General features: G+C 54.0%; 1 protein-coding gene across 4 annotated transcripts; it reads left to right on the plus strand.

Annotated features, from left to right (window-relative positions):
- Window positions 1-22568: 22568 nt before the first annotated feature.
- Window positions 22569-60469, plus strand: Bcar1 (BCAR1 scaffold protein, Cas family member). 4 transcript variants are annotated; one of them, XM_013071485.3, is made up of 7 exons: window positions 22569-22718; window positions 45735-46373; window positions 52381-52542; window positions 52646-52762; window positions 53392-54492; window positions 55253-55342; window positions 56782-60469. In XM_013071485.3, exons 1-7 carry the CDS (start codon window positions 22707-22709, stop codon window positions 57292-57294), a joined length of 2634 nt encoding a protein of 877 aa, XP_012926939.1. In that variant the 5' UTR covers window positions 22569-22706; the 3' UTR covers window positions 57295-60469. The 4 variants fall into 4 exon arrangements, with proteins under 4 accessions (XP_012926939.1, XP_087060544.1, XP_004842896.1 ...); XM_004842838.3 differs by lacking the exon at window positions 22569-22718 and adding an exon at window positions 35570-35728; XM_087204418.1 differs by lacking the exon at window positions 52381-52542.
- Window positions 60470-60948: the final 479 nt, after the last annotated feature.

The following is a 60948-nucleotide window of genomic DNA, read 5'->3' on the forward strand; positions in this document are numbered from 1 at the left end:
ATAATTTTTTTTTTGGTACCGGGGATCAAACTCGGGTCCTTGAGCTTGCAAAGCAGGCGGCAAAACCACTGAGCTAAATCCCTGGCCCTATAATAATAAATTTTTATATGTGCTGTCTTAGTTACTTTTCTCTCATTGCTAAGACAAAATACCCAACACCCAAAGTTAAAGGGGGAAAGGTTTGTTTAGCTCAATTTGTAGAGGTTTCAGTCCATAATCAGCTGGCTTCAAAGCAGGGTGTAGCAGAGGGACAACAGTTCATGGTCGTGAAAGACAGCAAAAGCAACAAGGGAACCTTAACAGTGTCTTTCTGCCCCTTTTATCTTTTTGGGGGGGGGGGGGTACCGGCAATCGAACTCGGGTCCTTGCACTTGCAAGGCTGCGGAACCACTGAGCTAAATCCCCAGCCCTGCCCCTTTTACCTTATCCAGACTGCCAAACCAATCAGTGTACTGGTCTAGTAATCACACACCCTTAATCCCAGCACCACACTCATTCAGCCACCCCTGAAAAAGCCACCTATGACCGCATGAGGCACTGGGGGGACGTCTAGACCCAAACTATAACATGTACACATACATGAACTGAATTGACAGAATTACTGTTGGAGTTTTTTGGGGAAAGGGGCCTTCAAATTTGGCTGCATCCCAGCCCCTTTTTTTTTGGTACCGGGGATCGAACTCAGGTCCTTGCGCTTGTGCAGCAGGCGGGGAAACCACTGAGCCAAATCCCTGGTCCCCAGCCCTTTTTTATTTTAAGACAGAGTTTTACCAAGTTGTCCAGCTGAGTTCAAACTTGCAATCCTCCTGCCTCAGCCTCCCAGAGGACTGGGATTATGGGCATGCGTCACCACACACAGTTGAGCAAAAAAGTATTGGAAAAATGTGACAAAGCAAAAGGGCTTAGGCTAGGCTAGGAATGGTAGGGGAAGTGAGGAGGAGGAAGAAAAGGGTGAGTTAGTCTAATGTTTGCTTATGCAGATTTCTTTCTCCCTTCCTTGGTGATAAAAGTCTCTTTCCTTCTGGGATAGGGAGGACACATTTCACATGGAAATTTCATCTACTATTAAGAGAAAGAAGGATGGTCAGAGTGTCCTGGCATCTACTGTCTTTCAAGTGACTTTAATTTGAAATGGTCATAGTCCAGAGCAGCATATTTTAGGGTGGGCCATTCTGAGCTCCTTAATGACCCAGTGTCCCCCAGGGAAATGGATCAGTAGACACTCAATGGCACGTGACTGAGCAGCAGAAAGAATGAGCCTCAATACAGGTGAGCCTCGTACACAGCACTGATGCAAAAAGCAAGTGATCCCATTGCCAGGCACAGTGGCCCACACCTGTACTCTCTGCTACTCAGGTGGCTGAGGCAGGAGAAACACGTTCCAGACCAACCTGGACAATTTAGTGAGACTTTGACTCAAAATAAAAAATTTTAAAAAGGACTAGGGATGTAGCTCAAGGTAGAGCACTTATCCAGCATTCACAAAGCCTTAGCTTCAGTCCCCAGCACCACAAAAAAAAAAAAAAGGCTTAGTGTTACATCCTGTGACTCACTTGCATTTAAAATTTTTTAAATCATAAAACCTACTATAAGGGGCAAAGATTTAGCTCAGTGGCACCGTGCCTGCCTCACAAACAAGGTCCTGAGTTCCCCAGTACCAAAAACAAAACAGAACAACCCTACTGTATATTGATTGGTTTAGAGTGTACTGATACAGTGATGAACATTGAGCTCAGTTGGTGGACACCACTTGTGGGATAGGAAAGACCTTAGGATGAGAGGAAGGTAAAAAAAAAAAAGCTTCATGTACAGGTGTGGCATATGGAGTAACTCAGCACAGAGTGACACAGATATTTCTTGAATTATTCATCATGTCTTTGTTTATCTGATGTGTTTCAGTATCTCACCTCAGCCTCCCTTCCAGAAGTCCAAGGGAGGTTCCAGGATGGGAGTGTTGCCATGGTGATGCACTTGCTGGCTGTCAGGAGCTTTCTCTGCATCTCATTCCAGGCTAGCAAACATCCTAGAATGAGCCCCCAAGTGGGTCTTGGATCATTTCCCAGGAACAGAGTGACTCACACAGGTGCCCCCCACTCCCCTTTCAAAGGCCAGCTCGGAGTGGCAGGGGGGGAGGTGAGGGGACCGGGCCAGGCCTGGGGGTCCCTCCCAGCACAGCTGCCCAGTGTGACTACTACTGCCAGCCAGTGGTGTGAAGAGTCAACCTCCATCACCAACACCCCCAACGTGGCCCTGACAGTTGCAGAGACAGGCCACAGCAGGCCTGTACTCATGAGACACAAAGTAAATGGTTCCTGACCCAGAAAAATGAGCTTGAAATTTGAACACGCCACAGTGAATTACAATCCATGTCCAGGTTTTCTGGTGGAAGTTATAGGAAGGCAAGCTTCAAACTCAGTCCAATATCCTGAGCTGCCCCCAGGCTCTTGGGCCACAGCTGGGACTTGGGGCTGCAGTGGGTGCCTTCTCAATGTCACCAGAACTGAGGGCAGGGTGGGGCTTGGCTGGGCCTTCTGCCCAAATCCTCTGACCAGCCCTTCCCGTCTCCTATGTTGCCACTAAATACTTGCATTATAAACCAGATTTGGAACCACCCTGACTGACCAAGGGAAGGATTTTTAAGTTTCTGGGGTGTCCAAGGATGTCATCTAAGGCAGATCCCCTCCTCTCTGCTTGGGCCGGGGATTTAGCTCAGTGGTTCTGCCACCTGCCTCGCAAGCGCAAGGTCCCGAGTTTGGTCCCCAGTACCAAAAAAACAAAAACAAAACTCCTCCTCTCTGCTTGTCTCTAGCAGCCCATGGTTCTGTTACAACTCTGCCACTAGCTGTACTGTCAGAGCTTTGTGATAGATTTCCCTCAGCTTAAAATGGCCACTACATATAATGGCTGCCTTCTCCTTCCCATCATGCCCTTCTTCCCGCCAAAGCCCAGTTCCAAGATGGCTCCCTTCCCACCCAAATTGGCCTTCTTCTGCCCATGATGCAGTGTTTCCCTGCCTAAACCTAGCCCTAAAATGGCTTCTCCTGCCAAAAGACAGCCTTCTTCCCCGCATGCCCCTCTTCCCACCAAAAGATACTTGCTCTCTTCCTGGCAACCAGTGATGTCACAGGCTCCTCCAATCCCTTGGTGATGCGCCTTACAAACCCTCCAGTCCCTCACCATCACATCTCTCAATCTCCACCCAGACTCTATAAAGGTTCTCTAGCCCCTGCCATGTTGCTGCACTCTGTTCAGAGGCAGCCCAGTAGATTGTCCCTTCAATAAAGCCTTGTTGTAGTACTGATCTAGTCTTGGTTTTTGGCTTTTTTACCTGACATATCTGGTGCTGAAACCCAGGAGGTAAGCAGTCGATTAAGCAATGATCCCCCGTGGGTTGGGGTCGATTGGCCTTTTGGCCATCTCCGGACCACATCTGCCAAGCCAGGACCTTCTTGGGGCTCTCTGCCTTTGCCATTACCCATGCCATACATCCACACTGGTCACCGATCTCTAGATGAATAGACAGTTCAGCCTCCCTCTCATGGGTCCTCTGTCTCATTCTCATTCTCTCCTTCTGGGGACTTCTCAGAAATCCAAGCACTCAGTCAGAGAGACCACTCTGCCACTAGGCCCAGGACCATGCCCCTGGGGGATGTCCCATCAGCCCAGCTCATCTCATTCTCTCCCTCCGGAGACCCACTTGGAGATTGTCAAAGGGGATGAGGACGCTCCTCCCTTTTGCCCTTCTCCTAGGGAGCTGCCTCCTCACCTGCCCTAACAAGGGAGCCCAACAATCCACCCCTCCCCCAATGCCTCTAGGCTGCCTCCTGGCACAACTCTGGCCCCTCGGATTGTTGGGACCAGACTTCAAACCAAAAAGACTCGTCTTCTATTGTAATCAGATATGGCCACAATACAAATTAGACAGTGGGTCTCAATGGCCCAAAAATGGCGCTTCAATTTTAGTATACTCCGCGATTTGCGCAATTTCTGTCAATGCAATGGCAAATGGTCAGAAATCCCCTATGTACAAGCCTTCTTCAACCTACACTCTCATCCCTTTCTCTGACAAACCTTTTCACCCTCTCAGATACTTCTAGCCCAAACCCCTCTGTCCACGCCTCCTGACTCTAACATGTTCGATCCTGCTGATCACTCTTAGCCCCTCCTCCCCCACCTTACAAGACCACCTCATCTTCTGCCTCCTCATGATCTCCCTCCCCTCTGCCATCTTCTCATCCTCACCCTCCAGCATCTTCTTCACCCGCACAATCCCCATCTCACACCCATTCTCACTACCCCACCCTTCCAATATCAGCCCCAGCTACACATATGCCTCTCTGAGAGGTTGCTGGGACTGAGGGCATTGTTAGAGTACATGTCCCCTTCTTGTTCTCTGATCTTTCTCAGGTTGAAAAACACTTAGGCTCCTTTTTCTCTGATCCTGATATCTATATTAAAGAATTATGCTACCTTACTCAGTCCTATGATATGACCTGGAGAGATATCTACACGATTCTCCACCACTCTCTCCCCAGAGGAGCACCAGAGGGTATGGAGGGCAGCCTAGGCAGCAGCAGATGATTTCCATGCCACAGACCCAACCAAGCTAGTGGGCATGAAGGCAGTACCAGACACCCAAGCTTATTGGACTTATCAGGATGATGACCCAGGCAGGGATCTTCAAGATTATATGACTGTCTGTGTCATAGAAGGCTTAAAGAGGATTTCCCAAAAGATAGTCAATTTTGACAAGATCAGAGAGGTAACTCAGGGACCCCAAGAAAACCCAGCACAGTTTCTTTCCCGATTGGCTGATGCTCTTCAAAACTATACCAAGATAGGGGCCGGGGATTTAGCTCAGTGGTTTGGCTGCCTGCTGTGCAAGCATAATGACCTGAGTTCAATCCCCAGTACCAAAAAAAAAACTATACCAAGATAGATCCTATATCTCAGGTGGGCACGATTGTTATCAACACTCATTTCATTTCACAGTCTGCCCCCGACATTAGGAAAAAACTTAAAAGGGTCAAGGAGGGCCCCCAGGCCACACAAACTGAGCTCCTCAATGTTGCCTTTAAGATGTTCAATAACTATGAGGAACAGGCAAAACAACAAAAAATGGCTAATTACCAGATGCTGGCAGCAGCCCTACAGGGCAAACTGCCATCCTACAAGAAGACATTCACTCTGACAGGCCCCCTGGGGCTTGCTTTAAGTGTAATCAAACTGGGCACTGGGCCATTGAATGCCCCGATCCCAAACCACTGCCTGGCCCCTGTTCTGACTACAAGCAGACGGGTCATTGGAGGGTTGACTGTCCCCTTTGCCAAAAAGGTAAAAGGCCATCCCTTCCTCAAGCCCAGATAGCAGGTACAGAGACATCTCTGTCAGAGCTCATTGGCCTAGCGACAGAGGATCGACAGTGCCCAGGATCACCCGCAGCCCCCATGGCCATCACTTCCAGTGAGCCCAGGGTAACTGTCAGCATCTCAGGTAGGCCTAACTCATTTTTGCTTGACATGGGGGCTATATACTTGGCCTTACCACAATATTCAGGTCCTACTCATTCCTCCATAGTAACTATTGTGGGGGTTCAAGGGCTGCCTTCAAACCCCCTAATCACCCCATCCCTAGCCTGTTCCTTGTTAGGCAGTATGTTCTCACACAGTTTTCTGATTATCCCTAGCTGCCCCACCCCCATCCTGGACAGGGATATCCTTTCCAAATTTAGGGCCTCCCTCATTCTCCACCCCACAAATTTAAACCCCACCAATATTCTGCTGCTCTAGGCTGCTCCCTCAATAGATCTATCCTCCAGGTCCCCTGATATATCCTCTTCTATATATGTCAATCCCTCAGTATGGGATACCTCTACCCCCTCCATTGCCAGCCACCATTCTCCTATTCAAATCTCCCATAAAGATTCCTCTCACTTCCCCAATATTCCCCAATATCCTATAGCTCTAAAACTTTAAGGGGGCTCAAGCCCATTGTCACAGACTTCCTAAAAAAGGGGCTCCTTCATCCCACTCATTCTCCATACAATACTCCCATTTTGCCCATCTTAAAGCCCAACAGCTCCTACCAGTTGGTCTAAGACCTGAGGTCCATCAATGCTGCCATGCTCCCCATACATCCTGTAGCTCCTAACCCCTACACTCTCTTGTCCCACATTCCATCTTCCTTTCATTACTTTACGGTCTTAGACCTTAAGGATGCCTTCTTTCCAATTCCCCTACATCTGGCATCCCAAGACCTTTTTGCCTTTACTTGGACAGACCCTGATTCTGGTCATTCCCAACAACTCACCTGGACAGTCCTTCCACAGTGGTTTCGGGCAGCCCACACCTTTTTGGACAGGCCCTAGCTGCTTCTGATACTAGATCTATCTCCCTCTGAATTGCTCCAATATGTGGATGACTTACTCTTATGCAGCCTCTCCCTTGAGCTCTCCCAGCAACACACAGCCTCACTCCTCAACTTTTTGTGTCAACAAGGGTACCTAGTCTCAAAGGACAAGGCCCAACTCTCCCAATCCACAGTCCAATGTCTCAGGGTTAAGATCTCATACCAACAGTGAGAGATCACACTAGACTGCAAACAGCTTATTCCAGACCTCCTGGTTCCCTCTTCCAAAGCTGAGATTCTATCTTTTCTGGGACTCACCGGCTTCCTTCACCTATGGATAGCCAATTTCAGTCTGCTTGCTAAACCCCTATATGATGCTTCTAAGGGGGACCCACTTGAGCCTGTAGACAGAGTATCCATCAAAAAACCATTTCATAAACTTCAGGCTGCTATTCTCTGCCCTGGTGTTAGCTCTTCCCAGCCTTCTAAAACCCTTTACTCTCTATGTCACCAAGTGAGCAGGTCTGGCACTGGCAGTCTTGGGACAAAACACTGAGTTGCATTTTGCCCCTCTCACCTATCTATCCAAACAATTAGACCTCACTGTCAGGGGCTGGCCCACATGCTTACGTGCCTTGGAAGCTGCTTCTCTCCTAGCCCAAGAGAGCTCTAAACTAACTTGGCAACCAATGTCAGTAAAGTCACCCCATCGCTTACAGGACCTACTCACACAACATAGCCTCTCACATCTGTCACCCTCTCAGCTACAACTTTTCCATGCTACTTTTATACAAAACCCAACCTTTTCCCTTCAATCCTGCCCTCCTCTTAACCTAGCATCACTGCTCCCCAAGGCCACTCAGGTGCCCACCCACTTTTGTATGGAGGCTATTGAAAATCTACTTCCTTCCCTTCCCAACGTCTCCTCAGAGGCCATCCCCAACCTGGACTTCACATGGTTCATTGATGGCAGCTCAATTCCCACCCATGTACCAAGCAAAACAGGGGCAGGATACGCCATAGTCTCTCTCACACAGACCACTGAGGCCAATGCACTGCCACTAAACACCACTTCCCAACAGGCTGAACTGATTGCCCTCACCCAAGCCCTTACTCTGGCACAAAACAAGTGAGGCAACATCTACACTGATTCCAAATATGCTTACCATATCCTACATTCTCACAGCTCTACCTGGAGAGAGGCTTTATGATCACAAAGGGAACCCCCATTGTCAATGGGCCCCTGATACACACTGTCCTCCAGGCAGCAGCTCTCCCAACACAAATAGGCATCATTCATTGCAAGAGACATCAATCCTCATCTTGTCCCATAGCCCAGGGAAATAACAAAGATGATCAAACCACCCGAAAAATGGCACAGTCCTCCATTCCCCATAACAAATGTTAATTATTCCACCCCTGGAGCCTAGATACACCCTCCAAGAAAAGGCCACTTATGGGCTGGGGATTTAGCTCAGTGGTTCCGCCGCCTGCCCTGCAAGCGCAAGGACCCGAGTTCGATCCCCGGTACCACAAAAAAAGAAAAATTTTTTAAAAAAAGAAAAGGCCACTTACATAGAAAAGGGCACTACACTTGGAGATAACTGGCTCTTCTATAGGGGGCACCACGTCATTCCAGATGATCAGATAATACCCCTCCTCACTAATCTCCACAATTCTCCATGTAGGGACTCAATCCCTCCTACACCTTCTTAGGTCTTTCCTATATCATCCATCTCTAACTACACACACACACACACACACACACACACACACACACACACACACACAGCTATAACTCAGGCTTGTACTATCTGCTCCACCACCGGCCCCCAAGAAAGTCTCCAGACGCTTACAGAAATTCACCAGTCCCAGGGACAGCTACTGGGGGAAGATTGGCAAATTGATTTTACTCACATGCCCCCATCAAAAAGGACAAATATCAAAAAATAAAAAATTTTTAAAAAAATTTTTTAAAAAAGGACAAATATCTTCTGACCCTGGTAGATAACTTCACAGGATGGATATAGGCATTTCCATGTACATCAGAGGGAGTGGCTGCTGTAGTCCATGTACTCCTAACGGAGATCATTCCTCGATTTGGCCTCCCATGCTCCATCCAGTCTGATAATGGACCTGCCTTTGTCTCCCAGATCACCCAACAGGAAACAGAGGCACTCAACCTACAATGGCAACTCCACATCCCCTATCTGCCCCAGTCATCAGGCAAGGTTGAACGGGCCAATGGGCTTATTAAAACTCAGTTAACCAAACTTTCCATGGAATTAAAACAAAGCTAGGTCACCCTCCTCCCTTTGGCTCTCATGTGGCTTCACTCAACTCCTCAAAAACCATTAAATTTAACCCCCTTTGAGTTAATGTATGGGTGATTTCTCCTATTTTCTAACTTACCTGATTCCTCACCACCTCCCCCTGATTATGTTCCAACACTTACTACACTCGTCATCTCCTTCAGACTCTAGCAGATCAAACTCTTCCTTCTCTAGACTCATCAGACACCCAGGTATATCTCAACCAGGTATATCTCAAGGCTCTTTCCCAAAAACCCCTCCAGCCATGCTGGGAGGACCTTTCACTATCTCCTTAACCACTCCCACAGCAGTCAAACTTCAAGGAAAGGTGCCTTGGTTCTACCTCTCCAGAAAAAAAAGAGTCCCTCTGGCTCTCCAGGTAGATCAGCCAAAAGAGCAACCCAAAACTTCTAGCTATTCTCTCTTAACAGGCCCTCTAAGACTCAAACTCTCCCGAATCCCTGAAGAGCCACCATCTGACTGATGCCCCTAAGTGGCCTCACAGCGCAATTCTATGCTTTTACCCAGGTACTTCCAGAGGACCTTATCTGGCTCTGGATCACTGATAATGAGGAGGAACATGAGGTGGTAATTAAAACTATATATGAATGGATGATTGACGACTACTATCAGGGCTCCTAATTGATTTCACCCCCGAGGAAATTCCCCTCTACCTCTTTCTTCTAGTGTGTTGCCTGACAATGCCTGTCCCTCAATTCATAGATATCCCTATGCTAGACAACATTCATGTGATATTGCAATGCCCTGGCTATAGGCCTTCCCATTGACATCCTTTCCCTTCTGCTTCTTGTGTCCCTTGGTACCCTTCTCAGAATTGGACTCTTTGCCATGAGCCCAACTGACTGGTCCTTCTCACAAAAGTATCTTCTTGCAGCAACCTATTACCTACTTATCACTCTTCTTGGTATTCTTATTTGCCTTCACTAATACACAAAATGTTTCTTCGCTCTTCTCTTCTTTCCTTTGGCAGGACTCATTGCCATCCCATCATGTGCTACAGAGTCCGCACCACCATTCTCCCAAATGCCCTCATTCTCATCCTCCTCCTCCCTCTACATTCAGTTTCCATGACCCCACTCCTACCTGTTAACCCCACACACATGCACAATACACTTTTAACTCACTCTTTGCTTCCACACTATCTAGACAACATGCTACAGCTAACCCACTGCCTACTACATTGATTCAACCCATCACTAGCCAGTGACTGTTGGCTCTGTATATCCCTATCCACTGCTTCCTACACAGATGACCCACTACCTCCAAAGGTCTGAACTACTACCAATCTCACCATCCTCAATATAAGATGGGAGGCCCATTAGAGCTACTTAACAAACAGTCCATCACTGACTTCACATCACTAACATGACATAAAGAACACAAACATGTCATGCAGTCCAGCTCCTTCAATCTTATATGGCTATTGGTGGCCTGCAGGGGGGCCTCTCTTTATATGAAAGTAGGGAAAAACCTATACTCGGACCTATAGCTGATAACATCATCTTGAGTTTCCGAGCCCCACTTTGCTTTCAGCACAACTTGACCATGGGCCCCATGTTGGGACACCTCCCCTCTCAAAAGTGCAATTACACATTACAGTTAAAGGCCTCATCAAGTCATGCTAACTACAAAGTCACCCGAGATGCTCCCTTTCTTCAGCCTGTTCGCTTCACGAATGCTCCTACACTTACAACACAGGGTCTTCTCAACATAAATTCAGGGTTTTGCAATAGTCACCACAAGTCTTGCATGGGTATATTTCCCTGGATCCCTTGCAACACACCCACCCCCACCCCACTTAAGAGTGCCTTCTGGTGGATACCAAGAGGTTCTTCTTCCAGTGGGAAAATAAGACCAGCGGAGCCACCCAAATCTCATGCCAAAGACCTTTTCAACACCTAACAGGTACTGTGTTGGCAGGAACACTACGAGTATGGGAAAATGAAAACAACAAACTCACACATCTTTTTGACATACACAATCAATTCTGTCTACCCAGTCAAGGTGTCTTCTTTCTTTGTGGAACTTCAGCCTACCTGTGCCTACCAACTAACTGGGCTGGAACTTGCACACTAGTTTACCTCAGCCCTAACATTGTTATAGCCCCAAACAATCAAACCTTATCAGTGCCAGTAAAAGCACAGATCAGACATAGACCATCTATCCAGATAATACCCTTATGCATAGGACTAGGCATCACTGCCACTATAGGGACAGGTGTAGGGGGCCTATCTACCTCACTAACTCAATTTCAGACTCTTTCTAAAGAGTTGAGTGATAGCCTAAAAGAAATAGCTAAATCAATCACAACTTTACAAAACCAAATAGATTCCTTAGCGGCTGTCACTCTCCAAAATAGGAGGGGGCTAGATCTCCTTACAGCAGAGAAGGGTGGTATATGTCTTTTCCTAGGAGAAGAATGTTTTTATACAAAACCAATCAGGTATAGTACGAGATGCAGCAAAGAAACTCACTGAAAGGGCCTCAAGCCTTGATCAACACATAAACAATTGGGCAAATGGAAACCTCTTTTCCCTAAATAATTGTCTATCCTGGCTCCTTCATCTGATGGGACCACTAGTCATCATCTGCCTTATCCTGCTCCTCGAACCCTGTCTGTTTTGCTGTTTTCAAGATTTCTTACAGGAACACATGAGGGCATTTGCCAACCAGACGGTCACGGAGCTCATTATGGCAGGATATCAACCATTGCAATGAGACACTTCCACTTGCCGTCAGATCCAGGTCTAGCCCCACTCTTTGCCCCTTTTTTAGCTTGAAGCAGCTCCAGAAGGAGAGATCTTTGCTCAACAACCATAAAACAAAAGGCTGGAATGATAGATTTCCCTCACCTTAAAATGGCCACTACATATAATGGCTGCCTTCTCCTTCCCATCATGCCCTTCTTCCCGCCAAAGCCCAGTTCCAAGATGGCTCCCTTCCCACCCAAATTGGCCTTCTTCTGCCCATGATGCAGTGTTTCCCTGCCTAAACCTAGCCCCAAAATGGCTTCTCCTGCCAAAAGACAGCCTTCTTCCCCGCATGCCCCTCTTCCCACCAAAAGATACTTGCTCTCTTCCTGGCAACCAGTGATGTCACAGGCTCCTCCAATCCCTTGGTGATGCGCCTTACAAACCCTCCAGTCCCTCACCATCACATCTCTCAATCTCCACCCAGACTCTATAAAGGTTCTCTAGCCCCTGCCATGTTGCTGCACTCTGTTCAGAGGCAGCCCAGTAGATTGTCCCTCCAATAAAGCCTTGTTGTTGTACTGATCTGGTCTTGGTTTTTGGCTCTTTTACCTGACACTTTGAATATGAGGTTCAGAGTCTTGAGGTACAGGGAGGGGAAACCACTCATATCCCAGTTACTCCTCTGCCAGCTCTCTTGTACACAGTTTGGTATGTGCCCTTGAGCCAGCTGGAGACGGCTGGCCTAGAAATGGTGAGAATAAGCAGCATTGCAGGTCTATGTTGTTGTTTGTTTTGTTTTTGCAGTATTGGGGATTGAACCTAGGCCCTTCACACTGAGCTATGTCCCCAGCCCTTTTTTAGTTTTGGAACAGGATCTTACTAAATTGCCCAGGCTGGGCTCTAATCTGTGATCTTTTTCCTTCAGCCTCCCAGAGTGCTGGGACCACATCACCACACCCAGGTAAGAGGGCTACTTGTCTTTGCGACACAAGTGGCGCTTTCTAAAAAAAAAAAAAAATGCAAGTAGTATAATTAAAAAATTAATAGGGCCTGGGCTTTAGCTAAGTGGCGCCATGCCTGCCTCACAAGCACAAGGTCCTGAGTTCAATCCCCAGTACCAAAATAATAACAATAATAATACTTGGCTCTCTTAGTCATGGTAGAGATCTCCTAAAACCCTTACAGTTTACTGTCCTGTATGCTAATGGGGAGCCCTGGCCTAGCATGAGAGCCCACAGGATGACAGGGTTAAAACTCAGAGCCCCTTGCTGAGCTCCAGGGAGGGGAGAAGAGATCAAGTTCCATCATCGAAAGACAGTGACTGAATCAATCTTACCCACCTAATGAAACCTCCACAAAAACTCCTAAACACCAGGGTCTTCCAGGAGGAGCCCACCAACATGCCAGAGGGTGCTGCACCCCAAGTCCACATTTGACATCTCCTCCTGTACTTCTTTAGTGGGCTCGTCGTTCCCATCTTTTTGTTTTTCTTTTTTTTCAGTACTGGAGTCTGGAACCAGAGTCGCTGCATAAGCTACATCCCCAGCCCTTTTCTTATTTTTTATTTTGAGATAGGGTCTCACTAAATTGCTCAGGCTGGGTTTGAGTTTGCAATTTTCCTGCCTCAGCCTCCCAGAGTGCCGGGATTACAGGTGTGTATTCAATCTGCATTCTATATAATAAACTATTTTAGCAAATGTAGAAGTTTCCTGAGCCTGTGAGATATCCTAGCAAATCATCAAGTCTGATAGGAGTATGGGTTATGGGAACCCCAGAATTCATGGTCAGGTGGACAGAAATGCGGTCTAAGTAGCATGAGCACCCCATTGGTAGCTGGCATCCAAAATGGGGACAGTTTACTGGGACTAAAACTGAGCCCTCCTTCATCCTGGGGGATAGACACTAATTCTGGGTAGTTAGTGTCAGAATTGAATCGGATGGTTGCAAATCCAGTTGGTGTTGGAGAATTGGTTGGTGTTAAGAAAATTCACACATGGGACCGGGGTTTTAGCTCAGTGCTTCCACCGCCTGCCTTGCAAGCAGGAAGTCCCGAGTTTGATCCCCAGTACCAAAAAAAAAAAAAAAAGAAAAGAAAATTCACACACCCACCGGACTTTTGTCTAACCCTTCCCTAAGGCCAGACAGCTGCTGTGGGAAAGTGAGGAGCAGTGTGATGTGTTGAAGACATTTACATCAGACACCCAGCCTCTAATCCCTGCTCTTCTGACCAGCTGGTGCCCTCAGGCATATGGTCTGGCCCTCTGCCTTTCCAAGACCTTTCTAATTCTGTGAAATGAAGGGGTGGATTAAATAATGCCTGACATTTGACACTAGGACCTACTTTTTTTTTTCCAGTATCAGGGACTGAACTCAGGACCTTGCAGTTGCAAGGCAGGCATGGCGCCACTGAGCTAAATCCCTGGCCCTTTATCTTTTTTTTTTGAGGTAAGATCTGGCTATGTTGCCCAGGCTGGCCCTGGACTCCTGGAGTCAAGCAATCTTCCTGCCTCAGCCTCCTCATAGCTGAGACTACAGACATGTCACCACACCCACCTCACAACCTATATTTCCAGGCCAGGGATTTAGCTCAGTGGTGCCGCCTGCCTCACAAGTGAAAGATCCTGAGTTTGATCTCCAGTACCAAAAAAAAAAAAAAAAAAAAAAGCTAGCATCAGTTCCTATGGATTGATTGTGAGAGTGTAGAACCTATAATTCCAAAAAGCAGGAGGTGATTCTTAGTACAGTGTTTGAAAACTATTGCCTCTGGCCTCCCTAGCTGAAAAAAACAAAAACAAAAACACAAACACCTCCAGCTATGTTTTCTGGAAAATTACATCTTCCTTTATTCTTGCCACTTCAAATAATTCGAATTCCTAAATTCCTGCAGCACCAGCAAAACCTTAATGAGTAAGCAGCCCCTTCCCTCCCTAGTCTGCTGAGATTTACCTGCCGGAACTTTCTCCTCCTTTCCAGTCTTTGGAGTCAATCCAGGAAATGACTCAGCTGCAGCCTCCAAGTTGTCAGGAGCTTGGAGAAGCAGCTGAAGTCAGGCCTGGGAGGTCGTCCTGAAATCCAGGCACCTCATCTCCCCAAGTTCCAACAAACACAGCTAAAGGGGTGAGCCTTTGGTGCCAGGTTTGCCGCGCAGATGGTAAAACCCATGTGCGCGCACGCACACCAGCTAAGAAAGCTTGGAGAGGCCCGGGCACCATTCAAACAGCATTCCTGTCAAAACAAATCTCAGGTGAGACGGACTCTCCCAGCTCCTAGCTGGTGCACCAGAGCTGGGCCCTTCCTTCCTGAGCTGGGCTGACTCTGGGCCTTTCACCCCTTCCTTCTTCCTCGCACTGCTAGTTGGGGGTGGGTACAGTACTATAGTACTGGGGATTGACTCAGGGCCTTCGCACTGAGCTACATCCCCAGTCTGTCCATCCTTCCTTCCTTTCTTTATAAATAATGTTTTGAGACAGGGTCTTGCTAGGTCTAAATTCCTCAGGCTGGGCTCGAACTTGCAATCCTCCTCCCTCAGCCTCCCAGAGTGCTGGGATTATAGGTGTGTGCCACACCCCCAGCTACTGGTATTCTTATGATAGAAGAAATCACTTTATTACTTGAAATTTTGAAAGCAAGAGGGTGGAGGGTAGCTCAGTGGTACAGTAACACGCTTATCATTTATGAGATCCTGGGTTCAATCCTCAGCACCCTTTCACCCTGCAAAAAACAAAGTTGGAAGACAGGTGTGGTGGCAGAAAGCTCATGGCCAGGCCGGTGGTGGTGGAGGGAGCAGAAGAATGGAGGGACCAAGTCACACAGTGGCTCTTAAGCACCAGCCTGGCTTTCCAGGGTGCCAGGTGCCACATCAGCCCCTCTGTCCCTGCCCAGTGCCTCCCAGCAAAGTGGGTGCTGTGTCTGAACCACAGCCACTGCCCCGCACATCCCTAAGGGCACCATCTGCGGAAAGCACAGTAGGGCTGTGACTCCCAGTTCCACAGTCTTCGAGAGTGTAAACACCTTGCATGGGGAGGCCCAGAACCCAGGTGTGCTCCTCACCCTCCCCTGCAATGGAGGTCAAAGGTGACAGGGAGCCCAGTTCCCGCTCAAGTGCCGACCTCCTCCCTCCAGAGTTCCTTCCTGTTCACACAAAGCTCGGCTCTCTCCGGGGAGCAGCGAGATTTTCCCAGTGCCCCACCCCACGCCTGCCCTGGGGGAGGGGCGGGCCTCGGGCAACATCACAGAGCCCTCCCGAGCAGGATGCTTGGTGATCTGTCCTCTAAGGGAATGTGAAACTGTGACTCTGGGACGGCACTGGTGACCTCAGGGTGGCATCCGCTCTTTCAGGCTCGTTAATAATTTAGGGAATGTATACTATTCAGCCGATCCGCTTCATCTCTGGAACAGAAACACAATGCCCAGGGGATGATTTCCAGTGGAGAGGGAAAGGCCCCTTCACAGGCAGGGCTGGGAGCTGTCCCGGATGGGGCTCCGGTGGCTGTTTGCAGGCAGCCTTGAGCGCAAGCCAGAGGTGGGTACTGGCTGCACCGCTGGAGGCGGGGCTCCACCCCCAGCCCGGCCACCCTCACACCAGGCCCCAGGGTCCGTGGGAACCTTTCCAGCTTGAAGTTCCTAGAATTTAGCAATTGGATTTTCCATCAGAAATTGCCCTTAAAAAATTACATTTGAGGGCCGAGGATTTAACTCAGTGGTTTTGCCACCTGCTGCGCAAGCTCAAGGACCCGAGTTCGATCCCCGGTACCAAAAAACAAAATAAAAACATTACACTTGAGAACAGTTACTAAGTGAAGTAAGCTAGACACAAAAGGGCAAATTGTGTTTGACAGCACTTCCCGTGGTTGCTGAGGGTGTGGGGCGGATTATTTAATGAGTGTAGGATGATGGGGATGTTCCAGAGACACACACTGGTGATGGAGCACACACAGTATGTTTAATGCCACTGACTTGTACACTTAACAATGGCTAAAATGGTCTATGTTAGGTTACATATATCCACTGCAATCTAAAAAGTATTTACTGTTCTTAAAAAATTGGATAAAGGCCAAGAGTGATGGCACACACCTGTAATTCAGGTACTGTAATTGGGAGGCTGAGGCAGGACGATCACCACTCTGGGCCAGACGCTGTCTCAAAATAAAATTAAAAATGGCTGAGAGTAGGGGCGAGGATTTAGCTCAGTGGTTTCACAGCCTGTTGTGCAAGTGCAAGGACCTGAGTTCGATCCCAGGTACAAAAACAAAAATGGCTGGGAGTGAAACTCATGGAGGGGACCCAGGTTCAATCCCAATACTGGAAAAAAAATGGCTAAATAATAAATGAATTCAAGAAAAATCAGAAAATAATTTTAGTCGTACCTAAGCCATTCTCTATTGGGACACACACACACACACACACACACACACACACACACACCCTACTGCTGCCGCCACCACCAAATACCTGCTCTGTGGAATTGTAATCCATGAAGACTGAGAAGAAGCCCCAGTTCTGAACCAGCACAGCATTAAGCCCCTCCAAGCCTCCCCAGTGGTGAGGGGCAATCCCAACCCACCTCTAGCACACCTGCTTATATTTGGGTATCTGTGGTTCCATACTTCCCCATATTATCAGTGGAAATACATGACAAAATATAAACATGTCAGTTGCTGGGAAAATAGGTACCTATTACTTGGAAGCCCCTTTTTCTTCCTTCACAGTACACCAAACATATTTTCATGCAGCTCCACATTGTTCAAGGCGACCGCCTGGTGTCCTGCTGTGGGATCCCCTTTACTGAGCTTGTTAGCTGTCCCCAAGTTCTCCCCATCCTCAGGAAATCTCTAAGTAACATCCTTGCTGTATTTTTTTTTGGTTACTTGTGAGTGTATTTTAGGATAAATTCCTGGAGTTTTTGAATCAAAAGGATCTGTAGACATGAGGGCTTGGGCCTTGTTAGTCTGCACACTGCAGCCTTAAACCCAGTGTTGCTGAGCCGGGCATGGGCGGCACACACCTGTGATCCTAGCACTCTGGGAGGCTGGGACGGAAGGATCACAAGTTCCAGCAGCCTGGACAATTTGCCAAGACTGTGTCTCAAAAATCCAAAACAAAAGTTCAGGCCGCACATCCAGTGTGGGAGCAGTTGTGGGGGACAGGGGTCCCCCTAGTCCATTCAGGCCGATGACTTACCTGTCCTCTTACCCATAGGCAAGGTGTGGTCCACAACCAGGGGACAAGAGTGGAATCTCTGAGCGGGGCTGGGAGAGAAACTAGAGTTGGTCCTGTCCTCCAAGGAGAACAGCGAGGCCCACACCTGGGCTCCCGGCGGTCTCAGCGTTCGGCTCCCGGCTGTCCTCAGCTATTCCCACAGTCTGTTTCCTTACAAGGCAAAGGGTACACAGCAGGTACGATTGGATGGAGGATTCTGAGATGCAAAGGATTTCCTGGAGAATCCAGGTGGGTTCTGTGCACTCCCCAGGGCCCTGTAAGTGGGAGACAGGAAGGGCTGAGTCACAGAGGTGTGCTGACGGCCTGGTATGGGGACACAAGCCGAGGAAAGCGGGTGACTTTCCTGAAGACAGTGAGGAAAGGGATTCTTCCCAGGAGCTTCTAAAAGGAATGCAGTCCTGCAACTCATTCTGGACTTCTGATCCCCAGAACTGTAAGCTAAGTTTTTTATGCTTTAGCTGGGCATGATGGCACATGCTTGTAATTTCCAGCCACTCAGAAGGCAGAGGCAGGAGGATCACAAGGTTGAGACAGTCTGGGCTACATAGTAAGACTACGTAGCAAAAAAACCAAAAAAAACAAAAAACTATTTTAAACCTGCAAGTTTGTGGTAATTTGTTGCTGTTGGTGGTGGTGTTTTGAGACAGGGTCTCCTTACAGTTCAGTCTGGCCTTAAACTCACTATGTAGCCCAGGCTCAAACTCCTGAGTGCTGGGATTACAAATGTGTGCCATCACACCTGGCCTAGTTGGTGATAATTTGTGACAGCAGCAATAGGAGACTAATACATTCCCTGCTGTTCTCAAAAGATCCACTGTCAAAGGGATGGTGGTCTCCCTCTGGCCCTCAGCAGCCCTGTCCTGATATCGCCCTCTGCAGGTGGAGTGTACCCAAGGTTCCATGCATGGGGACAAAGGGGATCCCTGCCCCAGCCCCCAGGGTCCCCCTTTGACCAGACTGTGCAATTTCCCCTCAAGGAGGCTGCAAACTGGACCTGCTTATGGTCATCTCAACCCCATGACTGAGGTGTTACCAGGACTGAACCCTGGGCTCTCCACCCACTTCACTATGTGAGCTTCTCTTTCTATGCCAGTGTGCGTCTTCCTGGGGGTAGGAAGTCGTTCACACTTTAGAAAGAGTAAGGACCTCCGGCCCTGGGTCCTCTCCCACCTGTCAATGGAGTGTTAGTTACTGAAGAGTAGTAGAACTCAGTTCTCATGCTGAAAACCAGGCTTGAGGTGGGCAGTTCCTGTCCCTGCCCACACCAGAGCTCACAGGGCGCCGTTGGCCACCCCTGTCCTGAGGCTTTCTCTGGGCCTCAAACTCAGTTCTTGTTCTCCTTAAGGAGCCACATAATCACATGTGGTCCATGCTCATGGGTAACGCTGATGCCTGGCATTTAATAAGCAGAGAAGCTATGCCAGGCCTAGCGCCCCCAGTTCCCCCTGCCTCATTCAGTGTGGAAGGCTCTGGGTTTAATCGCCAGAAATGCAAGAAAAAAAAAGAAAAAGTAAATGTCTACCCATGATGGGGATATCTTCACACAACGGGGATAAATGACTAAGTAAAGGAGGGAGAAGAGGCAATTTCCCGTACAGAAGAACCCAAATACTTTTAAGTAGCCACCCTACCCTCGGGGAGGTGGAGCACAATCCCGCTCCTTGAGTGTGGGTGGCTCACAGTGACTTCCTTCCACAGCGGAGGTGTGGGAAGGCAGGAGAGGAGCTTCCAGGGGAGCAGCCGACCCACACGGCCTCACCCAGGTGGTCAAGGGCCATGTCAGCTGGGAAGAGCCATGCTGATGGTACCCTCCCTTGATAGGATGTGCTCAGAATGGTGCTTCAGTTCCGTGGTCTTCCTCTCCAAAACTTGCCCCCAGTCTAGTTATGAGAACATCAGACAAAGACCAATTGAGAGTCATCTTAAAACTGTCAAGGTAGCCAGGTATGGTGTCCCAGCACTCTGGGGGGCTGAGACAGGAAGATCTCAAATTTGAGCCCAACCTCAGCGATTTACTTTTTTTTTTTTGGTACTGGGGATTGAACTCAGGACCTTTCGATTGCAAGGCAGGTGTGGTGCCACTGAGCTAAATCCCCAGCCCTCCGTCCTCAGCAATTTAGTGACTACAGCAATACTCCACCTAGCTGTTAAAAAAGAAATAAAAATTAATTTGGGCTGGGGAAGTAGTTCAGTACCAAGGCCCTGAATTCAATCCCTAGCACTAAAGAAAAAAATTTAAAAACCTGTTAGGCTCATCAAAACCAAGGAAGGTCTGGGCTGGGGATTTAGCTCAGTGGTTCTGCCACCTGCCTCATAAGCTCAAGGACCCAGGTTCAATCCCTGGTACAAACCCCCCCCCCCAAACAAGGAGAGTCTGAGAAACATCACAGGCTGAAGGACCTAAGGAGACATGAATGACAGCAGGGAAAATTAAGCAGATCTGGTAGGTGGGGACTTCAGTTAATGAGAATGTGTCAATATGGGCTTACCAGTGGTGACAAAGACATCACGCTGATGTCATATTGTTACTAGGTGTCTAGGAAGGGCTCCAAAGACTTAGGTCCCTGGTTACACTCAAGGAAAGGGAGAAGCTACCTCCCAGCCCTCAGTCCCTTGAGATGTGGCAAGGCCCAGAGCACAGAGGTGTCCTGGTGGCTGGCTGTGGCACCTTTCCCTCTCAGTGCCAAGAACAATAAGCGGGGCTTCTCCTGGTCCAGAGTGGGGCCTTGGGCGTGAGGCCCTGGTCAGCCCTGCAGGACCCCAGGGTGCCAGGCACAGGCGCCTGTCAGGCAGCCCAGCTGCTGCTTCCAAGGCCCCATAGGGTGCTCCCCAAGGGCTGATCATTGCCAGCCAGGCTGGGTGGGGGAGGAACAGCCCCCAACTTTAGCTAGTGGCAGAGAGGGGACTCAATGCCCTGAGGGTCCTCCCATGGCTGCCCTGCCCACGCCCAGGCCCCTGATTCCTGCCTTGGAGCAAGTGGAGGACCTGCTGGGGTCCCCTGTCCTGTGCTAAGAGATGAATTGGCACTGGAGGCAAGGACTAGATGGCTTTGGGGGGGGCACTGGCCCAGCTGCACCCCCTCCCTGGACCCCGGTGGAAGGGGTCTTTCCCTAGTGCTCACCCTGGCCTGAGCACCTAAAATGGTGGCGGGGACAGAGTCAAGCAAGGAGACAGCGGCCAAAGTAGGAGGAAAGGAAGAGGCACAGCCTGGCCCAAGGGGAGGGGACCAGGGTGGTGTGGGTGGGCTCCAAGACTGCGGGGTGTGTGGCTGCGAGCCCGGCACCAGGCTGAGCTGCTGCTCCTGGCTCAAGAGCCCGGGTGCCAGCTGGATGCGGGCGGGCGGGCACGGGCAGGGCCATGTGCCAGACGCACACAGAGCACCCTTTGAGGAGGTGGCAGCTGTCAGCGCAGACCTTGCTCTGCTTGCTGTGGCCCTGCCTGCCCCCTCCGGGCACTGCCTTGCCGAGCACTGGGCTGAGGACACTGAGTTGCACAACTGGGAGCCCCTGCTCCAGGGGTGAGGGGGCAACTCTGCCCAACAGGAGCAGGGCGGGACCCCCTTATCAGTCCTAGACCAGGTACCTGAGGCTGGGGGCAGACATCCAGGCCCCCTTTCTCGACTATCTCACATTCCCATCATCCATTGCTCCGGCCACTGTTAGGATCCGCCTCCTCCGGGAGGAGACTAAGGCTGCCCTTGCCCCTCAGGGAAGGAAGCCAAAAGCCTCCCACACCCAAGCAAGGGGTGACCTGCCGATGGGGGCTCTGAGGTCTGGGGAGCTGGGGACAACGTGGGTTCCAACCATCTCTGCTTCTGTCCAGTCACCTAGGGCATCCTGCCATGCATACCTGGCAGATAAGAGAGCCCCCTGGGCACATTTCCTAGGGGCCTAGAGCTTTCTGTTAATCCCCCAGGTCCCCATAGCCGAACCCACTCCCAGCCAGCTTTGTTAGAGCGCCTCCGTCCCTCCTCCCAGGTTGGGCAGCAGCACTGACCTCTCAGTCACTGCCCTGGCTGGTCCCACTTGGTCCCCACCTGGTCTAGGTGCTCACTCACCCTCCTGGGACAATAGCAGCCATTCTCCTGGGTCTGGCCTTGGCAGGGAGCATTCCCGTGCAGCAGGGACAGTCTGCATGTGGTAGGCAGCAGAACAGACCCTCGTTCTTTCTACCTTGGGTGGTGGAGGGATCTCAGAGCCTCCGGCTACGCTATTCAATGTAACAACCCAGCAGCAAGGCCTAGGCGTTGGGGTGGAGGGGTGCTGGTGAGGAATGACATATAAGTGCCCATTGCTCGCAGGTGCATGTGGGGCCCCGCGCCAGGTGTGGAGCAGGTGAAGAAATTGATGTTCTATCTGGGGAAAGGAAGGCTCAGGTCTTTAGCATCTGAGAAGCTGTGGCTGCGTCCACGGATGGGAGTTAAGGGAAGAGGAGAGGAAGCCTCCCTGAAAGCCAGATTTCACTGTCAGGAGAACTTAGGCTGAGTCAGGCCGCTTCCACGGAGTCTGGGGCTCCTGTTTACTGGGAGTGAGGGCAAAGGGAGGGGGGTTCTGGGGAGTCCCTGGGCGCCCCCTAGACGGAGGGCAGAGGGTCCTGGAGCCCTGCTCCGCTGACCTGCCGTGCCCTTCAGCCACACCGAACCCCTCCCCTGACCGCACAAGGACAACAGGGCTGAGCACCTTCCAGCCACCGAGAAGGGGAGGCGCAAAACCCCAGGATGTGCCCTGGAAGGGTGGGAGTTCTGGCCACCAGAACTGAATGGGCGGACAGGAGGAAATTGTGCGTCTGGAGGTGGCCCTGGAAGGATGGTGGCAAGGTATAGGGACCGAGTCTTCTCGGCGCATTGGGCCGACAGAAAACTGCCAGAGTCCGAGGTCCTCGCCTTTAACGCGGCCCTTGACTCGCGTTGGAACAGACGGGAGGGGGAAGGGCGGCGCGGGCGGCGCATGCGCGGTGCGGTGACGCTGCCGGACAGTCCGGCCGCCTGGAGCGCGCAGGAGCCGCGGGCAGCAGCCACCGCGCCGGCTCCCGCGCCCAGGCTGCGAGCCGCGCGGGCCACTCGAGCCCAGCCTGCCGGCGCCGCGGCCCGCCAGGCGGGGAAGCGGCGGCCAAGATGTCCGTGCCGGTGAGTAGCGACGCTGCCAGGACCCGGGTCCAATGCTCCGGCCCGGCCTGACCTCGCGCCGCCCGCTGCGGGCCTAAAGCTGGAGGCGGTGTGTGCGTGTGTGTGTGCGCGCGCGCTGCGGCCCGGGGTCGCCCCACCTGGGCTTTCTCCGGCTCGGTGGGGAACAGTCGGGGGCGCCTCCCCAAGCCGGCCTCTGTGCCCTGTCCATTCTCTCCGGATATCCCAGGACGGCGGGCATCCGCGCTGTCCCTTTGGGGAGCTCCCCGGGATGGTTGGGTCGCAGGGGTCTTTGTTGCCCCCTGAACCCCCCTGGGACAGCTGGGCTAGGTAGGATCAGTGCTGACCCCGGGACTCCCCGCCTGGATGTCCAGGCCTAGAGCAGAGAGGTCTCTGTCGCTCTCCGGGAGCCCAAGTCCAGTCGGCCGGGCTAGCTTAGGGTTGGGCAGGTGGGTGCCGTCCCCCAGAAACTCCCTCGGAGAGCTCCCCCATTGTGCTCCTGGGTCCCCACCAAGGCAGCCAGGCCTGGGCGGGGCCTGCTCTTTCCCCGGAGACACCCCTCCCCCGGGACAGCTTGGCCGGATGGGAACCCGCCCCCCCCCATGGCTGAGGGCTGAGGCACTCACTTTCTGGGAAGTTGTGCGCCCCAACACCCAGCAGCAACTTCCCTCCTCCTGTCTAGGGGGCTTCTCCTCTGCCTGACACTCCCTTTTGCTGGCCCAGCAGGCGGACCTGGATAAGCTAATCGCTCCACACTTGGGCCCAGCACCTGGGCATCTGGGTCTTGCTTCCTGAGGGTGCAAGGGATCCATCCTGGTTACTCCAGATGAGCAGGCCTCAGGTTTGGGCTCTGGCCCACTTCACAGATGAACAGGTCGAGGTAGGAGACCACACACTGCCTCTTGCTGCAAGGGGCACATCTTCGTGGAGAGCTGTGGCCTCCAGCCATTGTTTCTCTGTTGAGTCAGAGGCATTTCCCTTTGACAGGCAGGGGCAGTGGGCCAGAGCCCTGTGCTTCTCACCTGGGAGAAGCAGTCAGGGCTTCCTGGCAGGGCAAGTGGCCTCTTAATTAACTATCATAGAATGTGTGGAGAGATTACTGGAAGAGAGATGCTGTGTAAGTGCAAAGCATTGTTATTACAGAATTAAAGAGCCCAGCTCCTGCCCGCCTCCAGAAGCGGTAATGCAGAGTTACAGATGAAAAAATTAGGGCTTCCAGGCCGTGCTGATGTGAACCCTCCTCCCATCTGTTCTGGTTCAGAGTGTAATTGCCTCATCTCTAGAAAGAAATGGCAGAAAATGCCTGCCATGCCACTCTTCTGCTCTGCTTTCCTGCAAAGCTCTGGATCTTCTCCAGCCCAGGGCATAGCGCACCGACCAGCCCTGCCCCTGTGGATCCTCTGAACCCGCTGGAGGCCCAGGATCTCCAGGGCAGTAGTGAACAGAGGTTTACACTCTGGCCTTTCAGAGCCTGGATGGTGCCTTTGGGGAGGCCCACTTTTAGTTTGTTGTCCACAGGCTGTGCAGAGCTCTGGACGTGGCCCCTGGGATGATATATAGACTCCTTGCCTGGGCAGCTTTCCTCGGCTCTGCACCTCAGTGGCCCCAGAAGTAACCAGAAAAGGTGTCGAGGTTAGGTGGGACCTGGACAGATAGGCACCATGTGGAGACCTGCATTTCAAGGTCTGCTGGTCAGTTCCCACCATGGCCTGCCCCAAGTCACTTCCCACCCTCTCACATGTGGCTGCTAGGTTTAGAGTTGTGCAGGAAGTGGCTGGAGTGTCGGATCACCTGGCTGTCTTGTGGGACCTTGGGTACAGTGCAAGGTGGTAGGGCTATGAGAAGCTCATTTTTGGAGCAGAAAATTGCTTTCATGTGCTGGGGAGGCCCCAGAGAGCCTTTCAGACTGGGTTGCCTGTTTAGAACCAAGTGGTGTTTGCCTATGTGGGGCTCAGGGACACGTTTGGGTTTTAAGTGCACCCGTTCATTTGGGCAGTCTTTTCCTGGATGTGGCTGACGCAGGCACTTTGGTCCACAGAAATTACAAGATGCTTCTGAATGGGATGGGAGGTGATGGCAGGGGGAGAAGAGGTTGGGATGGGCCAGGATGAGCAGGCTATGCTAGGGATCTCACCCTGTCATCAACCCCTAGGGAGTCCGGCCCCTGGAAAGGGGCAGCACCACAGTGTCCCTGGCTCCCTGCTCAGGGTTCTTTCCTGTGCTGGGAGTGAAGAGCAGTGTCCAGGATACTCGTTTCCTGGTTCTCTGATCTCTGCCTTCCTCCTGGGCATGGCTGTCCAGTGCCCTGGGGTATCTTTTCTCTCCCAACTGCCTTTATCCTTGGAAATGGCTGTCATCCACCCAGGACCCCTGTCCAGCACTGTGAGGGATCCGTGCTCAGGAGTGGCAAGGAGCTTGTGGGGAAGCCCCCTGCTCTCTGTTCCTGTCTCTGGCTTCCTGTCTGTGAAATGGGTTCTGCTACTCCATGGAGGGATGGTCCTTTCAAGGAGCACAGATGGTGACCTGCAGGGAGCATGTCCTGTGTGCTGGGCCTTCCGGGCTCAGGAGGGGCGTGTCTTGCTAGGGTCCCACTGGGGCTGCTGAGAGGTGGAGCCAGGGTGGGAACCAAGTCTGGCAGGATTCCAGCCATAAAGGGGCCATCATCCTTCATGGCCTCTCTAATTGTGGGGGCTGCTGGCGGTTGAGCTGTCGACAGAGGCCAAACCTGCTGTGGGTTTCCAAACATGAGTTTTTGTTTTTTTGGTACTGGGGACTGAACTTGGGACCTTGCACTTGAGAGAACCACTGAGCTAAATCCCCAGCCCCAACATGAGTTTTTGTAACCCCTTTTGTTCCCTCAGGAGACAGGCAGCTTGGGGTCAGAGAGCCCAGACAGCTTGCCCAGGGCTGGGCAGCAGGGTCGCTGTCACCATGACTAGCCCCAGCACAAACCTGTGCCTGGCTCTGTGCCAGCTGGTGCGGTGAGTGGCAGAGCTGGCCAAGGAGCCATGAGGGTCTGCCCCGGGGAGCTGGCCTGGGCAGCCAGACAGTGGCCAGCGTCAGCCCTGCAGGAAGGGCTCAAGAACATAGGGTGGGAAGAGCCGGTGTCCGAGTCCAAAGTCCTCAGCATGGTCTCCAAAGCCCCTGCCACATCCTCTGCCTCAGGGCTCCGTACGAACTGAACCCCAGCCCTGGGCCCCCCTCACCAGGTTAGTCCTGCTCCCCATGGCCCACGGCCCCTGGGAAGGCTCCCCCACATTTGTGATTTTGCGTTTATAGGTGGGGCCATTTGGTTGCTGTCGCGCTCCCTCGTAAGACTGCAGGTCCACCAGAGGCTGGAGCCATGTCCTCCTGGGTCCTTGCTCTCTCTGCCTCCTTGTTCCTTTTTGCCCCTGGCCACCTCCACAGGCAGGTGGCTACATCCCCCTGTGCAGAGCCTCACATCTCAGCCACTCTCCTGGGAGCCTTGGGGGCTAAGAGGGGTCCCAGAGAGGCCCCTTCAGGGTTGAGGGAGCACTTTGGTGGGTCAAGGTCAAGGGCTCCGTGCTAGCTTTATGCCCTGTGAGTTACAGGACCTTGATGTGCCTTGGTTTTCTTATCTGTGTGATAGGGATGTCAGGCCCGAGAGCCGGGGAGACCTTGGCAAGGGATACAAGCAGCTCTTAGTGAGAGGCTGCCCTGGTGGCCACTGCTGTGAGAGCGTCACCTTTTCCTGCCACAATTGGCTGCTGTTGTGGCCAAGCAGCCTCTCCTGACTCCGGCACAACAGGCTGGGGAGGGGTTCCCAGCCCCATTGGCCCCATATCCCATGGTTCTCTGTGGCTTGCCCAGTCTGCCTGCAGTGGCCCTTTCTTTGTGGTGTGCGTGAAGATGACCCTGGCCTCTTCCCTGCCCTGGTGTGGCCATGAGGCCCCTTCCTTTTAAGCCTTGGGGAATGGGTTGTTGCCCTCACTCCACCAACAGAGTGGCCTGTCATGGCCACTGCCACCCAGGCCCAGTGAGTGCCCTGCCTCAGTGGGCCCAGGACTGAAAGCAGTGGGTCTGCCCTCCGTGCGTCACAGCACACCTTAGGGAGTGGCTCAAGGCTGCGACGTAGACCCTGTGAGTGCAGGGCTGTGGGTAGCCCTGGAGAGCGCTACTTTCTATCCCAGGTGCCAGGTTGTGTCCCCTGTGCTCGTCTGTGCCCCCTTCTGCACTGCCTCCCAGGCTCGTCTTCACCCCTGGCCCTTGGCTTCTGCACTGCTGCTTGCTCTCATTGCATGCTTTTCCTTTGTCTTACTCTTAGTCACTGTTTGCAAGGGTATTGTTTCCCTCTCCTCAAGAAAAAGAGCCGGGACAGGTGAACCTCGAAGAGGTGCTGAAGGGTGCCCAGTGTGGTAGGAGAGATGGTCACAAGTTGAGGCTCTAAAGTTAATCTCTTTTTTTAGGGAAGATTAGAGGCTAAGGGGGCTTTTCAGTAATTTTAACTTATTATTTAAACCCTGCCAAATTCCAGTAAGGATTTGAAGCAGATTAGATTAGAAGACACAAATAGTCTGAGATCATTAAAATATTCACAACTATGTAACATGTGAGGAAGGAAGAAAAATTATTCCGGAGAGCCTAGGCTAAGTAGGCATAGAAATTTAACTTCAAGCTGTTTGACAGCCTGGGCAAAAAGGGCACCATGGTGGGTTTAGGACTGTAATGCCTGGTCGTCCCCCCCCCCCCCCCCCATCAAATCCAGGGCCTTGCCCATGTGAAGCAAGGATCCCACTACTGAACCACATTCAGGCCCTGCAATCTCTGTTTTGTTGGTTTGCCATACTGGGATGGAACCCAGGCCTCTTACATGCTAGGTCAACGCTTTACCACTGAGCTTCATCCAAAGCCCAATGCCTGTTTTTTAAATTTCAGAACAGTGTGTACTGCCATGAATTTTTCTTCTGTGCTTTGTTTTATTTTGTTTTTACTGGTTGAAACTTATTTATTGGGGGTAGTTATTTGGTTTTTTGGTACTGGGGATCGAACTCGGGTCCTTCCGCTTGCGAAGCAGGTGCCGAGGGGGTAGTTTTTTACATGTCACAAAATTACAGATGGTAGATGTACAGTTGGATGAGTTTTGTCTAATACAAACTTCCACATGATCCTCAGTCAGCTCAAGATAATAAATGTCTCTATCACCTCAAAAAGGTCTTAACAGCTCCTTTGTAGCCAGGTGCCCTGTTATACAAGGCAGCCACCATTCTGGTTCTCCCCCCACCATGTTGTGAGTACTGGGGATTGAACCCAGGGTAGAAGGGTGCTCTACCACCAAGCTATACCCCCAGCCCTTTATTTATTTTGAGACAGGATCTTGTTGAGGTGACCCGAGTAGTCTTGAATTTTTGGTACTGGGGATCGAACTCGGGTCCTTATGCTTTTGAGGCATGTGGCAGAACCTCTGAGCTAAATCCCTGGCCCAGTCTTGAATTTTTGATCTTCCTAGCTCAGCCTCCCAAATAGCTGGGATTACTGGTGCGCAGTACCACACCATGCCCCATTCTGATTTTTATTCCTGGCTTAGCTTTCTCTGTTCTTGACCTGTATATGTGTGAAGCATGTGGTAGGCACTCTTTATTCAGCATAATGGTTTTGAGACTTCTGTGTGGTGGGGATCAGTAGTTTGCTCTTTTATTGTTGCTGAGTAGAGTCCACTGATGAATATACCACAATGCTTGTATCCATTCTCTTGCAGATAGATAGCTATCTCTAGCTTTAGTGTGCTGTGGATTTTTTGCTTTTTGTTTTTGTTTGTTTGTTTGGGATAGTCTCATAATATTGTCCAGACAAACCTTGAACTCACAGGCGGGCCTTCAACTCATGATCCTGCTGCCTCATCCTCCCAAATTCTGGGATTACAAACATGCCCCATGATGCTGGTATGTGGTGTGTATTTTTAAGTATTGGGACACTGGCACATTGTTGGTATAATACCCTATTTGGGTTGTTTTGGGGAGTGGGGTAATAGGGATTAAACCCAGGACCTTCACACTGAGCTATATTCCCAGCCATATTTAAAAATTTTTTGGGGGGGCCCGGGGATTTAGCTTAGTGGTTTCGCCTCCTGCTGCGCAAGCACAAGGACCCAAGTTTGATCCCCGGTACCAAAAAAAAAAAAAAAAAAAAAGGGCCGGGGATTTACCTCAGAGGCATCGAGCCTGCCTGGCAAGTGCAAGGTCCTGAGTTCGATCCCCGGTACCAAACAAAGAAAAACAATGAAAAAAAAATTTTTTTAAATTATAATAAGGCCTTGCTAAGTCACTAAGTTGCCCAGGCTAGGCTCAAACTTGTAATCTTTCTGCCTCAGCCTTCCAGTGTACTGGGATTACTGGCATGTGCTACCATGCCTAGCAAATTTTGTTATTTTATAAAACCTGATACCTGATCGTGCAGCCTTGAGACATGCCCAAAGAGTTACCTGTGCCTCCAAATCCTGGAGCTACCAAAGTGACATGCTTGCTCAGAAAGTGGAGTGACCACACTCCTCCCATGTCTGGGAGTTTGAACTCTCTTCCCAGGTTACCTGGCAGACTAACCTTAGGCATTTGTGTCATATGTGTTGCTCCCAGGGCCCCTGCCTACCCCAGGTCCTGGCTGCAAGGGCTTCCAGGAAAGCAGGAAGTCAGAGAGGATGGAGCCTGTCCCAGGAGCTGCCTGTGTCCCTCCCAGCAAGGACTGGCCCTCCATAAGACACCCTGCAGGCAGACAGCTTCCTGCTTTAACTCAGAGTTCTAAACCCAGAAGCAGACACCCTCCGCCTCAACAACTGAAGAGGGCACTCGAGAGGCTGAGGCAAGAGGATCGCCACAAGTTTGAGGCCAGTCTGGACCTCAAAGCGAGACGTGTCTTAACACACAACAAAAAACAATTAGGGAGGGCTGAGTGTGGTGACACACACCTGTAATCCCAGCATTTGGGAAGCTGAGGCAGGAGGATCACCATGAGTTCAAGGTCAGCCTAGAATGCATAGTGAGACACAGACATGCACACAGAACTGGGGAGGGACTATTGAGTGCCCCTCCTTGGGCACCAAGCCCCAGAGGCCTCTCTGCTACTGCTTGGGATCTTCTCACTGAGGGATAGAGCCTCTTGCCTGTGCTATTTTTACCAATCTTCACTGTTATTTTTTCTGCATAACGAGCCTTAGAAAAGATTCACACATCTGCTCAAATGCCACCTCCTTAGAGAGGCCCCCCAAATACTTTGTATTAAAACAGGGGTGTGCTGTCACTCTGCTGTCTCCTTTGTTCTCCCTCAGAGTCCTTGTCACCACAGATGTGGATGCTTTTCTGTCCATGCCCCCACCCCATGCACCTAGTGTGGAGTGCAACTGTCCTGAGGCCAGAACTGGTTTTATGGGGCCGGGGATTTAGCTCAGTGGGTTCGCTGCCAGCTGTGCAAGCGCAAGGACCCAAGTTCAATCCCCGGTACCGAAAAAAAAAAAGAACTGGTTTCATGGCAGTATCCTGGCATACCACCTGGTGTGAAGTGGCTGCTCTGTCTCCAGGTGTGAATGATGGGGATGGGCTTAGTGGGCCATGCTTGTGCATGCGGTATGTGCCCTGGGGTCACGCGGGGGACTGGGTATGTGTTTGCAGTATGGCACTGGGCACCACGTGCACAGTCCCAGGGCCTGGGGATGGGCACAGCTGCCAGAAGAGCTACATTGAACCCATGTACAAACTGGGGCCCTGAGAGGTGCAGACTGGCTCAGGGTGACGCATCAGTGTCTGCCCCTGTCCTCACAGGCTAAACCTGGGCAAGGACCTGGGCCTGCATCTGGGGCCAGGGAGCTCTTCTTCTTGGGCTGGGGCAGGCCCGGGTGGGAAGGCGCGATTCAGTGCAAGAGGAAGTGGGAACATTGGTTTCCTAGGGGCTGCCATGGCTGTCTTCCCTGTGTTTGGTCCTTCCTGCGCTTGTACCCTAGAAACGCTGGGTCCTCTTCTGTGACCCAACTGGGCCCCTGGCCTGCTGAGTGGCTGGCAACACTGTTCTGCCCCTCTGTGGGCATCGGTGGGTGTGAGTACCTGTGTTGGTGGGCAGCAGATGGCATGTGAAGTCACCTCCCTCTGCCTGATCTGCTGGGACTGGTTGCCATGGGAAAGGCGAGAGCAGATGGCCAGGCTGGGGAGGCCTCTTGACCACACCCTCTCTCTGCCTACTCAGCCTGTCAGAGGAGTGGGGCAGTCACCAGCCGCTGAGCTTTCTGTCTGAGGACAGGGACTTACCCGGGTCCCTCCTTCTCCTGTGTTGCCCTCCCCTGACCCTGTCTCTTCTGCCAGCCTGACTCCTGATACCCAGGTGTTGAGCTTTTACCTCTGCTGAGGGGCAGCGAAGATACAGGAGCTGACCCCAGAGTCCTCAGTCCATGCTTCTAGGGCAGCACCCAGGGAGGCCCCTGCCGGAGGAGGAGAGGGTGGGAAGTGGGAGAAGAGGGTGCAGGAGAGGACAGGACACAGCATACCCACCACAGCCATGGTCCTTGCTGGCCCCTGCAGCTTGGGCCGTGTGGACAGGGCCCCGCTCCACTCCCAGGCAGGCACATCCCTGCAGGTGCCTCTGCTGTCCTGTATTTTTTGCTTTAGGAAAGCATAACATACCGGGAGAGACAGGCATGCTGCCCTTGGCTCCTGCTCAGGGAAAGCGGTCAAAGGAGCAGGGGAGCTGCCTTGATGGGGTGGTGCACACTGCATTTGCCGGGTCCAGGCCTGGGTCTGGGGTGCAGGGAGGCCTGAGTCAGTGTGTACCGGGCAGCCCACTCCCCTGGGCGGTGTCCCTTCACCTGCTCCTTCTGCCTGGTGGCCCATGCCTTTGGTCCTCCTCTGTATCCAGCTCTCTGGGGAGTGGCCTGAGAGATGCTGGAGGATGATTGACCTGGGGCATGAGCCCGACTTCCCACAGCCAGAGTCACCACTGTCATGACAAATGACCTTCCCATCAGTCACTCCAGCCCTGGAGAGCAGGGGTGGGAAAGCTCTTTGTGGCTGACAGCTCCAGTACCTTCCCTGAGCGGGCACTGCTCTGTCTGGGGTCACCTGTGTTTTCCATGGAGACAAGCCTAGGTCACTCGGTGGAGATCTTGGGTGTGAGCTGCCCAAGGCGCTACCCTCTGAGCCTGAGTTCCATCCTGGTTCCCAGGGCAGCAGCAAGGACTGACATGTGTGACATCTGGGTTCCCTTCTTCTTCTTCTTTTTTTTTTCTGATTCACTTCTTTTTTGTGTCATCCTCAAGAGTCTACGCCCTTGCCCTCACCCAGAGAGCGGCTAGCCCAGGGAAAAGTGACAACTCCCCTGGCCCTCCAGGGACATGGTTTCTTCCTGTCCCTGGGGCTTGCAGCACTCACCTCCGGCCTCAGGAAATCCTTTCCTGCTTCGGCTTCCAGAGCCACCCATCAGTGGGCATCCAGCCCACCATCTTGTGCTGTGTGCCAGCCAAGGCCTCAGGAGGTCAGGGCTGTGTGGTGTCAAAAGGCCTGCGCTTTTCACTCAGTCGTAAGCATTTTCCTGCATTTTTGGTCTTTGAAAGTGGCCCTCCATATAACCCTGTCTTCCCTTGAAGTCTTGGTTTGTCTAAGAGTTCCCTGGAGTTGACTGTTTACCTTATACGTCTCCCCATTTTTGCTCTTTTAAGTGCTGCCCTGGGCATTTCTGGGCAGCAACCAAGAGTAGTCCTTTTTTTTTTTTTTGTATGGGGGATTGAACTCAGGTCCTTGCGCTTGCGCAGCAGGCTGTGAAACCACTGAGCTAAATCCCCAGCCCAAGAGTAGTTCTTTTGTGCAGTGGGTTTGTACCAAAGCTAAGACCTCAGGAAGCCCAGAGGGCATGAACCCTACCCCTGGCTTCTCTCCCACTTAGAGTCCTGTGTATGAGTGGCAACCCCTACCCAGTGGAGACAGTGATGGGACCAGTGAGAGCCAGGGTCCCCATGTGCTGGGCCCACATGTTCCCGCACGGGTGACTGTTCAGACCCTACCTGTTGGTGACATCCCCATGCAGCCAGGAGCTGCTATTCAGCCTGGTGAGAGGTACCAGGCCACGCCTAGGATGACTAACAGCTGTATGGGAGAGCTCAGCACCTAGCTGTTCTCCTGTCTCCTTCTCTCCAGCAGAACCTTCTCCCAGGTCCGAAGCTGGCCCTTGCTCCTTTCTGCTGGTCCCTCTGGGCATGTGACCCATGTGTGCCTGCATGGGCACACGTGTGCATGACTCTGCAACCCGTTCCTGGGGCAGCCACAGATTTCCTCATCCTGGCTGGCCTGTCCCACCAAGGCCACCTCTGAGGTCCCAGCCCATCAGCAGTGGGGTGGGAGTGCTGCTCCCACTGAGTGCAGCTTTGCTTGCTCCCGTGGGGTGTGTACCTGGGTCTCAGCTGACTGTCTCAGAATGTGACTGGGGCCTTTGGCTTCAAGCTCAGAGTATCCTTGGAGTGCCGCTGTCCCTAGGTTCCCCGTTGCTGCAGAGTATTCAAGGTGGGCTGGCAGTCCCCCTGTCCCCTCCCCTGGCTGCCAGTTCTGTCCCTTCTGTGTGGGTCTGGCACAAGGCTGCATCCTTGTCAGCGCTCCTTGGCAGCTGCAGGGCCTGTGAAACCGACTAGGGTGGTGTGAGGTCCTTGCCCCACATACCCCAGCCGGAGTGGGCCTAATGGGTGCCCCTCCCCCCCAACATCCTGGGGCCTGGTTTCCAAACCGGAAATGCCATTCTGGGAGGCACAGGCTGGTGGGGGGTTAAGTGGAAAAGAGCAAATTTTTGAAATGCCTGAGCCCGCTTCCCCTCCCTCACTTCCCCTCCACACACCAGCAGCCCCACCCCCAATGGCACTTTAGTTCAGTTCCTGAGAGAGGAGGGTCTCCCTTTCCTGAGGTCCCAGTCAGACTCCTCTCAGTGTTGCCCTCCCTTGGCCAGCTAGGATGGAGCAGGGCTGGGCTTTTGAGTCCCTTTCTATCCCTCAGAGACCTGCAGCCTGGAACCTAGGTCCGGCCCCTCCCCTCAGAAATAGCGACCTAGGGTCCAGCCAAGGACTCCTCAGCCCCCAGCACCAGCAGATGCCCATGAGTAGTCCAGCTGCCTAGGCCCACTCCCTGGGAGCCTGGTGCGCCAGCCATTCACTCCAGGCTGAGGGGTTGGTGGCAGCACAGGGGCAGCGGCACCGCAGCTGGAGATGAGCAAGAGGGGATGTTCCAGGCCTGTTTTTGAGCGCTGGCTCCTTTTTTTGTGGGAAAATGGTTTTTGTGGGGTGGCAGGCTGGTGGTGTAAGTTTTGGGAAAGCAGTGTTGGCCAGTTGTCCGTTTCTTTCTAGGACTCTGGGCCACTGCTCCTTACCTACTCTCCATGCTGTGAGTTCTGGCCTGTGGTCCCCAAGCCAAAGCTGGGGGAAATGCAGTGAGGTTGGGGAGCGGGGTGAGGGGGTGGTGAGGCTTTTCAGGAGGAGTGGGACCCAGGAATCATTTAATCAGCTCCCCCAAGGACCTGTGCTGCCCCTGTGGGCCAGCGCCTGGATTTTACAGATGGGAGAGAAGCCCAGAGAGGTAGAGGGTTCGCCCAAAGCTACACATCTGGCCGGGGGCTGTGGGCTTCGGGGTGGGGGGTGGATGGCCTCAGGCTCCTGTGTGAAAGGACCCATGCCTGGGAATTCTCTGCTGGCTGAAGCCAAGTCTACCCCACTGCCTCCCTGGCTCTGGGAGCTGCCTGCTCGGTGAGGAGATAGGGTTGCTGAGTGCGGAGGGTCCTCTCTGGTCTGGAGCAGGTTCCATCCTTGCAGACCACTGCTTCCCTGGACTGCACTCGGGACTGTGACACCCTGCTTTTGCTGTGTAGAGTGACAGTCACTGACCTGCCACATGCAAGGAGGGACTCCAGACAGCGAAGGCTCTCTCCACTGTCCCTGCAATGGTATTTCCTTCTCATTCACACATGCACACACTCATGCACGCCACCCATGTTTCTGAAACAGACGAGTTGGAGCAGGTTTCCTGGAGCAGAACTGTCATCGAAGCCGGGACGCTGGCTGCTTCAGGGAGGCTGGAACTGGCCCGTGAAGGGTGGGTGGAGGCGAGCCTCTAGTACCTGGGTTCCTTGCCCTAAGGTCCTGGGTGTGTCTGGGCCAGGAGTGGATGAGCCCTCGATTTGTTCCCCTTGGGCTTAAGGGGATGGGCTGGAGTCCCCAGGGTCCAGGCCCTCTCGGGCCTGGCGGGGGGGGGGCGGTGGGGGGGCGGTGGCGCTGTCTGTGAAAAGCTTCAGGTCTCTTCTGGCCAGAGCTCGGCACCCTCCCTCTGAGTCTCCATTTCTTGGGATCCTCGCCTATCCACAGAAACGCCTTGGTTGTCATTATTTTTCTGCAGGCCGGGGCACGCCCCCCTCCCCTAGCCCCCTGGATTCAGATTTGAGTCTGATGGATCGATGGACATTGCATGGAGTGTCCAGCGGTCGGTGGGTGGGAAAGGCAAAGTCAACTTGAGGCGGAGTCTGGAGGGGACGGGGAGAGGGTTGCAGTGTTGGAGAAAGAAATCCGGTTGCAGTGTTGGAGAAAGAAATCCCGACGGTCTTCCCAGAAAGGGAGGTGTTGGTGCAGACAGTCGAGGAAAGCGTGTTCGCCCGCGGGGAGGCAGGGACGCGTGTTCGGAGGAAAAGGGACTTCCCGTGTAGTGGGCTAAAGCCGGGCAGCAGGCACGGGGGAGCGGCGCCGAGGGGCTGCCGGGCGGGCGTGTCCGCACACTCATGCATCACCCGCGCGCCCCAGGCCGGGACGATTATTTGCATGCGGAGCCTCGGCGGCCAATGGGCGCCCGCGGCCGGGCATGCCGGGAGCCGGGCTGGGCCGGCCGGCCGCGGCGGTGGCGGGTGGAGCGAGGCGGGACCGGCTCTGGACGGCGGAGGCGGCGGCTGAGGCGGTCGGGCCGGAGTTCTCTCCGCGACAGCTGCGGCGCGCTTGGAGCCCGGTGTACGCGTGGCAGGATCGGCTGGTCGCAGGTCGGCGGGGCACCATGAACTACCTGGTGAGCGCGGCCCTTCGGCTCCGCGGCCGGCTTCGCTCCCGGGCGGGGAGGGGGCAGAAAGTGGCGTTCCCTGCCGGACCCGCGGGTCCTAGCCCTGCGCGGGCCGGGCGCGGAGGTCGGGGCCAGCGGCCGCCCGAGAGCTCCTGGTCCGGGAAGTCGCCGGCCGTGGCCCCTCAGCCCTGCGCGCCGCCTGCTGGGTGACCTTGACCCCGGCCCTGGAGCCTCAGTTTCCTCAGCTGCGCGGAGCGGCTTCCGCGCAGGGCGGCGCGGGTCTCCCCAGGCTCGGGAGGCCGGCGAGGCAGCCACGCCAGCCCAGGACGCGTTAATGATTCACCGGCCGCTGGTGCTGGATTCCGGGTGCGGGGGCGGAGCGCCTGGCCAGGCTGCCTGGGGCCGGACCTCTCTGGAGCCGGATCTCAGCGGAGGGGCCGTACGCCAGTCACCGCCGGGGTCCGGGGGTGCTGTGTAGGTGTGGGGGCTGTGGAGTCGGTGTTGGGGAGCCCCCTGGCCTGTCTGCCCACAGCCAGGGTGTCCGCTTTGACTCCCGCTGCTTCGATGTCAGCTGCCTGCGCACTGTGATCCGAGACCTGGCCGGGTTGAACCCGGTTGAACTAGTCGGGGAACTGAGGTTTTCGGAGGGCTGAGGGTGGGCGGAGAGACGGGGTTAGGGCCTGGGGGGATTTGGGGTTGAGCATGCCAGATGGGGGGCAGCAGCTCCTTTCACATTCACGAGACTCCTAGATGGGTCTTGATTACATTTGGTTCCTTTCTCCGCACCTTGGAGTGAGGAAAGGTCTAGGCTGGGAGGCAGTCCTGGGTTTGTAGGGCTTTGGTCATCTTCACAGAGGGACAATGTCATCTCTTCTTTGCCTCTTTCAGCCGGGTGGAAGGTTTCCCGTTATCCTGGCCTGGCAGACACCCTCCTTTCCCCAGATGGGAGAACTGGATGTGAGGGAATGGGCTGGTGGGCCAAGAGAGCAGGTGTGGGTGCCTGGAGGATCAGGCCCTGGTGCAGGTGGAGCCTGTAGGGGAGGGACTGGTGGCACACCCTCCTGGCACTGACATCTCCCTCCCACTTGCCCTGGGCAAGGAATGAGCCCAGTGGGAACTGGGTAGAGTCAGGGCAGGGCAGTTTCCTGTTCTGCCAGGAAAGTCACCTTCGGTCAGGAGGAGGAGAACTGGAACCTTGGCCATTGGGCTGAGCAGGAGAGCACTGTGGGCTGCCCGACTCCCTAGGTCTAGCTGAGGGATTGAAGTAAGGGCAGTGCTGCTCTGCATCTTGTCTACACAGGAGAGGTCTCTGAGACTGCTGCTGTCCCCAGCATGGAACAGATGGGGACACTGAAGTGCAGAAAGGGACAATCAGTTGTTCCCAGGCAGAGAACCCAGTCTGTGTGCTACACCATGTGCACTCCCCCCCCCTTCCTGGGGTGGGAGGAGCGCTGGTCCTTGAGCTGCCCAGGCTTACTAGGGCCACCAACGCCTGGCCCCAAGGCTGTGTCTTTGTGGTCCTCTCTTGGTATCCATTGTTCTTCCCACTGCCCTTTTCTCTTGGCCCTGAAGACCCCCCACCCACCCCAGGAACCCACAGCCCACTGGGGTAGCCAGAGCCACCCGGGAGGGGAGGTGCGCTCCCTGGAAGGGGCTGTTTTGGAATGGGGAGTGTTGTGGGGGTCCCCTTTATGGTCCTCTGAGCACAAGGAGAACTCTGGTCCCAACTTTGCCCTGCTGCCCTGACTCCCACCTCTAGGTGAGAATGTGGGACAAAGGGGACAGGGCCTGGGTGCGAGGAGATCGTATGGTGGAGGGGCAGGGCCCCATCCCCACAGTACATTACAAAAACCAGAGGTTGGTAGACTTTAAGCTGGAGAGCCTTACTTGTTATTACATTGTTTCTCTGTCCCTTCTCAGGTAAATGGTGCTAGGTTTAGGGCTGCTGAAAGCTACTGCTTAGGACTAGACTGTAGGGAGATCCAGGGGGCTTTAAATGTAAACATGGAGAAACCAAGGCCTTATACACAGCAAAGTCCCTACTGTCCCTTCTGCCTCTGGCCCTGGAGCCCTCTCTCATGCCAGACTTGGGCATGGAGGTTTACACCTGTTTTGGGCCTGGTGTTCTGAAGTAAAGGTCAGCCTCATGCTAAGCTTACTACTAAGACACTAAATCACAAAAGTGAGTTGGAGCCAGTTCACTGAAGAGAATCCACAGATCTTCATTTCAGGGCCAGGGTAGGACAGCAGTGGACATCTCTACCCTCTGTCGTGTGTTGGGGGTTGCAGATGCCGTGCCCTGCAGCAGGAGGGCTCCCTCACACCGCCTCTCCTCTACCCAGCCTCCCAAGACTGCTTGGCCGGAGTCAGGCAGGGGCACCTTTTCAGCCCATAGCTGGTCCTGGACTGAGTCACATGCAGACTGTGCTTGTTCAGGGGAGCCCCTTGGCACAGGCCACCTCACAGTTAGCTTTTCATCCATCCTACAGACCTTTCCTCTGGCTGCCAAGTGTCAGGCATGGGGCTAAGGACCCACAAACTGCCCCTGGTTTGTTCTGAGATAGGGCAGAAGTCATGCTTCCCTTGGGTTGGGTCCAGATGTGGGGCTCACACACTCTTGGTTCTTGCCAGCTGAGCATCAGGAACTTGAGCACAGACCCCATCCACTTAGTTGTCCATGAAAGTATTAGGGGAAGATGCTGCTAAGAACTCTGGCTGGTCCCAGAATTCCACCTCAGGCATCTAGTCAGGGAAGGGAAGAGACGCTGCCCTCCAATCTCCATTGGAGCCCTGGGCAGGGAGAGGTATAGGGTGGTTAGTACCCTGGCCAGTGAGTCTGGCTCCTTGCCCCTCCAGGCGGGTATCCAGGCATGAGTGAGGAGGGGGTTGTGCATGCAACTGCCAGTTAAGCACACTTGTCGGGCGTGTATCCATTGGCCACTGGGGCTCTTCAGGACAAGCAAACGAAATATCCCAGAAATAAACTTGGCCCACGTTTGCAGTGGTTCTGGATATGAAGGGAGCCAGTGTTTCCTAGTGCCTAGTGTATTCGAGGCTCTGTGTGTGTGTGTGTGTGTGAGTGTGTGTGTGTGTGTGTGTGTGTGTTTTAGAGGTGGGGACAAGGCAGAGTGGGGAAGTCCTGTCTGAAGTTTTCCATTCCTGGATTCTGTGAACCTAAGCATTATCCCAGGAATCCCCCAATTCCACTTTTATCTCACAGCCCCAGATCTGTCTCTGCTGCTTCCTGGCTCTGTGACTCTGGGTAAGTCCCTTCCATATTCTGATCCTCAGTTTCCCCACCTGTAATGTGAAGGTAATCCTAGTATCATTTTGAGTGTTAAATGAAATGCTCACTGTGGATGAAAGAGTTCCGTCTTGGGCCTGGGGTAAATGCACTGTTCTTGTCATTAGGAACCTTTTGACTGTGTCACTTGTCTGCTACCCCAGACTCCCACCTTGAGCTGGCTGTGGATGCTAAGAACATGTTTGCCAGGGACATGAGCGCAGCCCAGAGGCATAGCCAGTCCTGCCTGGCCGAGGGCCCTTTGGCCAACGGTATTGCAGTATCTTCCACAGTTGGCCCAGGCTGACCCTGCTTGAAGGCTCCCAGGAGAGGAAGCCTTGCAGGGTCTCCTCCCCTCAGCCCTCCCAGGCAACAGCTTCACCCTATCCCAGAGTCAGAGCTTGGGGACACCTGCAGCACTTCAGGGCTCCTGGAAGCAGCTGGCACAGGCCAGCAAGAGCCTGGAATACCCATTAGATGGCTGTAGTTCTCCCTCTGGTACTCTACTTCTGGGGCCTCAAAGGGAAGTACCTGAGGGGCCCAGCGGTGAGGGAGGCTGGGGAGGGCTTGGTAGGCCAGCTCCTGCTCCAACCTTGGTCATGACACAAGGTCCCTGTGATCTTCCATGTGGAGTTCCAGGGAAAAATACTGGGGAGCTGGGAGTATGATCAGAGCAGAAATGCTTGGAGTAGTGTGGACATCGCCCTTTCTGGGCTCACTTGGCCATAGGAATTGAGCCATCCACACACCCCTGATCAGGCCCTACCTACCTGCCACCCCAGCACCTTGGCTCATGCCTTTCCTCTCCCCATGTCCTTCCTTGGTGTGAGTCACCTGAACTGTAGCTTCCTTGGAGAGGACATCTCTGGCTTTGTGTGTGTGTGTGTGTGTGTGTGTGTGTGTGTATACGTTTGTACAAACGTACACACATGTGAAGATCCTGTCTCATGTTATTTCGGGATCAATCTTCTCCATCATGGCATTTTCGTTTTTCTTTCTTTTTTTTTTTTAAACTATGCTGGGAGTAGAACTCAGCTCAAGCATGCTAGGCAAGCCCTAACCCCCAGCCATAGCACAGTATCATTTGGTGTCTTTTTGCCTCATTTGCTGCATAAGCCCCATACTGATGGGGCCTTGTTGATCTAGGCCTGCACTGTCTCCAGGAGCTTGGACAAGATCGGGAGCCAGGTTCTTTTGTTAAGGAAAAGTCCTGGGGGCTGGGGGTGGAGGTGGACTTCAGTGTTAGAGTGCTCACCTATCATGCACAGGGTGCTGGGTTCAATCCCTAGCACCACCCAACAAACAAAAACCTCAGCTTTGAAGCCAGAGCTGTCATCCTAGCAGAGAGGACCTGGGTGTTCAGAGGCAGAGGTGTAGAACAGGGAAAGGGGTCGTTACTAGAACCTCTGCAGTAAGTCCTAGTCCCCTTCGAGCCATGGCAGCACAAGGCAAATTACAGGAAAGGTAGAAAAATGAGACTTTGAGAAGAAGCTGAGCTTTGGGTCGAATCAGTGCTGCTCTGGGCAGCAAAGACTGCACCTTTTATTCAGTACATGGGGAGAAACAAATGTAACAAATGACTTGCATAGAGTTCAGTACATCGGTGTAAACAAGATGTAACAATCCAAGAACAATGAGGAACTGAGTAGATGAAGATTTTATTCCTCTCAGGATGTCTTCAGCTGGTGTAATCCTGCCCTGGAGAATCCAATCATCACAGCATCGCTGGATCATTGAGCTCTCAGTTGTGACTGGAGGCCATAATGGAATTATGTCTCGGAATCCCATAGCTGGGCTGTAGGCAGGAGAACTAACTAAATGATTTTTCCCTAAAATTATGTAGCAATTGCCCAATACAGAGAGACTTCCCCAGGGTCACACTGCAGGGGGAGAGAGTGGTCTGGCTGGGGCTTAGCTGCTGCTTCATGAGTTGAGAGAGAATGAAGAAGCAGCATGGCCTTGAGCAGCTAGGGAGGGAGCCAGGTTGAAAGGGCGGGTGCTCGGCCAGTTGGAGCAGTTGGTGGGTCAGGCACCATCAATGCCCAGGACTCAGGCTAGGCGGGAGAGAGGCTGCCCCAGGAGTTCTGGCCCAGAGCACACCAGCTGACGCAGGCAGAGAAGCCACTGGTGCCAGGCGCCTGTGCCACGTGCCTAGACGTGAGGTGCTTCCCAGCCTGGCTCCAGCTGCCCTAGACTATACAGTTTCTGCCGCTCCCGGCCGCTCTGGCTGCCTCAGTCAGCTTAGGCTGGGAGTGGGCTGGGCTGGCGGCCTCCCTAGGAGTTCACCTGGGCCAGGCGATTCTCTCTCCTCCTCTCTTGCTGGACTCTCAGTAGAGCCCTCTGTCCTCCCCGCCTTTGCTCCCTCCCAGCCTGTGCCTCTCTGCCAGCCTTCCCTGGGCGGCCCTCCTCCAAGGTGAGGGGCCTCCGACAGGCCAAGAGGCAGTCTCTTCTGCCTGTACCCCCACCCCCTCTGACTTGGCTGGAGGGAAATTTTCCTCTGACTCACTCTGCTGGCACTTCCTGTGGTCACCAGGGCAGGGGCTGGGGGACTAGGCCAGGCGGCTTTATGTTCTGGGGTCACTGGGGGAGGGTAGGCCGGTGTCCCGCCCCCTCATGGGATGTGATTCCCAGAGGCAGGCTGCAGACCATATTTGGGAAATTTGCTTTTGCTGACAGCTTGGGCATGGGGACCTTAAGGCCTGGTGGGTTGTAGGGCAGTCCCTGCCTCTGCCTCTGCCTGCTCCTCCTCTGGCCTTTGGACTCAGTATAGCTACTGTCTTTGCCTGATCCTGCCTTGAAACCTAGGAGGTTTTCCACTGCTTTCTTTTTTAGAGTATTTTTTCCAACCCCAAAGCAAAAAATATTCATTAAATAAAAGTTGAAAAATTCTGCAAAACAAGAAGAGAAAGTATTTCTTTATTGTCTTGAACATTACCAATGGTATTGTGATCCTCTGCCCATTTTCAAATTCCCAGTGGTATTTTATTGATACATAATTTATGCTTTACTGTATTTTTAATTCTGTTGTGATACGGACACAGTTCTGGGGCCTCTGCCCTGATGATGCCACCTTGACACACAGGTGAGTAAGTAGGCCCTGAGCAGCCTGGCTCCTTCCTTGTGCCTTGCTCCTCTAGGCTTTGAAACACTCTGGCCTCTGGCCCTTTCTGGGGCTGGAGGCACTGAGCTGCCCTGGAGAAATGAGCTCCCAGCCAGTGACTCCTGAAGCAAGGAGTGCCTTGGCCTGGGTCCTGAAGCATTGCCGCCTGCCCTGCTTTCCTTGGGGTGCTGTAGTCTTCTGTATGCTCAGCATGGCGGACCAAGGAAAGAGCTGGGGGTCACTTTGCCGTCTAGGCTGCTGGTAAGGAGGAAGGAGAGCACCCGCCCTGACTTGGAGGGGACCATTCCCACCCCTGTGCCCCACGTCCTCAGCTCCCACCTCTGGCTCCTGCTGGGAGTTGGCCCTTCGTGCCTCCTCAAATTCTAGCTCCTGTTTGACTCAGAGTACCTTCTGGCCCCCGTGGGGAAGGTCACACAGCTGGCGATTAGAGCTCAGGTCCTGTTTCTGAGGCAGGTTCTCAATCTGGCTGTGCATCTTTAGCCCCTGGAGACTCAGGAGGACCTTTCAGGACAGCCCAGAGCTGAGGCCAGGCTGGGAAGAACTCCAGAGGGAGCTGTCTGGTTTCCATGGGTCCCTGGGCCACCCAGTGGGGTCTCTGAAGCCTCTCCTGGATTTGGACAGTCCCCTTCCGTCCTAGGTCAGCCACAGAAGCCCTGGCCTTGTCCTGCCCAGATTCTGCCCTCACTCCTGCCCTTTGTGCTGTCTCTGGGCCCAGCCTGAGCCTGACACCTAGGCAAAGGGAACAGTGGTGGCAGGACCGCACACGTGGTACTGGAAGACTGTGGAGCTTCCCCACACTCCCCCTACCCCGCCATCCCCACCCCAGTCCTGGGGATTTAACCCAGTACCCAGTGTGTGCGCTGCACATACACTCTAGTGCTGAGATATGTCACTAGCCTTTGTATTTATTTTTTTTAAGACAGGGTCTCACTAAGTTACCCCAGAATGACCTGAAACTTGAAGTCCTCCTGTTTCAGTCTCTCAAGTAGCAGTGATTACAAGCATGTGTCACTAAGCTCAGCAGTGTCCCCAATCCTGCCTACTCCATCTGTCAGTGCTGTAGTTCTGCCTCTTGCCTTGGGTCACATGGTCCTTCCAAGCCACTACCTAAGCTGCTTACTCCTGGGCTACATGGGAATGAAGGACTCCAGTGAAGGGGGAGGCACTGCCCTTCCTTGGCCATCTTCTTTGTACAAGGGCCCTCTTCAGTTTTACCTGATCTTTCCTGTTTATTTCTGATGCTTGTCTTAACCCCCTCCACCTTCCTAGAAACATTCACATTAGCTAATGTAATGTGTCTGGGGTCTGTCCCTATGTTGTTGTCTTTGACAGAGTGTTGTCTTGTAGATGTTCATAGCATTTACAAGAAGGGTGCTGGGCTGTTGATTGGTTGTTTCTTCTAAGAAATAAGAACCAGGTGGCCCAGTACAGTAAGGGGCCAGTGCCCTGGTGCTGGGTGCTGCTGAGGTCAGTGAGGCCTATGAATGCCCCCATTGGTACTGCCCAGCGTGCTACTGCCCCATGTACTGGAATACTGATAGCCCCTCCTTGGAGGGGGACCCTGCTGTGTCTCTCTGCTGGCTGTAACTCTGGTCATCCTTTAGTAGGCCTTCCCCCATCCATTTCCCCTGGGGAAGTCTCCATGTTTTGTCGGGGTTTTGCTAGTGTTTTCGTTGATTGTAGGAGCTCCACTAAATTCATGATTGATCACTCTTTATTCACCCTGGAGCTAGACTTTTTGCATTTAAGTTTTTAATTGCCTTTGTTTTTCTTGTGAGCTAAGTGTCCATATGGAGCCTTCTTCATACAATGAGTGAGTCTCCTGTTGTCGCCTGTGATATGGTCTTCATTTTTCTCCATTGCTTTGTGGTCCCTGCTGGGAGTTGTGGCACATCCTCATGGCTGGGAAGGGGTACCCTGGGCCTTTCATTTTCAGAATTGACCTGCTTATTCATGAAGATATTTTTCCTTTCTTCAGAGTCCTAAAAAAAGAAAAATGAGAGAAAAAGAAAAACCAAAAAACTTGCTGGCATTTTTTATTATAATGAAGGTGAATTTACTTTCCTCCCCTCTTATCATTGGGATGGGTACATTTTAAGACACTCAGTAGATGCTGGAAATCTCAAGTAGTATTGAATGCAGTATATACTACAGTATTTATTTTCCCCTATATAGATTTACAGCAGTAAAATAGATCATCATATTATGAAAGTTATGTGAATATGGTCTCTCAAAGTGTCTTATACTTTTGCCTCTTCACTAAAAGGAAGCACTTTGTGGCTTCTCTTCGGTGTATCTGAATTGCCAGCGTCACTACCCTGATGCTTTGGGGCCATTTTGATCACAAGCCCTGCCGAACTGTGGCAGTCTATCTGATAACCACGATGACAGCTAAGTGACTGGCGAGTAGCACCTACAGTGTGGATTCACTGGACAAAGTGATGATTCACACCTTAGGCAGGATGCTGTGGAATGGTACAAGACTTCATCAGACTTCTCAGAACCGTGCACAATGTAAAAGATTAGTTATTTCTGGAATTTTCCATTCAGTGTCTTTGGACCGGGGTTGACCATGGGTAACTAACTGAAACCACAAAAAGTGAAACCATGGATAAGGGGACTTCTGAACTAAGAGCAGATGAACTTTTTATGGTATTTGCCATCCTTCTGTGAATCTGTACATTTTCCCCCCCTCCTTGAAGTTTTTCCTCTAATGCTTTGACAGAATTTAAACATTTTCTCTTTTGTGGTCTTATGCACTTGTTGCTTGAGGAGTTCCTGGACAGCTTCTAGCTTTTGTTATTATGTGGTGTCTCTGCCGTGCCGTCTCTCACTGATTATTGGTTCTTCTGGTTTGTGGACTTTTACATAGATGATCCTGTGGTCTGCAGATGAACATTCTGTCCCTGTGCAGTGTCTGCACACCTCCCTCACCTTTGTCTTTTTTTTTTTGGTACTGGGGATCGAACTCGGGACCTTGCACTTGTGAGGCAGGCGCTGGAGGAACCACTGAGCTAAATCCCCAGCCCGTGCTTTGTCATTTTTACCTCTTGGCAAATAATGACCAGGGCAGCAGGGCACTTGCCTCTGGGCTGGAGCGGGGAGCGACCATCCTGTTTTCTTCTCAGCCTTGAGGGAAGATGTTTGAAGTTTCTCCACTAGCTACTGGTTTGGGGGGAGATAAATTTAAGGATATTTTCTCAGCATTTTGATCTCAAGAAGCTTTAATTTTTGTCAAATTTTTTGAATCATTCACTATCCCTCACAACATGTCATTTTATTGCCGTTTTCACTGGTGCAGGCTGTGGCATGACCACTGGAGTGGTTTTGAAGAGCATCTTGAGAGCTATCTCTGGGTGTTGATGGTGCTGCTGTGGTCAACAGGATTTTGAGGGACACCTTCCCACACTCAGTTGAAAGACAGAGGTCATCTGGGCCTTTGTGCTGGGGGATTGGTGGGGCCAGTGTGGGCAAAAGCCCTGCCATCTCACCGAGCTGACTGAGTTACTTTTCCAGAGCCAGGCCTCTCTGATCCCAGAGCGACAGGACCTGGGCGATCACCCCGATTGCATCCTCCTGCCCTCACTCCTGCCTGTGTCCTCTCTCCCTAGAATGTGCTGGCCAAAGCCCTCTATGACAATGTGGCGGAGTCCCCAGATGAGCTCTCCTTTCGCAAGGGTGACATCATGACTGTGCTGGAGAGGGACACACAGGGCCTGGATGGCTGGTGGCTCTGCTCACTGCATGGGCGCCAGGGCATTGTGCCTGGGAACCGCCTCAAGATCCTGGTGGGCATGTACGACAAGAAGCCAGCAGGGCCCGGCCCTGGCCCACCTGCCACTGTAGCTCAGCCCCAGCCCCAGCCCAGCCTCCCACCTGGCCTGCATGCCACCGTGCCCCCGGCTTCCCAGTACACGCCTATGCTCCCTGCTGCATACCAGCCCCAGCCGGACAGCGTCTACCTGGTACCCACTCCCAGCAAGGCTCAGCAAGGCCTCTACCAAGCCCCGGGGTCCAGCCCGCAGTTCCAGTCGCCCCCAGCGAAGCAGACATCCACGTTCTCAAAACAGACGCCTCATCACCCATTTCCCAGCCCAGCCACAGACCTTTACCAGGTGCCCCCAGGACCTGGAAATCCTGCCCAGGACATCTACCAGGTGCCGCCTTCTGCTGGCATAGGGCACGACATCTACCAGGTGCCCCCATCCATGGACACACGCAGCTGGGAGGGGACAAAGCCACCAGCAAAGGTAAGTTCACCTTGTCACAGCTGTGCAGCCCCATGGGCCCAGCCACCCCAGGGTCCCTGCCCTGCAGAAGTGGCTGCACCTTTGGTCTGAGGTCAAGATGGGAGGTGTTTGGGAATTGTTTATTCATCTAGGTAGGCGGGTGCAGATGAGGAGACATTGAGCTGGTCTTGGAGGGTGAGGAGGCCTTAAGCAGGCTAGCCTGAGTGGGAGGATGCCAGCACTTGTGTCACCCAGCAGGCTTGGAGAATTGTCTAGTGTTTCTGGTGTGCAGGCAGGGCTTGGCAGGGGAAGCCAGAGTAAAGGGCCAGGAACAGACTTGGGCCCAGTGCCCACTGGAGAGATGGATGCCAACCCAATGGTACGAGATGCACATTTAGGTAAAATTCTGACCCAGTAGAGGGTACAGCAGACTAGAGTGGTCCAGCCTGGGGCAGGGAGCCCAAGAAAAGGAGGGTGTGAGGTTGGGAGTGGAGTTGAAGGAGAGAAATCAGATGTGGAGGGCAGTGTGTCATCAAAAGAGCATGTCATGAACGGCACAGACATTTCTCACATAAACCATGTCTTGCTCTAGCCATCATGCTTGTTTTCTGGCAGCAACAAAAGGAAGGCACGCAGGGGCTGCAGCGTCTCCAAAGAGCCTTCTTGGAAGTTACATACGCTGCTTCCCTCCTCCTCTTGGCCAGAACTTGAGCCTGCTCTGCCTCACTGCATGGAGGCTGGGCAGTGGGACCTTGCCAGGCAGCCACGTGTTTCATGTCTTGCTAGTAGGGACTCCTGAGGAAGAAGAAGGGATGAAGGCTCCTGGGGAACCCTCAGCAGTTGCTGGTCCATTGGCCTTCTGGGCCTGATGAAGGAGAGGGACTCACAAGTCTTCTGGTTCATGGCGAGGGTCAGGCATGTCTGGCTGTCCCTGGCTCCATGGAGCAACCCTTCTCCACTTGTAGGACAGCCCTCTGGGCTAGCTGTGAGCCTGGCACGCCCACCCCTCCCTCTGCCTGTGCTAGAGGCCAGACTGAGGAGGGAGACAAGGCCACCTCGCTGCTTCTGGCTGAGTCAAGAGAAACTTACCACATTCCATTAGCCCCTGTCCTCCCGTCAGAGCCCTTTCCAGTGCTGGGGAGTAGAGTTTCTTTGGGCCAGAAGTAGAGGGGGCATCCTAGAGACTTGGGGGGTAGAGTTGCTATGCCAGCTCTCCCTGTCTCCTCCATGCCTGCCCCTCTGGCACAGTCACCCAAGTGGACCATGAGGCCCCATCTCAACTACTTGGCTTGTCACTCCTCAGGGACACCACAGCCAGCCAGGTACCCTGGAGGCCCTGGTAGGAGCGGCTGCCTGGTGATGTACACAAAGGCTCTTTCTTTTTTGTTTGTTTTTTGAGATAAGATCTCTCAATATAGTTTGCTTGACTCACCATTTAGCCCAGGCTAGACTTGAACTCAGGGCAATCCTGCTGCCTCAGCCTCCCGAGTGCTGGGATTATAGGTGTGCACTCCCATGCCTGCCTTGTTCTGTTATGTTCTGTTCTATTCCACAGCCTATCTATCATCTGTCTATCTAGAGATGAGTCTTGCTATGTAGTTCAGGCTGGCCTTGAACTTACTGTGTAGTCCAGCCTGGCCTGGAATTCACAGTAATCCACCCATTTTAGCCTCCTGAATGCTGATATTATTATAGGAGTGCACCACCACACTCAGCTTGCAATGGCTTTTAAGAAAAGTAGCTGGGCTCAGCCAGGTGAGCTTCTAGGCCCAGCCTAACCTTTCATCATATCTGGTCCAGAGCTACCTGTGCCTGGGAAGAGTAGCCAAGTGCATGCTCACCCATGACACTGAGCCTCCCTCCCGTCTGGTCAGGGAGTCTGCAAGCAGTGTCATCCCACGCTGCACACAGAGCAGCCTGGCACCCAGAGACCCATCCAGGGCTCACGGGAAGGCAGAGGATGGGATTCCATGAACGCTGGCCTCTAAGACTGACCACCAGCGAACCGTGGGTCACTGGCTCACGTTTTTTGTTTTTTTATTTTTAATTTTTATTTTTTTGGTACCAGGGATCGAACTCTGGTCCTTGCGCTTGCGAGGCAGGCGGCAGAACCACTGAGCTAAATCCCTGGCCCTTTGTTTTGTTTTTTGAGACAGGGTCTCATTATGTAGTCCAGGCTGGCCTTGAACTCACTATGTTAAAAAAAAAAAAGAAGGGCTGGGGATTTAGCTCAGTGGTTCCGCTGCCTGTCTCACAAGCACAAGGACCTGAGTTCAATCCCCGGTACCAAAAAAAAAAAAAAAGAAAGAAAGAAAAAAGTAAAAGGACTAGCCGTGGTGGGTGGTGGGGCACGCCTGTAATCCCAACACCCGAGGAGGCTGAGGCAGGAGAAACGCTGGGAGTTCAAGGCCAGCCCCTGAACTACATGGCGAGATCTTGTCTCCCCCAGAAGTGAACTCACTATACAGCCCACGCTGGCCTTGAACTCGTGGCAATCCTCCTGCCTCAGCCTCCCAAGTGCTGGGAGTCTGCTGTGCTGCCCTGGGACACATCATGGTCCATCTCCTCCATGTGTACACAGGCCTCACACACCACATGCACGAATACACGTGCACACAAATCCATTCACTGTCCACACCCACAGCCCCATGGGAGGCAGGGCCAGGTGGTGGAAGCCCTTGGGCTAGGCAGGAAGCCCCCCAGACTGCTTCAGAGGCCAGAGTGGCTGGTGCCCCAGGAAGGGGAGTTCTGTATCCCCGGCCCACTTGCCCTCTCCTGAGAAGCCTTACCACTCCTGGCCTGGGCAGCTTTGATTGCATCTGCCTGTATTTATGATCATGAAAGCAGTGATTGTTTGCCATAGCAAACGCATAATGTGTGAAAAAACCTAGAGATGAGATTCCCCAATCAAGGGATAATTGCTGGGAGATTTGGGCATATTTTGTTAAGCATATTCTTTATTTGTGTTCCACAGATTTTGTACATGTACTTTTGCATTTCAAAGTTATAAATCCAACACTAGATATCAAAGGCATGTTTTTGATTATTAAAATTTCTTCCGAACCCTGATTGGAATGGCTGCCCCTCATTTTGCTGTGCTGTGCCTCCCCTGGAGGTGGGCACTAGGTGGTCTCCGCTGGTGTCTTTATTACATACAGCATGGGAGTGAATATCTTGGTGTATACACTTGTGCTGGCATTTCAAGGTCTTGCCTTCAGATGCCTCTGGGCCTCCCCTTGGATGTGTGGGAATATGAGACTTCTGATTCCAGGGTCATGATCACTAGGTGGGTGGGGCAAGTGACGCGGCTGGACCCAGGAGGGCTTGGACCTCTGCAGCAGTGTCACCTGGTGGGTGGCAAGGGAGAGCAAGGCCAGGGCCACCCTGGTGCACTAGGACCCTTGGCAGAGGCTGGGTATGGGGACCAGGAAGCAGGGAGAAGAGGGTCTTCCTGTGCAGGGAGGGCCCCAGAGCGGAGGAACATCTGTAGGGCACTCGGGTGCAGCTCTGGACCCACAGCAGCCATAGGAGACAGCAAGAAGCTCAGGTGCACCCACCTGGATTCGCCCTCTTTACCTGGGAAGCTTCATTTCCTCCAGGGCTCCTGTCTGCATGCTGGGTCCTCCTTGGGCTGGAGGCTCTAGAGCTGGGGAGGTGTGGGATGTGCCTCAGTGCTGTGAGAACTTGCGCTCAGGTGTGTCCTGGTCTGGGGGAGACAGGCGGCAGACTGCCTGACCCCACAGCCCTCCTGCAAGGCTCCATTCCCAGAGGAGGGAAGGAGACTCCTCAGTGTGGCGTGGGGCTAGGTGCACCAGAGCCTGGAGCTGCCCCAGGTCAGTGTCGCGCTGTCCATTTGTAGAAGAGGGGAACAGGCCCCCAGGACGGGATGCACAGCAGGGAGGGGCTGCCCTTGTCCCTGATCCCCTACCTGACACCTGCTGCTTTGGGGCCTGTCTTGTTCCCTGAAGGGCCGGGGCCACTCTAGAAGTGTCATCCCCTGCCTGGGGCTGAGCAGCTGGGGCTTTCGCTTGCCCTTCCATGGATACATGCCTGGGGGTGGGATAGCAGTTCTCTCTTCCCCTGCCGGGCTCTGTGCCTCTGTGTATGTCCTGTGCTGTGTGTCCTCTCCAAAGTGTGTGAGGGAGGAAGTTGTGTGTGTGCATGTGTGCATGCATGTGCAGGTGTGCCAGGCCTTGGGTCTCCGCCTCCTGTCTCAGGCTCTGGCTCTGTCCCCTACCCCCGGGGCCCCTAGGTCCTGCTGATGGGGCCTCAGGTGCTGAGCACAGTGGCCTGTGATTAGCAGGGCCCAGCAGCCCTCTGAGGAGTTCATTTCCCTAATGAGCTTTTCCCTCCCTGCTGGCTTTTCCTTGTTTGGCAGCTGGCTATTTTTCTAACAGAGAAAACTTTGGCTGGCTGGGGTGGCTGCTTACTGTCACCCAATTCAGCCACAGGAGTGGCAAGGTGTCTCTGTCCCTGGGCCTGGGTTTTGGCCTCCAGAGCCCTCTGGCCTGTGCCCTGGCCCTCATCTGTGTGAGAGTGACGGGGAGCAGACGGGCCAGCAGGGACAGGGAGGCACTCGCTTCTCTGTGGACCCACTGCCCAGGGAGGGTGTACCACCTGCCCCTCAGGGCTTGGTCCCCTCCTGAGGCCTAGGGTATAAAGAAGCCTCAGGCCTTGCCTCCAGGTCCAGCCAACCTGCCACGTCCCTCCAGCTTGGGCTTTCCGCCTGCCCCCCTGTTGGCAGGTTCCAGCACTAAAAATAGCTCTGGAGGAGACTCAAGTCTGGGGCCCGAGGAGGGAGATGAGTCTAGAGAGGCAGCAGAGCGCCACCCCCGACACTGGGGCCCTACAGTAGTCAAACTAGCCCGCCTGCCTCCCACCATAGGCAGCCCAAAAGCCCAGCTGGCCTGGGTATCAGCACCCAGCTCGCTTGTGCTGCCCAGAGCCTCTGCCAGGTGTGGGGGGGCCTAGCCTGCTCTATTTTGGGGGGCCTGGCGCATGCACACCGGAGGCCTGGACAGGACTCTGTGGGCCTTGAGCCTAAGGCAGGGTGTGTGGGGAGGGCCCGAGTCAACCCTGTCCCAGACGTCCCCTTTGATAGGGAACAAAAGGCCTTTCTGTGGAGAGAGCTGAGCCGGGAGTCCCGGGGGAGGCTGGCTGAGCCTGGCTGGAGAGCCCTACAGGGAGGGCGCCACCACCCTGTCCGGCTGGGTGCTGGTCTGTGAGGGGAGCCTGTCTGGGGGAGGCTGGAGCATCCCAGGCCCCGGGGCTTGGGCTTTCCTGCTGCAGCTCGCTGCTGTGGAGCCTGGGCCAGGGTCACAGTGCCCCTGGGAGGAAGGGGCTGGCCTCTGACCACGGCCCCCACTAAGGCCTCACCCTCTGAGGTGGGCAAAATCTCTCCAGGCGTGAGTGGGCAGGGAAGATGGGGTCTTGGCTCTAGTTGTGACTCCCCGGGCTATAAACATGGCCTTCTAAACCATTTCTGTCCATCTGCCCAAGTACTAGCCCTGAGCTTATTCCTAAGAGTCTCCCCAAGATGTGCTCTGGGGGCAGGGGTGCTGCTTGCTGCTTCTTGGAGACCCCAGGCCCTGTCTGTTGGGGATCTCCTCAGGCCACCTCTGAGCCCAGCCTGGGCCCCGCAGGGTCCTGTGGTCAGAGAATACCCTGCTGAGCAGGCCTTCCTGAGGAGGGGCCGCTGGGAGGTGTCTGCAGGGCCAGTGCCCCAATCGGGGGTGGCCTCTTGCGCAGTAGCGGTGCCCTCTGGAGCCAGGGCCTCAGCCCCTCACCCTACCTGGGTATCTCCACAGCCCGCATGCACCTCCTGCAGAACCTTCCAGGTCATCCAGTTGTGCAGACTTGACCTTTCCTGGCCTAGAACCAGATCATTGTAAACAAACCCTAGGGTCTGACAGTTACAGCCCCAGTGCTGCATTTCACTACAGGAGAGGAGACCAGTTCCTCTAAGCCTCACCCACATCACGGGGAGGCTCCTACAGGGCCACTGGTGAAGTCGGCTGTCTGCCCCCAGGTGGTGGTGCCCACCCGAGTGGGCCAGGGCTACGTATATGAGGCCTCCCAGCCGGAGCAGGATGAGTACGACATCCCACGACACCTGCTGGCCCCAGGCCCCCAGGATATCTATGATGTCCCCCCTGTTCGGGGGCTGCTTCCCAGCCAGTATGGCCAAGAGGTAGGTGTTGGGGCTGGGGCATGGAGAGAGCAGGGAGGCTCTTCCCCTTAAGCCTAGGTGGCCCTGGGCACTGGTCTGATTGCACCATTTTTTCTTCCCTCAGGTATATGATACCCCACCAATGGCTGTCAAGGGTCCCAATGGCCGAGACCCACTGTTGGACGTGTATGATGTCCCCCCCAGCGTGGAGAAGGGCCTGCCACCATCCGGTCACCATGTGGTGAGCAGCATGTGAATGCAGGCCTCTCAGGCTTCCTGGGGGTGGCTGAGGGCCAGTGCTGGGGTGGCACAGATGTCTGCGGATCCCAGCTCTGCCCCTCACTTGCTCAGCCACAGATGTGAACACTGAGCTGTCTTCTGAGCTTCAACTTGGTCATCTGGAAAATGGCCCATCGTGGGGCCACCTTAGCAGGCTTTTAAGAGAATACCAGCAGGGTGACCATGGAATTAGTTTTTAAGCCAGGACATTTCTGAGTGAAAGGGGAGCCAGTAATGATATTGTACTGCCCTGCACCATCCCAAATCTACAGAGTCAGCTAGGTACCTGCTTCAGAGTAGAGTCCACCAGAGGTGGTAATGATAGCACCATGGTGGCAGCATGATAGCCACTGTTTGCAGTTATGTGGTTACATAAATTCATACACGTAATCCCCCGGCAGACCTGGCTGGGAGCCCCTCATCTTATAGAGGAGCAGACAGGCATGGAGAAGTGGTGTCACCTGGCCTCAGAGTTGGGCTCTTAGTCATAGCCATTGTGACCTAGGGTCAGGACAAGTGTGGGCTGGGTCCTGCGCCCGGCTCCTGGGTTGGGCAGCTGTGCAACAGCCTTGACCACTGCTTGGTCCCCAGGTGTACGATGTTCCCCCATCGGTGAGCAAGGATGTCCCTGATGGCCCAGTGCAGCGAGAGGAGACCTATGATGTGCCCCCTGCCTTTGCCAAGGTCAAGCCCTTTGACCCAGCCCGCCACCCGCTGATCCTCGCTGCACCCCCTCCGGATTCCCCACCAGCTGAGGACGTGTATGACGTGCCACCCCCTGCTCCTGATCTCTATGATGTGCCTCCTGGCTTGCGGCGGCCCGGCCCTGGCAGCCTGTATGATGTGCCCCGTGAGCGGGTGCTTCCTCCTGAGGTGGCAGACGGCGTGGTTGACGACGGGGTGTACGCTGTGCCCCCTCCAGCAGAGCCCGAGGCCATGCCCGTGGCTGATGGCAAGCGTCTGTCTGCCTCCAGCACGGGCAGCACGCGCAGCAGCCAGTCAGCGTCCTCCTTGGAGGCAGCTGTGTCGGGCCGGGAGCCCCTGGAGCTGGAGGTCGCTGTGGAGTCCTTGGCGAGACTGCAGCAGGGTGTGAGTGCCACCGTAGCCCACCTCCTGGACCTGGTGGGCAGTGCCAGCGGGGCTGGGGGGTGGCGTGGCACCCCCGAGCCTCAGGAGCCACCAGTCCAGGACCTGCAGGCCTCAGTGACTGCTGTCCAGAGCGCTGTCCATGAGCTGCTGGAGTTTGCCCGCAGTGCTGTGGGCAATGCCGCCCATACTTCTGACCGCACCCTGCACGCCAAGCTTGGCCGGCAGCTGCAGAAGATGGAGGACGTGTACCAGACACTGGTGGCACATGGCCAGGTCCTTGACAATGGCCGGGGAGGCCCAGGGTTCACCCTGGAAGACCTGGACCGTCTGGTGGCTTGCTCACGGGCTGTGCCCGAGGATGCCAAGCAGCTGGCCTCCTTCTTGCATGGCAATGCCTCACTGCTCTTCAGACGGACCAAGGCCCCTGCTCCTGGGCCCGAGGGGGGCGGCCCCCTGCACCCCAACCCCACTGACAAGGCCAGCAGCATCCAGTCACGGCCCCTGCCCTCCCCCCCCAAGTTCACCTCCCAGGACTCTCCAGATGGGCAGTACGAGAACAGTGAGGGGGGCTGGATGGAGGACTATGACTACGTCCACCTGCAGGTGGGTGCCCACCCTGCCCAGGCCCCACACTGTCCCTGCCGCTCTTGTGGGGACCCTGGCCCTCTCTCATCATTAGAGGAAGTGTTGGCGCTGACCATGGTCACTGGTAGTGGCCAGAGCGGCTGTGTCTTTGTGACCTGGGCAGCTGATAGGGAATGGCTCCCAAACACCAGAAGGCTGGGCTTCTCTCTTCTGTTTGGAGGGTCAGATTCTGAAGAGTGAAAGCCCAGAAAAAAGCGCTGTGAGACAAGGGGGGAGTAGAACAGGACTTGGGGGCTGACTGAGGGGAGGTCTTGGTGAGCAGCCTGAGGGTGCCAGGGCCCTGCAGCAGGACAGGGAGGCACCAGTAGGCAGGGCCCAGTGACCAGGGCCTGTGGGCTGGGGGAAGGTGTGCATTTGATTCTTGATGTGGGAGCTGGGCCAGGGAGGAGGGCCATGGCCACGGCCACGCAGATAACGTGCACCCTCCTGTGCCTGGGCTTTCCTGCAGGGCAGCCTGCATGGGCTGCTTCCTTGGGACACACACGAGTGAACACATACACTCGCTCTGTCTGTCTGTCTATCTCTCTCTCTCTCCCTCTCTCTCTCTGTCACACACTCATACTTCCTTGGGAAGCTGCACTCCCACCCGGGTAGCTGCATGTGCCAGCCTGGATGTGAGCCTTTGCGTGTGTGCAGTGCCACCTGCTGGTGTGTGGGCCCTTGCAGTGCTTCTGGCCCAAAAGAAACCACTCAGCCCCACCCTGTCTCTCCCCTCCAGGGGAAGGAAGAGTTTGAGAAGACCCAAAAGGAGCTGCTGGAGAAGGGCAACATCATGCGGCAAGGGAAGGGCCAGCTGGAGCTGCAGCAGGTGAGGCCGGGGACGCTGCCCCACCCAGCCACAGCCCAGCCCCTCACCAGCACCATCTTGTTTGGTCTCTGTGTATTTCATTTTGATACAAGGTCTCTCTGTGTTGCCCATACTGGCCTTGAACTCCCAGGATCAAGTGATCCACCTGCCTCAGCTTCCCAAGTAGCAGGAGCAACAGGGGGAGTGGTGCCACAGAGCCAGGCGTGTTTGGTTTAAAGTTATTAGAAGATAGGGAGGTAGCTCAGTGGTAGAGTGCTTGCTTGGCGTGCTTGAGGCCAGGGGCTCCATCCCCAGCACTGCAAAAAATAAATGAAGTCATTGTCAGGTATGGTGGCGATTGCCTGTAATCCCTACTACTGGGAAACACTGAGGCAGGAGGATTGCAAATCCAAGGCCAGCCTGGGCAACTTAATAACCTTTCTCAAAGAGACATTAAAAAGGGCTAGGTGTGTAGCTCAACCCTCACCTAGTGTCCCCGGTACACTACCCCAAATTAAATGCATAAAGTTACTATCAGAGTAATTGTGTAGATGTCTTACAGAGCGCAGAACAGTGTAAAGAAAACAGAATAAAGTACACCCAGAGGTGGTTGCTGGGGCCAGGGCCAGGGCGGGTTTCCACCCTTCCTCCCCATACTGGTTGGAGATGAGACTTCGGGCGGGGGTCACACTCTGCCTCTGTCCCCACATCTTTCCCTGGCATTAAAGCTTTCTTCATAAATTCTTTCTGAAGGGGCCAAGGATTTAGCTCAGTGGTTTGGCCACCTGCTGTGCAGGCAGGCGCAAGGACCCAAGTTCCATCCCCGGTTACCAGAAAAAAAAAGCTTTCTGAAGGGCACATAGTCTATTGTTGTGCTTCCATTGGAGTGGGAGAAGTTTTGCTTTTAAATTGGGACCTTGCTATGCTGTCTACAGTGGTCTTGAACTCCTAGGCTAAATTTTTTTTTTTTTTTTTTTTAATTTTGGATATTGAACTCTAGGTTCTTTGCACTGCACTGCATACTCAGCTCCAACCCGTTTTTTGTTTTTTTTTGAGACAACTCGCTAGGTAGCCCAGGCTGGCCTTGAACTCATGGCAGCCCTCTTGCCTCACCCTGGCCTCCCAAGTGCTGGGATTACAGACATGCCCCACCACACCCTGTTGGAATCTGCATTAAGAGATAGACCAGAGCGGGGGATTTAGCTCAGTGGTTCCGCCACCTGTCTGGAAAGCGCAAGGTCCCAAGTTTGATCCCTGGTACACAACAAAAGAAAAAAGAAAGAGACAAGTATGCTGTCCCTGCTCTCTGCCCTTGCAGCATGTATCTGTTAACCCTGTCAGCCTATTTCTGGATGTTAGCGTGTTCCCAGCTCTGCTTTTGTAGACAGTGCTGTGATGCGTGCCGATTGTGCCTCTTGTTCTCAAGCCTAATCCTGCCCTTGCTTCCCCGCCCCCCCCAGCTGAAGCAGTTTGAGCGGCTGGAGCAGGAGGTGTCACGGCCCATAGACCACGACCTGGCCAACTGGACACCAGCCCAGCCCCTGGCACCGGGCCGGCCAGGTGCCCTGGGGCCCTCGGATCGGCAGCTGCTGCTCTTCTACCTGGAGCAGTGCGAGGCCAACCTGACCATACTGACTGACGCTGTAGACGCCTTTTTCACCGCCGTGGCCACCAACCAGCCCCCCAAGATCTTCGTGGCGCACAGCAAGTTCGTCATCCTCAGTGCCCACAAGCTGGTGTTCATTGGGGATACACTGTCGCGGCAGGCCAAGGCTGCGGACGTGCGCAGCCAGGTGACCCATTACAGCAACCTGCTCTGCGACCTCTTGCGCGGCATTGTGGCCACCACCAAGGCCGCTGCCCTGCAGTACCCATCGCCCTCCGCAGCGCAAGACATGGTGGACAGGGTCAAGGAGCTGGGCCACAGCACCCAGCAGTTCCGCCGCGTCCTGGGCCAGCTGGCAGCCGCCTGAAGGTCCTAGCCACCCACCTGCCGGTCTGAGAGTCCATGCCCCACAGACTTGGGCACAGGCAGCCTGGGCTGTCCAGGGATCTGTACATATTTATGACAGGGTGGGGCAGGACAGGGTCTCCTCAGAGGAGCCAGGAAGCCAGGGAGTGGCCGGGGCTCTCCCGAGAGAGCTGTGATCCCAGGAGGGGCGTCACACAGGGGCTGGAGCCAGGTCATGTGATCCCCAGTCCGCAGGGCTTCCTGTCCCTGTGACAGGCCAGGCGCAGTGGTGACACGTTTTTTCTGTGCACCAGGAGAAGACCTGAAAGAACTATTTTTCATTATTGATTTTCCAATCACTTGACTAATAGTCATCATTTAATAAAATTTTAAAAATGGAAAGCAGCCACCTGCGGTGTGAGCTGAGGGCCTGCAGCGAGGTGAGGCAGCTGTGCCCTGGCCCTCATGTGCAGATGGAAGTTAGGGGAATTTGGGAAAGAAGGTGGGGCCTCTCCATGGAGGGGGAATAAGGGATCTGGGGGAGCAGCACCAGGCCGGGAGGGGTGTGAGCTGCAGCCCAAGGCCCACCAGCCCCCGCGTGGCGCAGCCAGCCTCATGGTCCAGGGTCCTCTGGAGACCATGGCAGCACACATGCTGCCCACATGCTGGAGGGGGACACGAGCCAGGCCAGCCCTGGGAGGAGGACAAGCTCTGTCTGTCCCATACGTGAGGGAGGACCCAGGGCACTAAGTTCCTCTCACATACCTCAGCTGAGCCCTGCTATCACAGGGAGCCCATCATGCTGGTCCCTCGCTGCAGCAGACCTGACCTCTAAGTGCGAGGGTGGTCTCCAGGGCAGGCTGGTGTTTGTTCCATGCTCGTTTTCCAGCAGCCTGTGCCCCACGTGGGGGCTGCAGCTTGTGCCTGGCCACCTTGGTGCTGCTCTACCCTGATCATAGTCTTCTGTGTGAACCTCAGACAGTTTCCCTGAGTAGAGAGGAGGGAGGGCTGGCCCTGCCACCGGCACTGAGCTCCACACCACTGAGGGGCCTCAGCTGCCACCCAGCCTCCCTGTGAGGACAGAGGTGAAGGTGGGCACAGTGGTTCAAGCCTATAATCCCAGCTATTCAGGAGGCTGAGGCAGGAGGATTGCAAATTGGAGGCCAGCCCAACAACGCGGTGAAACCTTGTCTCAAAATTAGAGGGCTGGACGCTCAGTTGTAGAGCGTCCCTGGGTTCCATCTCTAGCACAGCAAAGAAAATAGGGAAGGAGTCACTTTCAGTGTCTCTGGGTTTTCCTCAGACCCAGGGCAGGAGCTCAGTGACGCGAGTACACAGGAGGAGTGAAGGTGGCACAGGTGCCACCACTACCCCCAGTCACAATGCCTACCAGGGTCCAGGCTCTGTCCTTCCGGCACACCAGGGGCCCTCCAGAGTCACCCTGCAGGGAGAGACAGGACCTGACTGCAAGCCTGAAAGGGGAGCTAGGGCCCAGGGTGCCTGGGGCAGCAGAGGCAGGGAGGGGGCAGAGGAGTGACAAGGGTGGGCACAGTGCTCTGCCCAAGCTACTTCCATCTGGGTGCCATGCGGTCCAGCTCTGCCGTCTACTCCTGAGCACCCTGTGCAGGTGGCCTCCCCTGTCTAAGCCTGGCTGTCGCCTCCCATGCCCTGGTACCTGTGCCCCTGGGGATGGGGTGAGGACTGAGCCCCGTGGGCAGCACACAGGCCTGAGCAGGGGAGTGGCCTCGGGGGTCCTGTTAGCACCATTGGGGCCCTTTTCTAAGTAGGGAGGGTGGCGGAGCCCAGGTCTGTGCAGGGTCCCTGTGTCCCTCCTGGTTCCTCGGGACCATACCATGCAGGAGGAGACACCGCTGGCCCCAGTGCAGGTCATCATGTGACTCGGTGGCCCTGCTGCCCCAGTACTACTTGATTCATCAGTGGACAGGGCCACCTGCTGCGGCTTGTCAGGGGTCTCAGGTTGTAGGTGCCATCTTCCAGGTCTCCTCATGACCACCATGGAAACAGCCCCTGGACCCTCACAAGCATCTGTGGACACAGCTGCTGCGCCATCCCAGAGTGGGCAGGGGCCCAGCTTCCCCTAAGCTGGCCGGCCCTTCCCTGCCCAGCGCTGGAGGCTGGTCCTGTAGCCACTGTGGGTGGGTGGGCATGGGGACAGTTCCTGCTTCCCAGGGGAGCATGGACTTCCTTCTGTTAGGGACATGGGGGACCCACCACTCTCGAGTGACAAGAGGGTGCCTCCTTCCCCTTGCTGCCTGCTTCTGCCAGTAAACAGCCAGGGGCCTATGGGTACCAGGCTGGGACTTGGAAGAGACCCAGGCCGCCATCTCAGCCGCAGGACCAGGCCAGGTCACTGGCTCTGGAGCACTGAGCTGGGAGAGGTGTCCCCACTGGGGATGCCACGCAGGGGGCCATGTGGTAGCTGAGGGCCCTCCTGGTCCTGCCCAGAGCTCTCTGCAAGAGCTTTTTGACAGTAGCTCTAATCTTTCTTTGTGTTTGGTGGATTTTTAATTCCAAGGATTTATGACCGTGTTACAGTTCTCAACTGTGCTTGGAATTTTGACCCAAAACCAAATTATCTCATACTCCAAAGAAGCCCCTGTAGAAATACTCAGTAGGGACCGGGTGTCAGCGCAGCCTGTTGTGGCTCCTAGAGGGCCAGGCACGGGGGACAGGGACAGATGGGAGAGCCTCGAGGTGTGGCCTCAGTGAGGGCTGTCAAGGTGAACAGCAGGCTGGTCCGCAGCAGAGCTCGAAAGCCCGCTTAGGGTTGGGCAGACCTCTGAGTGGAGAATTCAGATGTTGGGGCTTGTGGTAGCAGAGAAGGGACGGGGGCCAGACAAAACCACAGGCGACATGCAGTGGTGTTAGGGACTAACAGGGCTTTCACTCTGAGCTACATCCCCAGACCTTTATCTTGAGAGGGTCTCAGGAGGTCACCACGCTGTCCAGGCTGGGCTTGAACTTGCAGACCTGCTTCGGCCTCTTGAGTGCTGGAATCACACCACACTTGGCTTGGTGGTCAGTTTTTATGTTTTCATGTTTCTCAACAATGTGCAAAACTTTATTTTTGCCTGTGCTACTGGGGATGAAACCCAAGGCCTGTGATCATGTTAGGCCCTGCTATCACTGAGCAGAGCTGCTGCCTGAGCGACTTGTTTTATAACGAGAGGACTTGTCGATGTGTGGATTATTTGGTTGGGAGCAGGAAGATGCCATGGAGCTCTTCGCCGGCCCGGGAGACTGAGGAGCCAGCTGGGCACTGATGCTTGCTCCAGTGGTTGCACCCTGCAGTGGCCACATGAGCCACCTCCACCCTGTCTCAGGGACTCAGCACCTGGTCAGCACAGATCAGACGCCCCCACCGCCTCGGCCTGGGCTCTCCCTGAAGCCAGAGGTGGCAGCGGGCTCTGGCTCAAGGCTGTTGCATCAGTGGGTGCCCAGGCACCCCGCCAGGCGGGTGAGCCCAGCTCAGCGGTCCCACTCTCACTCGGGCTCGGTTTCTGCATCTACATGGTGAAGGCACGCGGCTGCCCAGGGTCCCTCAGCTGCAGTCTGAGTGGCCTGAGGGTCAGAGGAAGCGGGTGGGTGTCTCCACACTGCTGCTGTGCCTATGGCTGGGACACAGGAGCGGCTCAGCCCTGGCCTGCCATTTCTC

This window comes from Heterocephalus glaber, unplaced genomic scaffold (genome assembly GCF_053883595.1).
Source record: "Heterocephalus glaber isolate CG9 unplaced genomic scaffold, H.glaber_assembly_v1.0 deba00000071, whole genome shotgun sequence".
Lineage (NCBI taxonomy): Eukaryota > Metazoa > Chordata > Mammalia > Rodentia > Bathyergidae > Heterocephalus > Heterocephalus glaber.

Excerpts from the sequence above, each read along its gene's own strand:
- Bcar1 (XM_013071485.3), top strand. Across the intron at positions 46,374-52,380 it reads GGACAAAGCCACCAGCAAAG|GTGGTGGTGCCCACCCGAGT; the intron begins GTAAGTTCACCT and ends GTCTGCCCCCAG. Across the intron at positions 54,493-55,252 it reads ATGACTACGTCCACCTGCAG|GGGAAGGAAGAGTTTGAGAA; the intron begins GTGGGTGCCCAC and ends TCTCCCCTCCAG.